The following is a 72089-nucleotide window of genomic DNA, read 5'->3' on the forward strand; positions in this document are numbered from 1 at the left end:
GGCCAGCTTAGCTACTTCCCCTGCTCTGCTACCCCTTTATAAAATTGTAACTAAAACAATAAAGCCTTCAGTCTGCCATGGTACCCTGAGGAGACTTATAGTATCCTGTGCTGCCTCAGTATGCTGGGAAGACCCCCTCAGCGAACTCACCCCTGATGCTGATGGCCTGAGATTCCCCGCTTTCTGTCTAGACTCTGGTGGCCAACACACCAGATGGTGAAGTGGGCTGGCTCCTTCCCCCGAGGAACCCGGCAGCAATGGTGCAGGCACCCAACCCCAGCAATAACCCTGTTGACTAAAAAAATAATGAATATAAACATTTTTATGTGAGTTCCTGAGCTATTCAAATTTATTGTCTTCATTGTATATAGAATAAGACAGTTAACTCAAACTTTGGGGAATGGTTCTAGCTTCTGACTGGTTTGTTTATAAGTATTTTGAATATATATATTGGCAAACACTAACATATTCATCATATATAATATATAAGCATCTATATAATATATAAAGAATATAATGTGATGATTCAGACTTAAATATCTTCAAAATATTAGGGAAATTATAATAAAAATCCAATTTGGTTGTAATAAGACTATTAATATTTATCATTGATATCGCCACTGAACTAAGTCACATAGTTTAGATTCTGACTCTGACAAACATGGTGTAGGGAAATCCTAAAGCTGATCATCTTATCGTATAGCTCAAAAGATACTTAACTTCTGCTGTTACTCTGCTCACAAATATATATACCTTTTATTTTCTACTTTTCTGGGAAAATATCATTTTTTAAATAGCTTCTATTACAAGATGTCTTTCAATGCATCTACATAGTTATAAGTCACAGTTTCCAAGGCCACTTTTCTGTGCTATATTTAAGAAACCTTTCCTTTGTCAAGATCATTTTATTCTGTTTCTAGCAGAGAAGTTGTGATCTATGGCTGAACTTTCTTTTACGTTTTTAATGTGTCTACCTAGTGCACAGACATGTGGTATCAGTGTCACCATTTGTGCTAGATGACCCTGCTTTATTTATTTTTTTTTTCTTCTATAGCTACTTGACTCAAAAGGTGGTTATTTCTTAGAAACAGAATATCAAATTGGCCGCTTTCAAAATTTAAATAATCCGAGTGTCTGTCACTCTACTAGCAAGCCCAGAAATATAAACTATGCAGATTGTCACATTTCCAATCATGCAGAGGAAGCTGATCCAAGAAAACCATGCAGACAGAAGAGATGAAAGATGCAGAGAGAAAAGTTTCATAAGTCCCAGTTAGCCATATCACTCAAGTAAATGATAGAAGCTATGACATTCCCAGTCTTACCAATAAATTTCCTCCCACACATGAACTGCTTTACACTGTGTTGTAACTGTTTTTAATAGTCTTGGTTATACAACTTCCTCTATGTTTAGTAACAAAGATTTAATTCAGTTTGATAAAATTATAAGTGTTTATTTCTCAGTCTGTTCTTTAGTTTTTCATAAAAAGAGTATGTTTTCAGAAGAAACAGTTTTACTATAATTTAAATCTCTAGATATCCACCTATGAAAGATTATACATAATCAATATTTTGCTGCATGATCAGTATTTGCCCTGATGGCAATTTACCTTACCTCTTGGTCAGCAAAACTGTTTTACTATCTAAAAACACAGACTTCCAGAATTTTTTTTTTACTACTCTATAAACACTTCAAAGAGATCTATTAGTTTCATGAAGGCCATAGTAATTTTAACTTAAATATATGAGAAATATTCCAGAAAAGGACATCCCTAATGCCTAATACCCAATTCTATGTGTCAACTATGTATATAACATGTTTATGCTTTCTGAAGACATTGAGTTCCTTTGTTATTGAACTCCTTATATGGAAGCAATAGTTGATATATATCATATAACAGTATATCATTCATAACTGCATACATTTTATAACATGTATATTATATAACCTATTTGTAGTTTATAGTTTGTAGTTTATAGTTTGTAGTTTTTACAAATGCTGTTTGTAGATCTTCAGTGATAAGGTTATTCTAGTCTCAAGGTCAAGTGTAGAAGGATGACTTAGATTGCTTAGAATCTTTAAAATAGAAAGAAAAAAAAAGGAAAAATGGTTACTGGAAACAATAGATTAATTCAGGCACTAACTCCCAGTGATAAGCCTGGTAGAAAAAAAAAAAAGAAAATAAGAAAGAAAGAAATGACACTATGAAGTAATAATATGTGTAGGTAAGAGAGAAAGGAAGAGAAGGAAGACCATAGAAAAAATGGGCAAAAAACAAACCAAAACAAAACAAAAAACATAGATGTAGGTAGTGACAGAAATAAAGTCAACCAATATCTGTGGATGGGTATGTTTGACTCCATAAGATGTGTGCCCAGGAGGGGATTTCCTGGTCATAGATCATAGGAAAGATCCATTTCTAGCCTTCTTTTTTTTTTTTTATTTCTTTATTGGGGAATTAATGTTTTACATTCAACAGTAAATATAATAGTTTGTACATGCATAACATTCCCCAGTTTCCCATTTAACAATACAACCCCCACTATGTCATTTATCATCCTTCATGGACCTGTATTCTCCCCACCCACGCACCCCAGAGTCTTTTACTTGGGGGCAATATGCCAATTCCATTTCAGGTTCTACTTGTGTTTTCTTTTCTGATCTTGTTTTTCAACTTCTGCCTGAGAGTGAGATCATCCCATATTCATCCTTCTGTTTCTGACTTATTTCACTCAACATGATTTTTTCAAGGTCCATCCAAGATCGGCTGAAAACGGTGAAGTCACCATTTTTTACAGCTGAGTAGTATTCCATTGTGTATATATACCACTACTTGCTCAGCCACTCATCTGTTGTTGGACACCTGGGTTGCTTCCAGGTTTTGGCTATTAAAAATTGTGCTGCCAAGAACATATGTGTGCACAGATCTTTTTGGATGGATGTGTTGAGTTCCTTAGGATATATGCCCAGGAGAGGAATTGCAGGGTCGTAGGGTAGGTCCATTTCTAGCCTTCTGAGAGTTCTCTAGACTACTCTCCACAGGCATTGGTCCAATTTACATTCCTATCAGCAGTGCAGGAGGGTTCCTTTGTCCCCAAAACCTCTCCAGCATTTGTTACTGCTACCCTTTCTGATGTATGACATTCTCAAAGGAGTGAAGTGGTATCTCACTGTTGTCTTGATTTGCATTTCTCTGAAAAAATCAATGACTGAGAGCACTGTTTTCATATGTCTGTTGGCCTTTTACATTTCTTATTTGTTGAATATTCTGTTCATATCCTCTCCTTATTTTTGGATGGGTTTTTTTTTCCTTTTTCTGAATTTGGTGAATTCTCTATATGTTTTGTTTATTAGTCTATTTTCTTTTTCTTCCTATTTTTCTAATGTTTGGCATGTAATGATTTTCTCCCATGGTGCAAGGAGTCTCTATTTGGGTGGTGATTTATTTTTCTGTACAACAGCCTTTCAATTTGATATAGTCCAATTTTTTAATTTTTATCTTTGTCTCCTTGCAGTTGGATTTATATCATTGAATATGACTATAAAATTAAGATGGAAAAAAGTTCCAACAATATTTTCCTTTAAGTATTTGATAATTTCTATTCTAACATTCAAGTCCTTGATCCATTTGGAGCTACAATTTAAGATATGGGAATGTGTTACCCGTAGTCCTGTTTCTTTCTCAAGACTGTTAAGGAGATTCTAGGTGTTTTCTGGTTCCAGATTAACTTTTGTAGTTTTTGTTCTATTCATTAAAAAAAAAAAGGTGAGAGCTTGATGGGTATTGCATTAAGTATGTATATGAATCTAAGTAGAATATTCATTTTGATGATGCTAATTCTTCCAATCTGTGAACATGGGCTATCTTTCCACTGCTTTGCATCTTTTTCAATTCCTTGAATATTGACTCATAATTTTCAGTATACAAGTCTTTCACTTCTTTTGTTAGGTTTATTCTGAGATATTTTATTGTTTTGTTGTTATAGTGAATGGGATTGAATTCTGGGTTTCATTTTTTTTTCTGAAAATTTTCTTTCAGTTTTTCTACATTTCGTATTATATTATCTGCAAGTAGTGTAAATTTGACATTTTCTTTTAATCTGTATCCATTTAATTCCATTCTCTTGCCTGATTGCTTTGGCAAGAATTTAGAACACTATGTTGAACAGTAATAGTGATAGTGGCAGCCCTATCTAGTACCTATTCTGACTGTGAATGTTTCACACCACTGAGTATGATGTTGGTTGTAGGTTTGTTGTGTATGGACTTCACTAGATTAAGGAATTTTCTATCTATTCCCATTGTTCATATTGTTTTCATAATGAAGGGACATTGGGTTTTGTTAGAGGTTTTCTTTGAATCTATTGAGATAATCATTTGGTTTTTGGTCTTTCTTTTATTGATGCGGTGGATCACATTGATCAATTTATGATTATTGCTCCAGCGTTGCATGCCTATGATATATCCATCTTTCTTTAGGATGAAACCAACTTTAATTATTTTGACGATCATCTCTGTGTATATGATAGCACATTTTCTTTATCTACTCTATTCTCAGTTATCTCTCTCAGTTTCTAGGTCTTTATTGGTCTTTCTGGCATTTCTTTTTATATATACAATTGTTAAATCTTTTGTTTTTCCTTTGCTCAAATATTGTCTAATAAGATTTACCCACATAACTGAATTCACTGTCACCATTCATTATTTGTTTTTATTATCTTTATTTATTAGCTAGGAACAGCTAGAATTTGAGAGGGAGGGAGTGAGTGACAGAGAGGGAGAAAGAAAGACAGCTGCACACTTGTTTCACCACTCATAAAACTTTTTCCTACAGGTGGGGAACGGGGTCTCAAACCTGGTCCCTTGTGCATTGTAACATGAGTTCAAATATGTGTCCAGCCCCACCATTCATTACTTGTTTCAGATTAGCATAGATCCATGTTTGGATCCTTAAGCACAGATAAATTTAATCACTGACTCCTTTCATTGCTCTTCCTTTTCCCTTTTTATTACCACCATTCTTTCCTCAGATCAGGCACTCATCATGGATTACATTATAAAAATACTTTCTGCATTCAAGTATCTCCTTATATAAAAGTTTTAAATATTAATATTACCATACTGCACACCTAACCACCATGTAAAATTTGTATTTGGCTCCTTTTCCCAAGATAGAATTTTTAAACTTTCCTTGTATGATCTCCAACATTGATTGATTTTATTTCATTCTCTCTCTCACACATTAATTTATGCACAGTTACTTATTTTTATTTATATAAATATGTATATTATAGAAAAGTAATGGTCTTTGTGGGGATAGAGAAATGATGATACTTAAGAAGTCACTGGGGAATCAGTACATAATTGTGGAGAAAAAAATGAATGGGTGCTGGGAGTGTAGTGCAGATACTTAGAATGGAAAATGGAGAGGTTGTACTTATGTGTCAACAATCATCTTCTAAACCTTTATTCCCTCAATTCAGTGAATTGATAACAGAATATGTATATACACATATATGTATATTATAATGTCAAAGATCAAAGTTAGAGATATAATATTAAAGCAAAGCCAACAGTTGCATTTAAGGCAACTCTCATAATATTGTCAGCTGATTTCTCAGTAGAAACTCTAGAGGGCAGAAAGGACTGACAGGTTATATTCAAAGGTTTGAATGAAAAATAACTCTACCCATAATGACTCTATCGAGTTATGTTATCACTAGCGATTGAAAGTGATCTTAAAAAAAAAAAAAAAAAAGAAAGTGATCTTACAGTTACCTTTAGATTGGCCCAATAATAGATACTAGAAGGACTATACAAAAGGCAAGTACTGAATGACCTCACTAATATGGAGCAAACAAAGAACAAAGTAAAGGAAAAGAAGCAAAGTCAAACAAAATAAACTTTTGAAAACAGACTGGAATAACTTCTTCTTTTTTTTTTTTTTACATGCATAACATTCCCCAGATTCCCATTTAGCAATAAAACCCCCACTATTTCATTCATCATTTTTCATGGACCTGTATTCTCCCCACCCACCCACCCACCCCAGAGTCTTTTACTTTGGTGTAATACTCCAATTCCATTTCAGGTTCGACTTGTGTTTTCTTTTCTAATCTTGTTTTTCAACTTCGGCCTGAGAGTGACATCATCCCATATTCATCCTTCTGTTTCTGACTTATTTCACTCAACATGATTTTTTCAAGGTCCATCCAAGATCGGCTGAAAACGGTGAAGTCACCATTTTTTACAGCTGAGTAGTATTCCATTGTGTATATATACCACAACTTGCTCTGAATGACTCTGAAAATGTCCAATAGTTCTAGGTTATCTATCTCTTCATTTAGCTCCCTTATGTCTTTACTGATTTTCTTCCTGGATGATCTGTCAAGTTGAGAGAGTGGGGTGTTGAAGTCCCCTACTATGATTGTGTTACTGTTAATATATTGCTGTAGCTCTTTCAGTAGAAGTTTGATGTATTTAGATGGCTTCTCATTGGGTGCATAGATATTAATAATTGTTAAGTCCTCTTGATTGACTGATCCTCTGAGCATTAAGTAGTGTCCATTCCTATCTTTTTTAATCTTATCTATTTTAAAGTCTATCATGTCAGATATGAGAATAGCTGTTCCTGCCCTTTTTTGTGGGCCATTGGCTTGAATGATAGTTTTCCATCCTTTCACTTTAAGTCTGTGTTTGTCTTGTTGCGTTAGGTGAGTTTCCTGTAGACAACATATTGTTGGGTTGTGTTTTCTGATCCATCTTCCTACTCTGTGTCTTTTAATAGGTGAATTCAGGCCATTCACATTTATTGATATCAAAGATTGAAGATATTTTAACGCCATTCTTGTAGAGTTTTAGAGTGTTTTGATATATGTTCTATTTGTGGTGGTCTGGTTGTTTATAGGAAACCTTTCAGAACTTCTTTCAAGGCAGGCTTGGTGATGGTTGCTTCCTTCAACTGTTGCTTGTCTGAGAAGGTTTTGATGCTTCCATCTAGTCTGAATGACAGTCTAGCAGGATATAGTATTCTTGGCTGAAAGCCTTTCTCATTGAGCACTCGATAGATATCTTGCCATTCTCTTCTGGCCTGTAGTGTTTGTATGGAGAAGTCTGCTGCTAATCTTATGGGTTTTCCTTTGTAGGTGACTCTTTGTTTTTCTCTTGCAGCCTTGAGGATCCTTTCTTTATCCTTATTCCTTTCCAATCTAAGTATGACATGTCTTGGTGTCTTTAGGTCTGGGTTAATTCTGTTTGGGACCCTCTGGGCTTCTTGAATCTTTATGTCTTTGGTGTTGTCTAGACTAGAGAAATTTTCAGCTATTATGGCCTGGAGAACGCTTTCTTCCTCTCCTTCTCTTTCTTCCTCTGGTAAGCCAATAATGCGTATATTGTTTCTTTTGAAGTCATCCCATAGGACTCTGTTGTTGTTTTCAGCATCTCTTAATCTCTTTTTGAGATCTCTTACTTCTTCTTTAGTTGTCTCTAATTCATCCTCAATCTTGCTAATTCTGTCTTCAGCCTCATTGATTCTGTTCTCTCTGCCCTCTACTGTTTTCTGGAGTTCATCTATTTTGTTGCCCTGCTCTGATACTGTTTTAACTTGTTCAGCTAGTTGCCTTCTTAGCTCAGCAATTTCAGCTTTCAGCTCTCTAATAACCATGAGATAATTAGAATTTTCTTCCATATTCTCATTTGTTGTTCCTGCAGTTCTGATTACAATTTTTTCAAATTCTTTACTCACTCCTGTTATTATTTCCTTAGCTAATGTTTGGATGTTGAACTAGTTGTTTTGTGCTTTGCCCTCTGGAGGACTTTTAGCTGGACTCTTGTCCTGGTTCGAGTCTCCATTATTTTTTCTTGTTGTTTTAACCATTTTATATAAGTTAAGAGGTTTTTCAATCCCTGAGTTGGAGTTCAGTGGTGTAAAAGCCTTTTTTTTTTCCCCTGTAGGCTATGGTAGCCTGAGGGCTTTTAAACTATCAATAGGCTTCTTGGCTTAATCAATGACTCCTGACCAAGAGATAAAGCAGGGTGTGGCAGAGATAATCCAGTGGTTATGCAAAGAGACTTTCACAGCCCTTCAGCTATGCCACCGAGGTATAGGTCTTCTCCTGAGTTTCCCGGTTAGATCTCTGTGCCCTGGTGTCCCTCCCTGTTGCTGCTCCAGATTCTCAGGGTAGTAGCAATGGAGACTCAGAGTTGTACTTGGTGAGTCTCTGGGGAGTCCTTTCCTCCCTTCAGCTGTCCCCTTGTTGGTGGAGCAGACTGGAGGTGGTGTCTCCACTGACAAACTGTCGAACTGTTAGCAGTCACTTAATCTCTCCTTAGGCCCCTCTCTCCTCTCTGTCACCAGCCACGCGTGTTTGTACTCACGGGTGATTTACTGGGTTTCTGTGGTCATTCTAGTCCTGTCTTGTTTCGGTCCGGGTGGTCTCCTTTGGTATTCCTAGTTGATCCGGGAGAGGAGAGGAGAGGAGAGAAAGCGATCTGCTGCTCCTAGCTCCGCCTCCGGAAGTCCAGACTGGAATAACTGAGGTCGCCAGAAGTATTTTAGAGAAGGAAAGAGTAAGTTGTGTGGGTGGAAGCATTGCAGTGAATTTAGGTGGAGGGATGTTAGTTAATTCTTTATGGAGGCTATGGTATGGTAACATTTTGAACACATGTTAAATTGTACTTCTAAACAAACTAGAGCAAACTCACATTTCCTCAAAATCAATTAAGATTAATAAATTACAAAATTAATAAAATAGTGTAGAACTTCTATTTGTTATGTTAAGAAGGAATTCATTTCCTTTTCTACCTACTGTATATTATGTAACATTATCTTAAATCATGACTGACACATTATTAGTTGACTAGAACTACTACAACAGAAACCGACAGAGAAATACATAATAAATAGAAATTAAGTTCTGGAGACTAGGAGATCAAGTTGGTATCCTGATTTGGTATCCTTGATTTGTAGAAGTCCTTCTCTTCTCTAAGTCCTCAAGCCCTCAAATGGGCTTTCTTCTGCACTTACAAAGAAAGACTCTCTGTGTGTATGTACGTTTAATAAGGTGATAAATGCTATCAGGTTAGGTAACACCCTTATGAATCATTTAGAATTCATACCTCCTCAAAAATAAAAAAATCTCCTGGACTGAGAGGCTGCACAGTGGTGGTGGTGGGGATTTGCAAGCCCTGACACTGCATACTCCAAGCAGTGTTCTGGTTCTTTGCATTAATAAATATTTAAAATAGAATATTAAATCATACTTAAGTACCATCCTATTGGAACTCAAGGTTTCCATCTGAATGTTGGACATGTGGAGTGATAGCCTCAATCCATAACAAAATTCCAGTCTTTATTTACTCCACTTTTCCATATTTTTACTATTACTATCTATTGAGATTTATCCTGGCCATTATCGGAAACCTTTTCTTTCTTACTTACTACATACAATTCTCCCTTCTTTCCCTCTTTGTTTTTCTTTTATGGAGCTGATGCCTCACACAAGAACAATTTCATCACTCTTGAGCCAAATTTCCATTAAGATAAAGACAGACATCACAGATTTAAACTTCCCCTAATGTCATGCCACTCAGATTAAATTTTCCTTACAATGAGTTATGTTTCTACATAGCTTGTAATACAGATTAGACATTCATATTCCACTTTTAAAAATATTTTATTTATTTAATTTTTCTCCAGGTTATTCCCTGGGGCCCAGTGCCAGCACTACAAATGCATTACTCCTGGTGGTCAGTTATTATTATTATTTATCATTATTATTATTATTATTATTATTATTATTATTATTACTATTTTATTGGATAGGAGGGAGAGAAATTGAGAGGGGAGGGAAAGATAGGGAGGCAGATACCTGCAGACCGGGAGCTGGGGCTTGAACTGCATCCTTGTGCATGTCATTGCACTTCCTACTATGTGACTTGTATGCCATCACCAGTTCCCTAAGATATTTTACTTATATTTTTTAATATAGGGGAGGAGAAAGACAGACACACAGAGAGAGACAGAGAGACCAGAACACTGCTCAGCTCTGTTTTATCGTGCTGCTAGTGATTGAAGCAGGGACCACTTAACCCAAGGCAGGAAACTCTATGCTTAATCAATCAGTATACTATCTCCCTAGCTCCATTACCTCTTTATTATGAAAATTAGCATAGTAATATGAAATATTTTTATATTAGAACCATAAGAATTGAAAGTGAATATATGTACATATCCATGATTATAAATTTATATATGTACATACACATAACATTATAGTGGGTACTGTACAGTGTAAATATAAACAAATATAGCACAAAGTAAATATAGTATTTTCTTTGGACTCTTCTTTTAGGGCCAAGGGGTAGCATAAATACTGGCAACCAAAAAGTTTTGTAGACTCTGAGAATAACACTGTTTTTTGTTTTATGAATTGCTTTTTTATTGATGGAATTTGTATATACAAACACAATAGAATTTCAGTTTTTATTTGAAAATTTCTATTGTAGGGGCTGGGTGGTGATGCACCTGGTAGAGGGCATATGTTACCAGATGTGGGGACTTGAGTTCATGTCCCTATCTCCCACCACCTTTGTGGGAGAGGGCATTTCAAAGTGATGGCACAATGCTTCAGGTGTGTCTCTCTTGCATGCTTTATCACTGTCTCACTATCTGTAGTAATTAAAAACTAAAAAAAAAAATTCTGTAGGGCTTTGGCTGGGGTTTAACAAAAGGCAGCTTTATTAAATGGAGGGTTATTTAGGTTATTTGCTGCCACATAAAAACTGTGGAACTGTAGCAGAAAAATAAACTTAGGGGAAGGGCCAGATAACCATGATGGCAAGGGTCATGAGTCCTAATTACCAATGTTCAGAGAGCTAAAATTGTATGTCTTGTACACACAATCCCTTGTTAGTTTGTGTAAGACCATCATATGCTCGTCCGGCTGACATAGGCTATTTGCTAGTCACCTTCATGTCCCATAATCCAGCTTTCTCACCATGAGCTTTGTTCTGCAGAACTATCAAAATAAAATAAAATACTTCCATAAATAAGATCCCTTACTGTTTATTAATTGTTTCAGCCTTGATTCAGAATTTTATAGTCATTTAAAATACACATTATATATTAACTTGATATTAGACAAGTAAATTTAATTATCCAAGGAAATGAACACTATTATTTTTTGTTTTAAGTGTAAAATCTATCTTGAAATAGATTTTTGGAGAATTAGTAGACATTATAACAATTATATACATATTTAGTAGGATTTACTCACCAGACAATACGCTAGGGTATAATTTTAAAAAAATGGAAAATAATTGCAATATCATGAGACATTTCTAGTTAAGTAATGTATAAAGTATCTTTAACAACTATATTTTCTTTTTATGTCTTCCTTCTAGCATTTTCCACTATCTAATATTTCTATTACTCTTCACAGGAAAGAAATTATGGAAAGAATTCACTTCACATCAGAATGTCAACTAAAATATTTTATCATTCTCAAAACAGTATTTTCCAAAAGTATTAGAGGTAAAATAATATTTTTCACAGGGGATAGATGCAATAGTAGCATTTCAGGCATGAACCTTGAATACAGGAAGAACTGTTTCTAGAGTAGAACCTATTCTTGTATTATTTATTGCACTTTGGAGACAACTATCATTCTGTCATTCATAGACACTGATTAAGAGGGGAGAATATACAAAGCATTTCTCACAGAGATCACTCAGTGGTTTCTTTGGACTCTTCTTTTAGGGCCAAGGGGTGGCATCAATAATGGCAACCAGAAAGTTGTGTTGATTGTATTCTTTTTTATGAATTGCTTTTTTATTGAAGAAAAGTTTCATAACTTTGTCTGTTGTCATAGAAATAGTTCCACATCTTCTCAGAATAGATGATGGCACATCTCACCATCTAACAAAGTATCATCTCTCTCTACTATGGGCAACTGTGCCCCCAGTATTATTTTATCTCCTTTTGAGTCCTTTGATCAATGAAATCAGTGACAATTCTTGATATTTCACCCAACATTTTTTATATTTATTTATTCCTTTTTGTTACCCTTATTGTTTTATTATTGTTGTTATTGATGTCATCATTGTTGGATAGGACAGAGAGAAATGGAGAGAGGAGGGCAAGACAGAGAGTGGGAGAGAAAGAGAAACAGCTGCAGACTTGCTTCACTGCTTGTGAAGTGACTCCCCTGCAGGTAGGGAGCCGGGACCTCTAACTGGGACCCTTAAATCGGACCTTGTGCTTGGTGCCATGTGTGCTTAACCCGCTGGGCTACAGCCCGACTCCCTTCACCCAACATTTTATTTGTTTCTTATGTTCCACTTGTGAGTCAGACTACCTGGTATTTGTCATTGTAAGTAGCCGTTACTAATTATTTCAGTATATCAGACCCACAACTACAGAAAACATTCTACTTAACTAGAACTCTCAATGTCTTGAACTTCTGTTTCTACTTCCCAAACTGTACATTATATTCCTATGGAATACAGTAAAATAATTATATATTTGTTAATATCAGATATTAAAATTTAAATTAATGTACTTCATCTAGAAACTCTTGCCAACCTCTACCTGATATGTGATTTTTTAATTACTTTAAATGAATTACTAATTATCTGACTACTATATAAGAAGATGTTTTCTATGTTTTTAATATTAATATTGGCAAAACCATTAGCCTGATAATAAAATTCATAGTAGAGTTGATAATCAAACTCATTCTGTTCAAACCAATACAAGTAAACAAATTAACTACTCATAATAAGTGGCTAAATATTGTTTTTTGCAAATATAGTGATCATACACACTTTTGGAGAATGTCCTCATTGAACAAATACGTGAATTTTCTTTAATGTATACCTTAAGAATGGTTATAATGTTCTTAGCTAGGTGCTTGATGAATGCACTTTAGTGCCTACTGCTATATTAAAAGTGATTGATTTTTGCTTTTTCTGACTTACATTTGCATAGAGAAATGTCTTTTATTTTTGTATATTAATTTTGTAGCCTACTACCTTACTATATTGTTTAGTAATTTCCAGAGGTTTTCTACTGGATTCTTTTGGATGTTCTACATATACTATCATGTCGTCTGCAATTAATGACAGATTAAATTCATTCCTTCTAATCTGTAGCCTTTTAATTTATTTTTCTTGTCTAATCATTATAGCTGGGACTTTTAAGACTCTGTTAAATAGTAATGGTGACAGTGGACAGTTTTGTCTTGTACTTGGTAATAGAGAGAAAATTTTCAGTTTCTTACCATTAACTATTATATTGGATGTAGAGTTTATGTATACAGATTCAACTAATGTGAATAATTCCCCATAGATCACCATTCTTTTAAATGATATGATCCTGAGAGGATATTTAATCTTTCTGCATCTATTGAAATATTCATGTGGTTTTTGGCTTGCTTTTTTATTGATCCATTTATTGACATATATTGAAGAATTTTGCATCTCTGGGATAAATTTTATTTGGTCATGGTACACAATCCTATTAATGTATATGTGATCTTGGCATCTAATTTCACCAGGATATTGGTCTGTAATTTTCACTTTTGTGTGTCTCTGTATGCATTTGATATTAGGATGATGTTGGATTCATGGAAGGTATTAAGTATTCCTGTGTCGTTTTCTTTTAAAAGGTCTTGGTAAGTAATGGTAATAGTCCCTCCTGTAAGGTTTTGTAGAATTCATTTATGAAACTATACTGGTCTAGAATTCTGTTGGGAAGGATTTTATGTCTGTTTTAATTTCTTTGATTATAATCACTCTATACTTTTCAGTTCCTCCTAGCTTATTCTTTGGAGGCTGTATGCTTCTGAGAAATTGTCCATTACTTTCAGGTTCTTTAGTTTGGTGGTGTATGATTGTATATATGCACCTTGTAACATATTTAGGATTTATACAGTTGTACATTATATGGATAAGTACCATCATAATACTTAAGTTTGCTTATTACTTTATGTATATATTGTTAATAATTTGTATTATCTCAAGTATTTTCCCAGTGTCATCCTGGTTATTAATATTATTATCTGTTGTTCTCAAGTATTGGTGACCAAAATGAAGAGCAGTTAATTAACTCATCCAATGCTTTACATGCCATAAGGATTGGAAAAGAGAATGACCATAAGCAACGTATTTACGTACATTTAGCCTTTTGCAAGTTCTAAATCATAAACTTCATGAAGGACAGGAAATTTAATAGCAACATAATAGATACAGAAATATTTATTCATAAAATGAATTTAAACTCAGGTCTACTAACACTCTCAACATCCAACTTTCATCTTCTACAGTAGGCCATATAATAATGCCAATATATTTATTAGCAGGTTATTAGAAAGTATAATGTATTTTTTCTTGCTTTGTCTTGATAACCTAAAAACTTATAACTTAAAAACATATTTAGTCAGATAACAATGACCTATGTTACGGTTATCTGCAATTTATATTTAGAGAAAATGAGCAAAAACTTTTGACATACATAAATTCTATTTAAAATTATGATTTGGATATTAATATTCAACTTTTGAAGAACAACTGAAAAGAATCTTAGGAAAATTTAAGAAGTAGAAGCAATGTAAAATAAGATCGAAACAAAGTCAGTTGAAAACTACATTTGGAAATGAAAAAGTAACCTCGACTCCATACTGTTGGAAAGATTTCAAGTAAGACCCTGTAGAGCAAAAGAAAGCACACTCAGTACTTAAGTTTCATTGTGATAACTTTCATGGCATGTTTTTATAATAGTAAATTAAAATTCATAGACATGGTTCAACACATAGTCATGGGTCACCATTCAGCCCCTAAATTGAACTTTATAAAATATTTCATTTAGTTGATACAGTGATAATACTAATCACACTGAAATGGACTACTTTATTTGCTGCTAAACTTTCTTTAGATGTGCTTTTCTTTTTAAAATATATTATTTTTGTATTGATCAAAATACTTAGAAATTAGCAATCAATGGTATATTGGGAAAATGAAAACACTTAGTTCAAGTATACATATATATTATTTTAATATATATATATTAATGAGAGAGAAATAGGGAGAGAACTTAAGCACATTCATTTCTGGGCACTGAACTTGGAAACACAGGCTTAAATGTCCTAGTGTTTCTTTACTACACCACCACACAGGCAGAAAAAACATAATTCAGTTTTTTTTTCCTTATTAAAAATTCTTGTAATATAAAAAAGCATTCATCTGCTATTCATCATATCACAATGTATCTGAATTTTATTTGTTTTCCTTGGGACTCCATTGCTCCAGGTCAACTTGTTCAGATAAAAAGAGGTTTAGAAACAAGCAGATGGAGGGAGACAAAGGCCCTAGAGTACCAGAAACTTCCCCAGTGTAGTGGGGATAGGCATCTAGGTCAAGCTCATGGCAAAGCAAGCACCTTTATGAATGTGAGCTACCTCTTCAGCGCCTGAATTATTTTTGTTCCCAGATATTTAGCTTGCTTTCACGTTTGCACTAGTGTTTGTGAGTATACATGCCTCAAACTCTTTTTGTTTTGACTTCAAACTATTCAGAATGATTCATCATTTCTGGAATTCATTTCACTGAAAGGGGGATTTTCATCCATATGAAAATATTTTTTTCTTTAATTTGAAAAATATTTTAAAATCTTGAAGCAATAATATTGGTGCTGACTGTAATATTGCATCTTATTAAAACATCACTTTTATAGAATGTTGATTTGGGAAAGTCAAGATTACATGAGTGAGTATAGGATTTTATGAAAAAGTATTTCACATAAGAAAAAGATTAAGCTGTAACAGATGATCAAAAGGAACCTTGAAATTTTATTTTTTAAATAATAAAAGAGAAATAAAAGTGTAAATCCGTTTCTTTTAATCACAGAATTATTTTGAATCTTTAAGCATAGCCAACAATGGAAGAACTTATGAGAATTTAAAGAGTTACATAGAGAGCAAAACTTAAAAAGAAACACTAGAAAATAAATTATCTGATGACTAGATGGAACAAAAATTCATTAAGTTAGTGCTATGTTTACAAGAGTCCATTGACTGTAACCAGTGAAGACAAAGTCTGGGCAATGAGGCACAATGCCTGAGCTGGAAAAGTGTAAAGTGGTCTATCACAGAGATAAATAGAGAAAAAATGAGAAGGTTCTTATTAAATGAGGAGAAATGCACTAAATGTGTTTATTGTGAGAAAATAAGTTGAATACATTTCACTGATTTATATTTAATGAGTACACAAATCATAAGATATATTTTATATATAAGTATTACGCTGTAAGTAAGTATGCAGTATTATATTTGTATGTGTATGTGTATATTAAGGCAGGACGAAGATATATAAAGATTCTTTGCTGTCAAGGCCAGGTTGAGCACACCTGCTGCAATGTACTAGTACCTGGGTTCAAGCCCCCAGTTCCCATCTGCAGGGAGAAAGCTTCACAAGTGGTGAAGCAGTACTGCAAATGTCTCTCTTTCTCTTTTCCTTTCTATCACCTCTTTACTCTCAAATTCTAGATATCTCTATTCAATAAGTAAATAAATAAATATGATAAAAAATTAGCCAAAAGACTCCAGCATTCCCAATAGCCAATAAAAAAAAGAAAACACTCCTCGCTATCTAAAAGCATTCTGAAGGCTTTTGATCATGAGACAAGTGGTAGAACACACATGTTCAAGGACCCAGATTTAAGAACCCTTTTTCTAAAACAAATAAAAATTAAAAAAAGAAAGATATGCACAACACATCAGAAAGCTACAAGAAAACATCATAAATTACATCTCATTAAATTGTATGAAAACAAGAAAAGGGAAAAAGGTATTTATAAAATAAATAGTAAGAGGATATGTTTAAAGCAATCATATTAATACTTACTACATTAAATATAAAAATCCAAGTACATTAATAAACTGTTAACAATAGTTGGAAATAATTTATATTATTTTAACAGACATTAAAAATAAAAAATATATATTTTATGTAAATAGATGAAAATATATGTGCCATCTTTTCCTCTGTGTTCATTTATAATGAAACAATAGTTCAAATTATTGTGATCCTCAAAACAACTCACTTAGATATTGCACTGCTCTGCCATGTGTACTGCTCAGGTTAGAGTCCAGGCACTACTTCATTGAAAAAAAGTTTCAGTGTTTGTGGTTTATTTCCCCCTCATTCACTCTTTTTTTTTTTTTTAAGTGAAGTTATATCAATTAATTAACCAATTAACTACTGAAAAAAGACAGAAATCAAGAGGGGAGATATAGAAGGAGAGACAAAAACAGATACCTGTAGCTCTGCTTCATCACCTGTGAAGTTCCCCTCTACAGTTGAGGACTGGTCATTTGAACCCAAGGACTTTCATGTTGTAACATGTGAACTCAATTAGGTATTCTTCACTCTGTTTCAACCCGAAAAAATTAGCATGGAGCAGTAAAGTCCTAGTGATAATGAAAACAAAGTTGAAAAAGAAAAAGAGCACCATGAGAAGCCATCTCCTTTGGCTCAAATTGAATGGAACTTGAGTAAATCAAGTTAAGTGTGAGAAAGCAAAAAGAGAGGGATGAAAACTGGTTGATGTCACATATAAATAGAAGTTCAGAAACAAGGGCCAAAAAGGAAAGCAGAAAGTAAATTTGGGCTGAGGTTTGTTGTACCAGTGCAAAGGACTCTGAGGAATAGGAAAGAAAGGTATTGGAGGGAACCTTGAGCCCCTGTTCCTTGAGTCTCTGTTCCAAGATGGTGGAGCAGGACCTAAACTGGAGGTGAGTGTGTTTTGTAGACATACATCATGTCTACATGAGAAATGAGAAACTGTACCTATATGTCAGTAAACTGTACTGCAAATCATTGCTCCCCCTCCAATAAAATGATTTGGGAAATAAAAAAGATATAAAGAAATTATATAACAAGAAACAAAGAAGCTCTAAAGTCAATGAAATAAATTCATTGAGGGAATATTAACATGAAGCCCCTTTTTGAGTTAATGTCATATATACATATATGACATTAACTCATAAAAAACATAAGAATGAATGGAATAATCTACAGTGTAGACTATGAGTTTTAATACTACCTTGTCAGTAATCAAAAGAACAAATAAATATAATTTTATTAAATAGGTACTAAACTCAAATGGGACAGAGAACCAACTTTATCAGATGTTTACTATAAACTACACACAGTAACCATAACAGCATGTGCAAAAGACATGTAATGCAAAAGGTATGTGATATAGGTCTCAGCAAATCTAAAATATTTAGTTCAAGCAAAGTTATTTTCTCTGACCATGAGGGCTTAAATTTGGAATCTATAATAGATAAATAAGTGAATGATGGGAGCCGGTAGTGGCTCAACCTGTTCAGTGCACATTTTGCCATAAACAAAGACCCAAGATGAAGCACCCCACCCCCATCTAAATTGACGGGTAGTTTCATAAACAATGGAACACTGCTGAAGGTATCTTCTCTCTGATACTTTTCCTCTTTGTTTCTTTCACCCACTATCAAAAAGAAAATTATTTTAAAAGTAGTCAGTGTGGTCTGGGAGGTTGCGCAGCAGATAAAGCATTGGATTCTCAAGCATGAGGTCCAGAGTTCATTCACCAGCAGCACATGTAGCAGAGTGATGTCTAGTTCTTTCTCTCTCCTCATATCTTTCTCATTAATAAATAAATAAATTTTAAAAATAAAAAAATTAGTCAGCCCCCACTTCCCATCTTTGGTTCAGGGATGCTTCACCAGTAGTAAAACAGGTTTTTAAGTGTCTATCTTCTTCTCTCCCTCTCTATCTCCTTTCTCAATTCCTAGCTTTGCTCTATCCAGTAAAGTAGAAAGAGAAAAAAAAAAAAAGAAAGAAAAAAGGAAAAATTGGTTGCTACCATGAGCAGTGGATTCTTAGTGCCAACACCTAGCCCCAGAAATAACCCTAGTGGCAATTAAAAAAATAGTCACTTAGAGAGGTGGGATGATGCAGGTATTGAGTCCCATTAATAACCCTGATGGAAAGTAAAAGAAAATAAAATAAAGAAAGAAAGGGAACAATAGAGAAAAGCAAATGGATTATCTCCAATTGTTTTCAGAACTAAAGTTCTTCTAACAACACATGAGTAAAAGGAAAAATTATATAGAATATTCTATACTGAATGAAAAAGAAAATATGAAATATCAAAAATGTGCCATTCAAATAAAATAAGGTTGAAAATAAAATTTCATTAAAACTCTTAAAGCAGGGAAGAAAGATGAGTATTACACAATTTACTTAAACAATTATCATGAAAGTTTAAAAATAAAAGTACATACAATGCAAATAGAACAAGGTAATATGTAGAAACAACAAAATCAATATAGAAAACAAAAATAGATAAAAGTAAAGATATTTCTCTTTTTTTTTTCTTTTTTTTAAACCTGAACACTGATCAACTTTGGCTTATGGGGATTGAATTGGGAATTTTGGAGCCTCAAGCATGAGACTGTCTTACATAACCATTATGCTATCTACCCTGTCCTACTAATGACATTTCTTGAAAGGATATACAACTTGAAAACTCCTAAAGTGAATAAGAATGAATCATGTAAATGTTAATACTAGGAATCAGAAAAATCACCACAGATGTTTTAGAAATTGGAGATTAATATGGCTATTATCAACATTGTGATTATTGCATGAGTAACTTATGAAATATGCAATGTTCTAGCAATTTTCCTATCAACACTCATTGAAGAAAAAAAATATATAACCTGAATAGTCCATTGTCTGCTAAGGAAATGTAACTTTTGCTTAAAAAAATCTATTCACATAGACTATTCAAGACTCAGATTCACTCATCATTTGAGTGTATGTGTGTGTGAAGTGTTTAGAGTAATAACACTATTAATTTGATACAAAATCTTAGGGAAATTTTCAAACACTGTCATTACTAATTTTAGAAGACTATTACTCTGATAAGAAAACCAAAAAAGTCATTATAATGAGGTCCATATTCTTCACAGACACAAACAAGTGTTAAGATTTCTGTCAACTGAGGAGACTTCCAGAGAGGTGTGGCAATAAAGTAGGAGCCATTTCAGACCACTCTCCTGTGAAACTAGGAAAAAAAAAAAAGAAAGAAAAATCTGCTGAAAACTCAAAAAAAAAAAAAAAATGCAACCAGGATTTCTTCAGTAACTCCCTCAGCCACATATGTGGCCAGTGGGTGGAAAAGGAGTGAGGAAGGGGTCTTTTGAAATCAAGAAGCCTTACTCAGTAATGGCTGACTGTGAATCCAGAGTGAAGCAGCACTGCTATGGCAGAGAAGACCAAGGTTAACATTCTGGTTCCTCATTGGGGAAGCTTATCAGCCTGAGACTACTGGATGTCAATCCAATGCTGGGTAGAATCTAGGTTTAGCTATGGGACAATAGGGGAGAATAGTTGGGGTCCAGCCCCAGCTAACATATCTCTTTCTGCACCTGTTTTTCTGGCCTATCTCATCTCTCCCTCTGTGATCTCTCTTATCTATAGATATCACCTTCAATTTCTTATCTCTTAACCCTAGAGAGTGATTAAGTCAAATTTTAGCTATCTGTTTAAGCCCTCAGGGCCAGATAGAAAAAAAAAAAATAACTCCCAGCCAGTTTCCCAGCAGCAAAACAATGCATTGTCAACTACTTTGCTTCACCTCAAGGACTGAGTTAAAATGGACAAACAAACAAACAAAAAAGGGCCAGGTGTTGGCATACTTTGTTAAATGCACACACTACAGTGCTCAAGGACTCAGGTTCAAGCCCCTGGTCCCTAACTGTAGTAGGAAAGCTTCATTAGTGGTGAAGTAGAGCTGTAAGTGTCTCTCTGCCTCTCTGCTTACCCTTCTCAATTTCTATCTTTATTCAATAATAAATAAATAAAATAAAAATAGAGAAATTTTATATAAAAAAAGTTTCATGATCACCCAACAATTTGTTCTGCTTTCTATCTTAACTCTTTTTCCACCAGGTTGCAGATGCTACCATGATGGTAACCAGACTTCCCAGGGCAGAGAATCCCACCAATGTGTCCTTCCCCAGAGCTCTGCCCCACTAGGGAAAGAGAGAGAAAGGCTGAGAGTATGGATGAACCTGTCAATGCCCATGTTCAGCAGGGAAGCGATTACAGAAGTCAGACCTTCCACCTTCTGTACCTCATAATGACCCTGGGTCCACACTCTCAGATAAAGAATAGGAAAGCTATCAGGGGTAGGGTTGGGATGTGGAGTTCTGGTGGTGGGAATTGTGTGGAATTGTACTTCTTTTATTTTATGGTCTTGTCAGTGTTCCCATTTTATAAATGAAATTATTTAAAAAATACAGAATTTTATAATTTAATGTTAATTCAATTCAAAATATAAATTTTAAAAATAAATTGTATTGAAAAGTAAATAAAATTAAAAAGGGTAACATCAGAATTCAACTATAACTCTAAAAACAGAAAAGATCAAATCCAAGGAACTAAATTATTCTATGCAAGCTTATTGCAAAGATAAAGTAATAAAAAGTTTGAAAGAAATGAAGTAACATATTCTATAAAAAAATAAACTAGTAAAGCAAAACCAAAAGACCATTTAAGAAAATTATAATTTTCATTTGGTGTATTTATGCATTATCTGAAAAAGAAAGGAAGGAAGGAAGGAAGGAAGGAAGGAAGGAAGGAAGAAAGAAAGAAAGAAAGAAAGAAAGAAAGAAAGAAAGAAAGGAAGTAAAGAGAGAAAGAAATTAATGAAAGTGTCTGGGGAAGATATGGACTTGTGATGTTACCAACCAGGTCCTAAAGGTTGAGAAGTAGAATCCGTTACTTTCTATGGTGTTTTTTTAGTTGTTTACTTATTTATTTTGGTTTGTTTTCCTTTAAATGTGTCATTGCTGGGGCTTCCTATTGTTAGAGTTTCAGTAGGGTAAGAGGGCTTGGGGCTTGAGTAAGACATGACCAGATGATTGAATGAAGGCAGATATAGGTTAGTGGATAAGGCCTACCTCTGGGAATCTTGAGACACAAGGACTTTTCAGAACAGCAACAGGAGGTCAAGGAAAAGCTAAGAAAAAAATTAAGGTTTCAGTTGCCATTTGAAGATCACATACGATTTGCAGCTCTATAGAAGAAAAAAATTAAATGTAACAGGATCTTTCTACTTCTTAGTGGACTTCACATGTTTGCATGTGTACCTTTCCCTAATAAATTTTCTCTGGCTTACCTGAACCTGAGCACTCACATTCCATTGTTTCTACATAGTGATTAGTGAGAAATTTCTGGGAAACAGGGACCTGGTTCATCCTTCTATTTTAGTCTCTCCAAGCAGACTTTTATTTTCAGATAGAAGGAGAAAGAGACCGAGACAGTGGGAGAGAGGAAAAGAGCGCACTGAAACTTCCTCCAGTACTGTGAGGATCAGGGTCATACATATGATAAAGCAAACACACTCTTCCAGATGAGGTCTTTTGCTGGGCCCAAGTTTTGTTATCCTTCAGAGGAAAGAAATTGTTGTGTAGATGAAGACAATTTCTTTTTCTACTTAGAATTAGTAGGAAAGAACAGATACGAAAAAATTATTTTACAAGTGGTGGAGGACCTGGTTGGACACACATGTTGCAAATTTCAAAGACCTGGGTTTGGGCCCCAGGTCCCCACGTGCAAGGGGGAGGCTTTATACGTGGTAAAACAGTGTTCTGTGTGTCTCTCTCTGTCTTTCTCCATTATCTATCACCCCCACTTCCTTCTCTCTCAATTTCTGGCTGTCTCTATGTAGTAAGTTAAAATAATAATAATTTAAAAAAATATTCTGTTTTCCTTTAGAACAAATATATGTGGAACATACAAGTGAAAAGTCCGTTAGGTAGTTTCATTTGTGATAATGATCTTAAATGAAAGTAAAGATTTTTTCTAGTTTTATGAAAAACAGTTGGCACTTACAGTTGTAGACATTTAATTTTTGCAATGTGATGATTTAATATACCTGTTAGTTTTAAAACTTTCCAAGACTAAAGGAATAAACTTCCATGTCTTTAGACAGTTTGTATGTTGAGAATGTTTGAGATTTATTTTGAAACTCTCTACGACACAATATCTTATTAACTATAGTCACCATGCTGTAAACTAGATTATCAGGACTTAACTTTTCTTGTAACTAAGGTATGCTTACTACATTATTCCTTCCTTTCATACAATGAAAAAAACCATTCCATTCTTCTTTGAAATTAGTGACACTCATTTTTTTATGATTCCACATATAAAAAATAACAAGTACTGAGTAATCCCCTTAGATTTGATTCATGTTATTGCAAATGGTGGAATTTCTTTCTTTCTTCTCCTTTTTCTTAATGGCTTATTTATATTCCTCCTATAGTCATATGTTAAAGATCTGACCCCAACATTGCAGGCTTTGGAGGCAGGTCCTTTGGGAAGTAATTAGATTTAAAATGAAATCAAGGGAACTTGGTCCTCATGATGTAATTCGTGTTATAACAAGTAAAATAAAGAGGCCAGAGCTTGTTCTCTCTTTTCATTTTGGAAGGCATAGCAGAGCAGTAAAACAGCTTTATGCAAGACAAGAGAAGCATTTTCACAGAATGAGTCTACTACCACCTTGCTCTTCTCTTTCTCTAGAACAGCAAGAAGTAAGTGTAATTTAAGTCATCCACTCTATATTTTTAGCAAGCTAAGAAAAACAATTTTCCTCTTTGTTTTTATTTTTATTTATTTATTTTTCCTCCAGGGTTATTGCTGGGCTCGGTGCCTGCACCATGAATCCACCGCTCCTGGAGGCCATTCCCCCCCCCCCTTTGTTGTCCTTGTTGCTGTAGCCTCGTTGTGGTTATTATTATTGCCATTGTTGATGTTGTTTGTTGTTGGATAGGACAGAGAGAAATGGAGAGAGGAGGGGAAGACAGAGAAGGGGAGAGAAAGATAGACACCTGCAGACCTACTTCATCACCTGTGAAGGGCCTCACTTGCAGGTGGGGAGCCAGGGTCTTGAACCGGGATCCTTCCGCTGGTCCTTGCGCTGGTCCTTGTACTTTGTGCCACAGGCACTTAACCCACTGCGCTACCGCTGGACTCCCAGTAAAATATGTTCTATAAGCCATATAAAAACAAATGCAAAATATGACTTATTTGGGAGATTACTTCAGCAAGAAATATTAAAATTTCAACAGTTTGAGATACATTGCTGCAGTTTTCCAAGTGTGCATGTTTTGTTCAAGGAGCTAAGGGATTCCTTATATAAAAGCTAAACCTCATCAAAAAGAAAATGCAAAATTTGACAAACCTTAGAGAATTTCCTACTATTCACAAAAGCTTGTTAGTACATTCAGAACATCCAGGATAATTAAACCTCTAGAAAGGAAGATTTTTCCACAACTCTTTCAATTTTGCATTTGTGAGTCAGAAAATTGTTGACATTTTTTCAACCTAAATCCTTTTCTTACAAATTAAGTCCATTGTATTTTTTCCTTATCTCCATTAACATCTTCAACTTAAATGCTTAAAAATATAATTCTGTCCATTGATATGTATATATGCGAATCGATATAGAAACATAATTTTGGTTTCAGTACATACAAATACGATTAAATGTAAGATGATGGATATTCAATTTTTAGAATTAAAATAAACTACTTAATAAGAATACAGTAAGTTTATGTGGATTGTTAGGAAATATCTGAGGGAACATTGAGACCAAAAAATTAGAAAATATATCAATGTTGTACGATCATTTTAATTTATTTCAGTGTACACTGGTAGTGCTATCAGATATTTCTTAAGTATATCATAGTTTAACATTAATTCAATTTTTTTATTATCTTTATTTATTTGATACAGACAGCCACAAATCAAGAAGGAAAGGGAGGTGATAGGGAGAAAGACAGAGAGACACCTGCAGCCCTGTTTCACCACTTTGTGAAGCATTCCCCCTGTAGGTGGGGCCAGGGGCTCGAACCTGGGTTCTTGCAATGTGTGTGCTTAACCAGGTGCACCACCACCTGGCCCCAGTTTAATATTAATTTACCCACTCTCCCTTTTCTAGAAATATAGTCAACAGAATTTATTATATAATCAAGCAACGGTAAGGTTATTAAAACCACTACATTGCCTGATAGATCACTTAGTGGGTGGTGCATATGCTCCACAAATCAATTTCAGTTTGTAGCAAAACTTATTATGTAAGTCATGTTCTGTGCTCTCTTACACTCTCTCTCTCTCCCTCTCTCCCTCCCCCCTCCCTTTTTTCTCCCTCTCACTAAGCATAGCATAAACAAATAAGATTTTACTAAGGTATAAAGTCACCTAATAGTCTAAGTAGCATACTGAAAGTAAATTCCAGTATGATACTTACAGCTTTGGGGATAAGACCCCAATAAGGCATATCAACTATGGAAGACTTATTAGGACTGGACACAGTTTATGACATAAGAATTTAAATACCAGTGTGGTTAATGAAGCTAAATTTAACTAGCATATAGCTAATAGCATATAGCTGAAAAGCAAGATTAAAAACATTTTAAATGAAGAGCTATAGTTTTAAATAAATTGTTAACATAGAAGTCCAATTTCTTCACTCTCCAAAATACATGTCAACACAACTTACTTACTATCAAAGTACATTCTCCCTCCATTATAGCAAATGGGGACCTCAGCCCCATTTTAATCACAGCCCTCCTACTTTAGAATCCTTTCCTAGGTTCTCCGTCTAGCAACATTAATGTTAACTAATAAAACATGCAGATTGTTTATTAGCAAATTATATTATAAAAATTCCTAAAGTAAATGCTTACTTATTTCTTAGACTAATATTTTGGGCAAGAATTTTCTAAAGGGAAAATATACATCTTGACAGGAGTTTTCAGTTATTTTTCATTATTTTTAAAATGATTAAAATGATCACGATCAATCTTAACTTTCAGGTAGTTGTTACAAATCAGTAATACAGCAGAAATCCCTAAATATTCAATGGATGGGATTTTTCTTGAAAAAGAAAATGGGCTCACTATGAATGTATAAATGGATTCATTTGCTAAGGTGAAACATTTTGCTTGACATCAATAAACTGCCTGCTCTGTTGATTTAAGTCTCTAAGATATAAAAATACATCAACTGTAGTAAAAAAAGAAAAAGAAAGTAAGGTGAAGTTTGCAAGAGGATGCCATGGTTTCTGATTTCTGCATTATGTTAAGTAAATACCTAGAACTATATGTAGTCAAAAGTACTGCAATTTATGTCCACTAATAAGCTTTCTTATTGCTTAGGAAAAAGTACATCCAACGTGTGCTGTGGAATGTGAATATTGCTTCTTCCTTTGTTGGTAAGGAAAATTTCAAATCCTACAGGGAAGTTATGTGCTTTCAAAATCAGTTCCAACTTTCTTCCAAATCTTCAGTATAGCTCATTATTAATTAGGTGGGATAGTACGAGTTTTCTTCCTCCATGTTATATTGGACTTTTACTTCTTCTGTCTACAAGGTCAAAGAAGAGAAGCGGACAGCATAAAAACACTTCTATATTTTAATTATTTGTGTGGTGCTGGGTTTACTGTGAAAGGTCCAACTATTAATAGAATGAAATCTAACCTACATTTGATTCCATTCTAGGAAATTAAAAAAAAAAGTGACTTGAAAGAACTATATGTTACAAATTCTCTACTGGGAGTCTGCTGTGATGTTTGACCCTTGTGTCTGCTGAAATTTTATTCTAATGACCCAATTTTGTTTCACATTGGTGACAAAGAATACACCAAACTTGATACTTTAAAAATGTTTATATAGCTACATCCTAGTAATATGCAGATATGTGTCACATTTCATTTCAAGGTCTAAAAAAAGTTTGATAAAGGCATATCTATGAAGTTTTATGTTATAGACTACAGAACATGAGACTTCTTATGTCTTTATTTCTAGCCTTCTGTTCCTTCTCTACAATTAATAATTACTATCTTTCCTTTCTTCTTGCCCCACTTGTGATTTCCCATAGTGTATTGAGTAGAGGCATTTTATTCTAACCCAAATTTACTGGGTACATTCATGTTGCTCCTTAGAATCAACAAACTTAAATCAGCACAGGTTTTGATTGAGACTTACTATGACCCATGGAGAAAATGTTATCCATATATTGTTTTTGAGGTACAAATAAATTATACTTAATATCCTCCCTAGTGATGTTGGGCAGTGAAAGTAAGGATCTCATGAGTTTCTCTTACAAATAAAGCAATTTATTTTTCTAGATTTAAAAAAAGAACATGTGTAGCTAAAACTAAAAATTATTTTGAGAGGATTGAATATAATGAACCCATCTATTGATCTAAGGGAATATTGACTATTAAGAGGTACAAACATTTGAAGAGCAACAAGATAGAAATAAAAAAAGGTAAGTATCCAGTGATAAGCATAATATTCATGTATTCATTATGAAGACAATTAAATATTGAAATATGATAAAAAGAAGGAGGACTGGGGAGATTACTCAGCCTGTTAATGTACTAAGGATTATATCAGAGACTCAGAGTTTCCAAAGACAAAAAGTTCAAACCTTTATACCACCTGATATCAGAGATATGAAGTGTTCTGTTTTGGTCCTTTCTATCTTATTCAAAATCCTCTCTTGTAATATATATGTGGAGAGAGAGAGAGAGAGAGAGAGAGAGAGAGGGTCTTATGTGAGGCTGGAACTCAGAAAAGAAAAAAAGTCTAGCAGTCAAGTGGTGAAGAGAGATACTTTCACAGCAAAAGTAAAGATCCAGAGACTGGGAGGGAGGTGAAGCTAGGGAGCAAAAAGAAGAGAACAGACACTCCCCCACAAAACAACAGATACTGGCAACTATTAAACTTTACAAACTACAGCTGCAGAGTAAGTGTGGCTTCAGGTGGGTGCTCACACGCGTGGTTGGAGAAGGGGTGTGTGAAACCAAAGCACATAGAAGTTAAGAGCTGTGGCAGAGGAAGGAACCATTTCCCTTCTAAACAGCAGCAGTCAAAGCAGCAAACACAGTGATGATGGTAAGAGAGGAGAACATTTAACATTTTAATCCATGACCTCAGGGTATCCATAGATAATTTAGGCCCTGTCCTCTAATAGATCCTTCTCTCTACCATCACTGGTCACATCTGTTGGGAAAGTCATCATAAGCCTTTACGTGGGCTTCTTCAGGACCATATTCTTGCTATGAACTAGTAATAGTATGAACTCCTCCACTAACTGAAGGGAGGGTGGTTCACCCTACTCTGTTATGCCAGGAAGACTAGTCCTGAAGTGAGTGCCTCCTTGAATGTTCCTATCTATGATAGGGACTCGGATCTTGTACAGTTTATGTGTTAAATATGAAAAGATTCTGGCTATAGATCGATGGGGTAAACGGTTCATTTCATTTATTTATTTTCTTCAATTGTGCAAGCAACTCTTTGCCCTAATCCAGCTTCTTAGTTCTATTCTCAATTCTTAGACAATATTGTCTGAGGCTTTCTTTCTTTTCTTTCTTTCTTTCTTTCTTTCTTTCTTTCTTTCTTTCTTTCTTTCTTTCTTTCTTCTCTTCCTTCCTTCCTTCCTTCCTTCCTTCCTTCCTTCCTTCCTTCCATCTTTATTTATTGGATAGAGACATCCAGAAATCCAGAGGGTATAGAAGATAGAAAAGCAGAGAGAAAAAGAGACACCTGCAGCAATGATTCACCACTTGCAAATCTTTCCCCATGCAGGTGGGTTCTGGGGGCTCGAACCCAGGTCACTGAGCACTGTAAGATATACGCTCAACCAGGTTCGCCACTACCCAGCTCTCCTTTTTAATTTATTTTATTTTTACTACTGAAACAAAATTTGTAGTCCACCCTCCATATTAGCTATCAAATTCAAGCAAAGACTATAAAGATTAGGCTCCTAGGCACATACCTAAAATAGACTTCCTAGCCTTCCACCCTAAGGTCTCTACTACATCTGTTCTATTTCTATTTTGTGGTTCCTGTTTGTTAAGTTTTTTTTTTTCATCTTACTGCTTTTCAGTTACCAAGATCCATATGTTACTATGACCCATACTTGCTTCCCCAGGCAGATGACCACACCAATGCTTCTTGGAACTGTATTTCTCCTAAGCCCTATACCACTAGGGAAAGAAAGAAATAGGCTGGGGTTGTCTGGATCAACCTGCCAGCTTCCATGTCCAGCATAAAAGCAATTACAGAAGCCTGAACTTCCATCTTCTGTACCCCAAAAATAATTTTGGTCCATATTTCCAGACATGTAAATGATAGGGTAAGTGAACCATAAAGTCCATTCCATCTGAACCCAAAGCATTTGTCACCAGGAATCTTACTCTTTCACCATGAATGAATCTAGAAAACATAAGAGGAAGTCAGGCACTGCTTCCCTTATCTGCTGGAAAAGATGAAAAAAAGGAAAGATGCCCAGAAGTAGTAATAGGTGTAGGGATGACTTAGTAAGGAAGTAAAGGCAGGACTGGTGAAAAATGGATAGTTTATATATATCTATATCTATATCTATATCTATATCTATATCTATATCTATATCTATATCTATATCTATATATCATCTATATCTATACCTATATATCTATATATATCTATATATATCTATATATATATATTTGTAGAATCATCCCAGATCCGTGACCTTGGGAGAACTAGTACAGTTTCCAGTGGAGGAGGTAGGGACACTTAACTCTGGTATTGGAAACTGTATGGAAATATATGTTTATTATCTTAAAACAATCTTGATAAAAAAGAACAGAACTGGAGGCATCACACTCCCAGATCTCAAACTGTATTATAGGGCTATTGTCATCAAAACTGCTTTGTACTGGAACATGAATAGACACACTGACCAGTGGAATAGAAGTGAGAGCCCAGAAATGAGGCCCCACACCTATGGACATCTAATCTTTGACAAAGGGGCCCAGACTATTACATGGGGAAAGCAGAGTCTCAACAAATGGTGTTGGAAACAATGGGTTGAAACATGCAGAAGAATGAAACTGAATCACTGTATTTCACCGAATACAAAAGTAAATTCCAAGTGGATTAAGGACTTGGATGTTAGACTACAAACTATCAAATACTTAGAGGAAAATATTGTCAGAACTCTTTTCCGCATAAATTTTAAAGACATTTTCAATGAAACGAATCCAATTATAAAGAAGACTAAGGCAAGTATAAACCTATGGGACTACATCAAATTAAAAAGCTTCTTCACAGCAAAAGAAACCACTACCCAAACCAAGAAACCCCTCACAGAATGGGAGAAGATCTTTACATGTCATATATCAGATAAGAGTTTAATAACCAACATATATAAAGAGCTTGCCAGACTCAACAACAAGACAACAAATAACTCCATCCAAAAATGGGGGGAGGACTTGGACAGAATATTCACCACAGAAGAGATCCAAAAGGCCGAGAAACACATGAAAAAATGCTCCAAGTCTCTGATTGTCAGAGAAATGCAAATCAAGACAACAATTAGATATTACTTCACTCCTGTGAGAATGTCATACATCAGAAAAGGTAACAGCAGCAAATGCTGGAGAGGGTGTGGGGTCAAAGGAACCCTCCTGCACTGCTGGTGGGAATGTCAATTGGTCCAACCTCTGTGGAGAAAAGTCTGGAGAACTCTCAGAAGGCTAGAAATGGACCTACACTATGACCCTACAATTCCTCTCCTGGGGATATATCCTAAGGAACTCAACACATCCATCCAATAAGATCTGTGCACACATATGTTCTTGGCAGCACAATTTGTAATAGCCAAAACCTGGAAGCAACCCAGGTGTCCAAAAACAGATGAGTGGCTGAGCAAGTAATGGTATATATACACAATGGAATATTACTCAGCTGTAAAAAATGGTGACTTCACCGTTTTCAGCCGATCTTGGATGGACCTTGAAAAAATCATGTTGAGTGAAATAAGTCAGAAACAGAAGGATGAATATGGGATGATCTCACTCTCAGGCAGAAGTTGAAAAACAAGATCAGAAAAGAAAACACAAGTAGAACCTGAAATGGAATTGGCGTATTGCACCCAAATAAAAGACTCTGGGGTGGGTGGGTGGAGAGAATACAGGTCCATGAAGGATGATAAATGACATGGTGGGGGTTGTATTGTTAAATGGGAAACTGGGGAATGTTATGCATGTACGAACTATTGTATTTACTGTTGAATGTAAAACATTAATTCCCCAATAAAGAAATAAATTTTAAAAAATTTTGTAAATTAATATTTAATGACTATATATATATATATATATATATATATATATATATGATCTACTTTACACCCAGTTCCATACCACCCTGCCAGACTCTACCTGCTGCAGGAGTAACCTAGTTTGCTTTTTCTATTGATACTTTTAGTCTTGCCTCACCCTTTGCTTCTGTTACCTAGTGCTACCTGATTGCCTCTGCTGTAGCCCAGCCCAAGTTGCCTTTGTGATTAGAACCTCCACCATTATGACCCCACAGCATGGTCCTGTGTCTGTTGCAACTTAATGTTAATAATTTTACAACTTCTGGAAAGAAAATAGAAGGAACAAAAGTTGCAGATCAGGTGTCAAGTGCAGGTTGTTCAAAGCAGCCAATGTGAAAATAAGACTCTTATCCATGGAACTTTAGGGGTGGAACCAAAAAGAAACATCCCATAAGATAATCAAACAATAAGAAATACAAAGGAAAGCACCTCCAATAATGGACCAAGTTAGCAGCTTGAATAAAATCCCAAATTTAACAAACCTCATAGCTATAAATTCAAGAATGCTAGCCTGTTGCAGACCTCATAGCTATAAATTCAAGGATGCTAGCCAATCCGAGATCTTTGAAAGAATTTGCAACAAATTCACAGAAAAGACAAGGGGAATTTTAGAAAAATACACTGTTGGGCGGGGGTAGATAGCATAATGGTAATGCAAACAGACTCTCATGCCTGAGGTTCTGTCAAGTCCCAGGTTCAATCCCCTGCACCATTATAAGCCAGAGCTGAACAATGCTATGGTTAAAAAAAAATACACTGTCACCAGAAGGACAAAGGATGTAGTAACTGAATTAAAAAAAAAAATCACCACTACATTATCATTTAATCCATTCCCGTATTTCACTAACAACAAAAGTGCTCTTAAAATTAATGCACAGTTTATATTCTGTTTTCCAACTGCTACTAAAAATATAGGCAATAATACCAATTAAGAGAAATGGGGAAAGAAAAATATGTTAGAGAGAGAAATGTTCTAGGCTGACTATTTCATGTGTTTATTTAAAGCTAATTAAATAGAAATTTCCTGTCAGGAGAGTAATTATCTTGCAAAAGTCACCATACCTTGGGAAACACACAAAAAAACACATACACTATTTCTTTTCCTTAAAACTAATATGAAACAATCTTACCTTGTGGCATTTTATTTTTCTAATTAAAAACTTGTAACTAGTAGACGAATAAGTTCTGAAGATCTAATGTACAGCAGAGCGATTACCCTAAACAATACTGTTTTCTATATACTTCGATATTGCTAAGATACTAGTTTAAATATTCTCACAAGAAGTAATAAGTGTTAATTATGCAATGTAATAGAATAGTTAGCTAAAGCTTCAGTACCAACCACATAGTGATATAGATATGTTAAGTCAGTGCCCAGGAAGTGGTACAGTGGATAGAGATATTAAGTAAACATTTTTATGTAAAGTTTAATGTTATTTATTAGTTATGTCAGAAAATCATAAATAGCAGAATTTAAACAACTAGATCACCAAAGTGGTGATTAGTAAGATTTTATGTGCACATAAAAACAGTTTGCAAACTGGGAGCTCTCCTAACAGCAGCAGAATGAGACTCTGAGGTATACTATTGTTCTAGCACATCTTATATAGTGAGAATGCAAAGGCTGCATTATCCTTGACAGTAATTGGTTATAACATTAGAGCTTCCCTAGTGGTAGATGCTGCCTAAAAGTGGTTACATCATGCCAATTTTTAAGAACAGTTTATGTTTCATTTATCATTTTCTGAGAATTAGCAGCAAACACCCAATTTAAATTTTGCTGCTTTGCAAATTAAGCTAAATTAAATTTCATTTGTATGGGTTAATTGGTTTTATCTGTTGCGGGAATTTATTTATTATTTTAAAAAGTAATTTCATGTCTCCTTTTCATTTTTTTAAAAACTTTACTTATCTTCGTAGTGGATAGAAACAAGCCAGAAATCAAGAGGGAACAGTGATAGACACCTGTAACACTGCTTCACCACTTGCAAAGCCTATCCCCTGAAGGTGGGGACTGAGGGCTCAAACCCGGGTCCTTGCATGTTGTAACCTGTGCACTCAACCAGATGTATCACCTCCTAGCCTCTGTTGTGGGGACTTTTTATGTCCATTCTCTATTTTCAGTTTAATTATATATTAAATTAAAAAAGTGAAACCTCCAAATTTGTATTTTCATGGAGGTTTCTTTTTTTATCTAGCTATATGCTTCATGTCAGTTTACTTTTGTTGCATGTAAGTCACTCTGCTGAGAATCCAATTTCATAGTATAGGTGTGCTTAAAAAACCCAGACCATGTTACCTGAAGATAGGGTAAATATATTTTAGATTAGAATTACCCTGATGGGGAGTCAGGCGGTAGTGCAGTGGGTTAAGCTCAGGTGGCACAAAGGATTGGCGTAAAGATCCCAGGTCACTGCAGAAGAGTCACTTCACAAGCGGTGAAGCAGGTCTTTAGGTGTCTATCTTTCTCTCCCCCTCTCTTTTATTCCCTCCTCTCTCCATTTCTTTCTGTCCTATCTAACAACCACATCATCATCAACAACAATAATAACTACAACAATTAAAAAAATGGGCAACAAAAGGGAAAATGAATAAATAAATAAAAATTTAAAAAAAGTTACCCTGACGATTGGGAAAATGCATCACATATCACAGTGATAACAAACTATTAATCTCCTTTATCATTTCCTTTCCTTTTTTTAAGTTTTAGAGATTCTTTTTTTAATTTAATTTTTTATTATCTTTTTATTTATTGGATAGAGACAGAAATCGAGATGGAAGGGAGGGATAGAGAGGGAAAGAGACAGAGAGACACCTTTAGCACTGCTTCACCACTTGTGAAGCTTTCCCCCTGTAGGTGGAGACTGGGGGCTTGAACAGGTCCTTGTGCATTGTAATATGTGCACTCAATCAGGTGCGCTACCACCAGGCCCCCATCATTTTCTTTCCTAAAGTAGTTGCAATTGTCCCTCGGAGTCCTTGTTGACATTTCAAGTAATTGTCCTGTATTTGTTTCGTTTTCCTAATATTCTTTTTTTAAAAATATTTATTTATTTATTCATTCCTTTTTGTTGCCCTTTTTTTTTATTGTTGTAGCTATTATTGTTGTTGTTGGATAGGACAGAGAGAAAAGGAGAGAGGAGGGTAAGACAGAGAAGGGAGAGAAAGACACCTGCAGACCTGCTTCACCGCCTGTGACTTGACTTCCCTGCAGTTGGGGAGCCAGGGGCTCAAACCGGGATCTTTACGCAGGTCCTTGTGCTTTGCGCCACATGTGCTTAACTTGCTGTGCTACCACCCTACTCCCCTTAGTTTTCCTAATATTCTATATTTATCTTTCTCTAGAAGTTTTCATTAGTTTATGAAGAAAAGTTCAGATTTTTTTCAACATCATTCAACTTGAAAGGTTAGTTAGAACATTCTATGTATTAAATTCTAGTTATTTCTTTGATTTTTCTTCCTTACAGAGTATTACATACCTAAAAAATGCACAATTTCTTTAGAATTTTATTTATTTATTTATTGCTACCAGAGGTATTACTGGAACTCTACAGCTACAAGATTACTCCACTCATGGAGGACAATTTTTTAGAAGGTGAGCGAGGGAGAAATATATTTCCAAAACAAAACATTATATAGACTCAAAAGTCCTTCCTTTGAAAAAAATCATATTCATGATATCAAAAGTTTGCCATCTAGAATGCTGAGTAGTTAATTCCAGTTATTTCCAAAACCAGCTGGATAATTGCATGAAATTATAACTAAAGAAAGTCAACTCACATGCAAAGGAAAGTGGATATAAGGTCTTCAGCTTAAATGGCTACACACACTATATACACATACACATACATATACATTATTCAAATCACAGAAAAATTATAGGAATACTGAATTGTTTTGTGTCTGAAGAGAATCTAGCATTAAGGATATGACCTTCTGGGTCTCTTAGTTAAGTCATAGCATGTGTTTATGGGTTCTTCTTCGTAATATGCCATCACAGAGGAAATAAAACACTCAGGAGATTAAAACATGAGAATATCCAAAACAATAATGAAAACTATGAGTCTGGTCATTTGTATTTTTCTCACTGGTTTGGGAGGAATTGCTTTTACCTTTTAATGGAAAATTAATCAGTTTAATCTTTTGGAATACGTCTTATTTATCTGTTAATTAGACAAGTATTAAGATGCCCTGATAGTTGATAAAAACAAGTCTGTGAGCTTGTCTCTGAGATTAGCATTTGAAACTGAGTAAAGAAGAGTATTGTTGCCAATGCAAGAGAACATCTTTCAAGCCTTTGGGGTCTACATAGAACAAAGAGAATGAATATATTTTTCTGCTTGAACTGTGACATTCATCTTCTCCAAACTGGGACTAGTACACTTAACTTATTCTTAAACTTTCACACAGAGACTGAAATATACCATTTGCTATCTTGACTCTGCAGATGACAGGTGACAGCTCACAGGAATTCCTGATTTCTAGCCATGTTAGCAATACAGTACAGTACAATACAATACAATACAATACAATACAATACAATACAATACAATACAATACACCCACAACTGCTTGGTCCTCACCTGCAAGGTGTAAAGAAAAATTATTTAAATCAGCCTGAAGTCAATGCTCTCTGTTCCTGTTGCCCTTGCCTGCTCTCCTCCTCCCCAGGACCCGCCATACTGCTTCCCCCTGGACCTGAACACATGTAGCTGAGAGCTGGTAACTAGCTTAAAAACTCATGGCTCTTCACCATTATGACTTTGCCTCTTTACCTATTTTGCTGCCACAGTTTTTATGTACCTAAGAAGCCTGCAATGTAATAAACCCTGTTTGTTACAACTTAGTCAAAGAATGATTTTTTTTTAATTACTATAAATTTTGTTTCTTAGAGCTGTATCAAAATACTAATAGAGTAATTTATTTATTTATTTATTTTTCTGTTTTGGTTATAACTGAGACTTTACTTCCTCGGGGTAACTTTTTAGATAGAAAGAAACAGGAAGAGAGAGGTAAAGACACTGTATCATAGAGGTTTCCTCTAGTGCTTCGGGGGCTGGTTGGAAATTGAGTTTACGCAGGTCAGAGTCAATGTCCTCCAAGCTTAGCTGGATCAAGATTTTTTTGTTGTTAGTCTGTTATGTTTATTATATGACAGCTGTATTTTCCTAATATTTCTTCAAGAATACCTTAAGTTACCTTTCTAGATTTATAAGACAAAGCATTAGGAAGATATTGAGGGAAAACTGTATAATTTGGATAAAAACTGGGCTGATTAGATAAATCTCTAAAAATATTTTCATCTATTTATAACAGTAGTGGTTCCATGGCTTTCTCTGTCACTGTCTCCTTAAAGGGAATGTTGAATCCCAACATGGGTCAAGATAATTTACATGTTTGTAATCTAATTTTCTTGTGTAAATTGCAAATATAATATTCCCCAATTTCAGTTTGGCTCTCTTTCTGGAGCCAATAACTGTCATTTCATAAGAGAATTTTGCACTTCTCTAAAGATTTGACAGTTACATGCTATGATGGTCTTAAGGATATTAGTAAATGGTGTCTGTATGGTAGAGTTAGTTTGGGCCTTTTTTTTTTTCCTCTTTCTCATCTCTTTATATATGACAGCTGTATTTTCCTAATATTTCTTCAAGAATACCTTAAGTTACCTTTCTAGATTTACAACACAAAGCATTAGGAAGATATTGAGGGAAAACTGTATAATTTGGATAAAAACTGGGCTGATTAGATAAATCTCTTAAAATATTTTCATCTATTTATAACATGACATCAATAACAACAACAATAATAACTACAACAACAGTAAAAAGACAACTAGGGCAATAAAAGGGAAAATAAATAAGTATAAAAAATAAAATAAAATAAATAAAATAATAAAATCTTTGACATGTTATCATTTCCTATCAACTAGTTATCTTTTACTATTTGGCAAACTTTACTAAGCACCATGAATATTATCATCCAGGTTGATTTTCCTTCCAGAAAAGTGTAGTTGTATTGTGACTCAACTTAAGATCTGTAAAATAAGTTCTAGTGTGTTAATTCTGTTTTTGTCATAGGATATAAACCATCAACAAACAATAATAAATCTGAAAGTTATGCAAAGGTCTTTGAAAATCTGATTGGGTTCATAGCAATTCTATTACAAAGGTTAAGTTGTAATAAGTCTCCCTTTTCTAAAAAAAAAAAAATGAGCATTCAGGTTAATTAAAATGAATTAATTTTGCTTGGAATCTCATACATGAATGATTTCACCATTTGATACGAGTTTCATTCAGAGAATGAGACAGAGAGGGAGAGAAAGTATACATCACAACAAAACTTCCCCCAGTGCTATAACACCTTCCATATGGTGTCTGGCCTTGAAACTAGGCACAGAGTAAAATATGCTCCCTTCCTGGTGAGCTCTATTGCAGCCCAACAGTTATATATATATATATATATATATATATATATATATATATATATATATATATATTTTTTTTTTTTTTTAAAACATTTATTTATTTATTTTCCTTTTGTTGCCCTTGCTGTTTTTTATTGTTTTAGTTATTATTGTTGTTATTGATGTCATTATTGGATAGACAGAGAGAAATGGAGAGAGGAGGGGAAGACAGAAAGTGGGAGAGAAAGATAGACACCTGTAGACCTGCTTCACCACCTGTGAAGTGACTCCTCTGCAGCTGGGGAGCCGGGGGTCTCGAACCAGGATCCTTACGCCGGTCCTTGCACTTCGCGCCATGTGTGCTTAACTCGCTGTGCTATTGCCCGACTCCCATATATATATATTTTAAGTTTACTAGGGAACTAGATTGTATTACTTATTTTCAAAGTGTTAATTGCTGTCACCATTTCTCACTTGTAAATTTATAATGAGCTATATGATAACAAATACTGGATATTGATGAGAAATTTTACTACTTTTAATTTTATGAGCTAAAGATAAACTTATACATGAAGATCAGAGTATCATTCAATTTTAGCATATATGGCATTTAGGAATCAAACCTTGGGTCTCACATATATAAATCTTGTGTTCTACCACTGAGCCTTGTCCCAGGCACCAAAAGGTCATTTTATTTTTCTATTAATTTTAATCATTCTATGGTTATTGTTAAATCAATTCAGCAACTATATATAAACCACCTACCATATACCAAGTTTTGTTATGGCTATAGATAGATATCCACTACAAAAAAAAAAAGTGATAACTTGAGAGTTTTAAAGAAGAACTTCAAATAGCAATCTTACATCTGAGTCAAACTAGCAAATGTATGAATTCAAGGGTTATTGTTCTTATTACAGAGGCACATTTCCTTCCAAGAAGGAATTTTAAATTATTAGGTGACTTATTATTACTGTTCAGATTATGGGATTTGTTTATCAAGAGCTTGGTTAAATCATTTAGCATTGATATAATGAAAACAATATATAGGATATTCGCTTAAGATACTGGGATCTCAGATACAAATATATCGGGCAAATGAATAACCACTGTGCCAGCCCCCCCCCCCCAAGACATAGGATTGCTTTATAGTTTGGCATAAGTAAGGAGATTATTTTATTAAACAATACCTTTAGGGGAAAATTTAACTTTTCTTTTGAAGAATATATGTTACCAGGTCCCCCTTTTGGTTTCTATTTGCTCAACTAAATTGTAAGTAGATAGAATATTTTCAAAACTAAATAATCTGGCATTTTGTTTGCATAATGATTTATGTCTAGAAACCTGATTTCATTTTTTTTTTTAGATTTCTGATTTCTATGCAGTAATAATCAACTTAAATTTGTCAACATGATTCCACTAAATGCAGAGTGGGGAGTAAATGTATGCAATCAACTCTTAAAAGAGCGCTAGTTGATTCCAGAATAACTTCTCTTATAAATGATTGAATGTCACAAATAAGGAAAGTATGGTTCTTTTTTAAGAGAGAAAAAGAACCATGAGAGGGTGAAAGGTAACAATTTTAAAAATTATAGTTATCTGCCATACTGTTAATTTGGGAAGTGCTTTGTGATGACTCAAGGACTTAAAATAAAGCATAACAAATTTTAGTGAAAAATTTTCAATTTTATCCATTAATAGTTGTTGAAATTTTTTCTCAAAAATTTAACAGAATAATTAAGCAATTAGTTCTTTGACTGGAAATATTGACTTATTTTATGTTAATTCTGTGCAATCATTTTTACAATGCATTTGCCCTCTAGGATATTTGTACATCTTAATTAAGAAATTTTCTCAGGCATGTAAAATAGCTCACTTGGATAGTGTGATGCTTTGTCATGTGCATAACCCAGGGTCAAGTCTTGTCCCACACTGCATGAAGGAAGCAGCAGTGCTATGGTCAAATTTACTTTTTCTGTGTCCCTATTTCTATTTTTAAATAAATTCTATTAAAGAATTTTATCTAGATAGTAATATTTTAACAGTCTAATCTGTTAAACCATTACTTCTATGAGTTGTATTATGCTTCTGATGTAACATAAACTTAAAATCTTTGAATAGTATTGTATATCCAGCAGTGCAATCTTCTAATTATGATTGTTGTAAATGCAGACTTTTCCTGACTGTCATTTAAAAATATTAATCTTTTCTCTAAAGCCTACAATAGAGTTACTTTTTTCCCCCTTGACAAAAATAACTAGAACCTAATCTAATTTTAAGGAAGTATTCAAAAATATTTTATTCAGCACCACAACTTTCCTCAGCATCTCTGATATGCTAAGATATTTGCATTTTCATGTTTGCATATTACTCTCCGAAACTTCCTTACTAACTTTTTTCACTTTTATTTATTTATTTTTTTCACCAGGTTTGCTGTAGGGCTCACCGGCTGCAGCAGCACTCCTTATTATTGACAGCACTTTATTATTATTATTGCTTTATTGTTCCTCTAATGGATGAGAGAAAGGAAGAAAGAGACAAAGAGAAAAAGAAAGATGCTACAGCATCATTGCACTACTTCAGAAGCTTCTCCCCTTTAAGTTCTTCCATGTAGTGTCTCCTACCCAGATTCTTTTGAAGAGTGATGTGTACACACTGCTGGGTAAGTCAAGGTTTGCCCCTTTAATTAATTTAATCAATAGTTTCTAATAACATGCCAGCACTTTGATATGTGCATATTCCATACTTATGGATTACATGAGCTTAAAAATAGCATTTTTCCTTCAATTTCTATGTTTCCTATGTAGACTTCAGAAAGAGTGAACAATGGTTCTGAGTTGAACTTAGAATTAAACTAAAGTATCATTCCCTATTTTTAATGGATTTAATTGACTGTGGCAGGTGACTTTTACAAATTTCAGTATTATTGGAGTGAAAGGAGAGAAGATGAGAGGAGAGGAGGGGAGAGATGCTGTGGTGTACATTGTTAGAATGAAGAAGATAAATAGAGTGAAAAAACCATTGGATTCAAATTTTCAATAAGGAGGTCTCAAAGAGAAGTGCATATTTTGTTTTTCTAAATTACCAATGAGTCTTTGAAAATGAAATAAGAAAGCAATCTGGGGACCAAACTTGATAATTTTTGCTACATAATAAATGTGTCAAGGAAATACGTTATAAATGAATATAGTTAAAACACTATATTGAATATTTGAAAATTGTTGAAAGCAAATTTAAATTTTTATCACAAAAATTTTAACTATGAATAATGATGGATAAAACAAAACCTACGATGATGAGAAATTCAAAATAATAGTACTGTATATTATGCATCAATAAAAATTATGCATCAATAAAAAACAACTTTGGAGTCTGAAGTTCTCTAGTGCTTCTTGCTGTATTTGATGTTGTTAATATCTGTAAATGCATCTATATATTAACTGTAAATTTTTTTCTTTTCTTTTTTTTCTTTATTGGGGAATTAATGTTTTACATTCAGCAGTAAATACAATAGTTTGTACATGCATAACATTTCCCAGTTTTCCATATAACAATACAACCCCCACTAGGTCCTCTGTTATCCTTCTTAGATCTGTAGTCTCCCCACCCACTCAGCCCAGAGTCTTTTACTTTGGTGCAATACACCAATTACAGTTCAGGTTCTACTTGTGTTTTCTTTTCTGATCTTGTTTTTCAGCTTCTGCCTGAGAGTGAGATCATCCCATATTCATCCTTCTGTTTCTGACTTATTTCACTTAATATGAATTTTTCAAGATCCATCCAAGATTGGCTGAAAAATGTGAAGGCACCATTTTTTATAGCTATGTAGTATTCCATGATCTATCTATATATCTATCTCTATCTCTATCTCTATCTCTATCTCTATCTCTATCTCTATCTCTTTCTCTATCTCTATCTATCTATCTATCTATCTATATATATATATATAGATATATCACAACTTGATAAGCCACTCATCTGTTTTTGGACACCTGGGTTGCTTCCAGGTTTTGGTTATTACAAATTGTGCTGCCAAGAACATAAGTGTACAAATATTTTTTTGGATGGGTGTGCTGGGTTCCATAGGATATATCCCCAGGAGAGGAATTGCAGGATCATAGAGTAGGTCCATTTCTAGCCTTCTGAGAGTTCTCCAGACTGTTCTCCACAGAGGTTGGACCAATTTAGATTCCCACCAGCAGTGTAGGAGGTTCCTTTGACCCCACACCCTCTCCAGCATTTGCTGCTGTTACCTTTTCTGATGTATGACATTCTCACAGGAGTGAAGTGGTATCTCATTGTTGTCTTTATTTGAATTTCTCTGAAAATTAAAGACTTGGAGCATTTTTTCATATGTTTCTTGGATCTCTTCTAATCTGTCCATGTCCTCTTCCCATTTTTGGATGGGGTTATTTGTTGTCTTGTTGTTGAGATTTGCAAGTTCTTTATATGTTCTGTTTATTAGCCTCTTATCTGATGTATGACATGTAAAGTCTTCTCCCATTCTGTGAGGGGTCTCTTGGTTTGGGTAGTAGTTTCTTTAGCTGTGCAGAAGCTTTTTAATTTTATGTAGTCCCATAGGTTTATGCTTGTCTTAGTCTTCTTTGTAATTGGATTCATTTCATCTAAGATGTCTTTAAAATTTATGTGGAAAAGAGTTTTGCCAGTATTTTCCTCTAAGTATTTGATAGTTTGTGGTCTAACATCCAAGTCCTTGATCCATTGGAATTTACTTTTGTATTTGGTGAAATATAGTGGTTCAGTTTCATTCTACTGCATGTTTCAACCCATTTTTTCCAACACCATTTGTTGAAGAGACTCTGCTTTTCCCATTTAATAGTCTGGGCCCCTTTGTCAAAGATTAGATGTCCATAGGTGTGGGGGTTAACTGTAAAATTTAATCAGTGCCTCTACTTGAATCCATAACAGTATGCTAATATTTTAAATTTAACCCCAATCATTTTTCTTTGTACTATGTTATTTGCATGTTATGTTTTCTATACTGAACATTCACTTTTTATTCCTTTATTGAGTTATTAGTGGTTTAGAGTAAACAGCAAAATACAGTAGTTTGTATACAGATAACATTTCCACATGCACAACATAACCCCCACTAGGTCCTCCTCTGCCATCATGTTCAAAGACCTAAACCCTCTGCCCAATGCCAGAGTCTTTTTCTTTGGTGCAACACACCAAACCTAGTCCAAGTTCTGCTTTGTGTTTATTGTTCAACTTTTTTCTTAATTGGATTTGTTTCATTGAGGGTGCCTTTAAAATTTAGAAGGAAAAGAATTGCCAATATTTTCCTCTAAGTACTTGATAGTTTCTTGTTTAACATGCAAGCAGCATTGAAATTCCCTAATATTACTGTGTTGCTTTTAATTTATTGTTGTAGCCCTTGAAGTAGATGTTTGATGTATTTAGGTGGCTTCTCACTGGGTGCACAGATGTTAATAATAGTTAAGACCTCTTCATTGACTGAGCCTCTGAGTCTTAAGTAATGTCCATCCCTATCTTTTAAAATTTCACTTGTTTTAAGGTCTATCCTGTTAGATTGAGAAGAGCTGTTCCTTCTCCCCTTTTTTGTGGTCCATTGGCTTGAAAGGTAGTTTTTCATCCTTTCATTTTGAGTTTGTGTTTGTCTTTTTGAGTTAGGTGGGATTACTGCTGAGAATATGTGGTTGAGTTGTGTTTTCTGATTCATCTACTTACTCTATGCATTTTAATAGGTGAATTCAGGCCATAGACATTTATTGATACTATAGAATAAAGTTATTTAATGCCGTTCTAAAATTTTAGAGTGTTTTGATATATTGTATGTTTATGATACTGTGATTGTTTATAAGAAACCTTTCATAACTTGTAGGGCAAGCTTAGCAGTAGTTGATTTCTTCAACTGGTGCTTGTCTGAGAAGGTTTTTATGCCTCCATATAATTTGAATGGCAGTCTAGAAGAATACAGTAGTCTTGATTGGAAGCCTTTCTCATTGAGCACCCGATATATATCTTGCCATTCTCTTCTGGCAGCTAGTGTTTGTGTGGAGAAATCTGCTGCTAATCTTTCCACTGTAGGTGACTTTTAGTTTTTCTCTTGCAGCATTCAAGATCCTTTTTTTTTTTCTTCTTCTTCTTATTCTTATACCTTTTCATTTTAAATAAGTTGTGTCTTGGTGTCTTCAAGTCTGGGTTAATTATGTTTGGGACCCTCTGAGCTTCTTAAACCTTTGTGTCTTTTATCTTGTGTAGACTAGAGAAGTTCCAGATCCTGTAGAATTCTTTCTTCCCCTCCCTCTCTTTCTCCTTCTGGCAAACCAACAATGCATATATTATTTCTTTTGGAGTCATCCCATATGTCTCTGTTATTGCTTTCACTATTGCTTAATCTCTTTTTGAGATCTCTTACTTCTTAGTTTTCTCTAATTCATCCTCAATCTTGATAATTCTGTTTTTTCTTCTCACTTATTATATTCTCTCTCCTCTCTGGTATTTTCTATAGCTCACTATTTTGATACCCTGTTCCAAAACTGTATTGACTTGTTCAGCTAGCTGAGCTCTTAGCTCAGCTATTTTAGTTTTCAGTGTTTCCTTTCAGAGATAATACTTTCTTTTGGAGATAGTATTTTCTTTCAGAGTCTCGTTTGCTGTTTCCCCATTTCTGATATTATTTTCAAACTCTTTCCTCACTCCTGTGACTAATAGCTTAATTAGTGTTTGGATCTTGTCCTCAAAACCCTTTTTGGTGGTTTTATTTGTACTTTTGTCCTGGTTTCTTCATGGTTTAACCATTGTATATGGTTTGCTATGAGGTCCCTCACTCAGTACCATTCAATCCACTAGTCACAATTGCCTGGACTGACTTGTGTCTGATCTGGGACAGTAGAGAGACATGGCTGCTGCTGCTCTGTGCTGGTTACTGGTGACCAGTAGGTGGTGTTATTGTGATCTCTAGGTTTCTCTTTTGTTTGTATGATACAAGGCAGGTATGATGGGGTGGGTGGTTGCTTTGCACTGTCTTTTGGTCACAAATGTTCTGATTTATGTTGTGGTATTGCATTAAATTAAGAAGGCTAAATACCCCGAGTCAAAGATTGAAAGATTTTAAGCCCATTTCTCTTTTCTTCTGGCATTTGGAACAATCTTCATTGTTGCTGCCCTTTAGTGAAATCACCAAACTGGTGTAGCTTAGCACTGTGCCATCTGGAGTTCTGACCTGACTTTCTGTTCCTCAAACCTCACTCCTTCTTGCCCCAACCACACACAGGCACACAAGTAAGGCTACAGAACAGTTATCTATAGATTATGACTTCAGTTAGGTCTTTTGTTGTTTTTATTTGATGTTTTGGGAGGAGAGATGATTTGATCTCTGTTATTCCATCGCCACACCTCCCAGATGTCACCAACATTTACCTTTTAAAATATGTAATAAATTATTTAGTTCAGACATTTACTAGGCTTTTTCATACTCTTTTTTAGTGTTATACGTTCATCTTAGGTTTGCATCAGTTCTCAATGTAGATGTAGTTATCTTTCGCTTCCTGATATTCTAGTCATTAGTCATATGAGTGAGACTACTAAGGTTTAAAATAATGCAATTAAAAAAAATAAGGTTTCTGTTAATTTATCTCATTACCAAAAATTGAATTTCTCAATAGGGGTACTTGATTAGCTGTGCATTTAATGGATTATGTGACTAAAGAAAATTCCCATAGCATCTAAAATTCTATTAGACAAATTTGTCCTGTTGTGTAGCTCTAGGAGTATTATTGTTTCTTAGTTTGGTTAATTGTCAATGTATGTAATTTTATTTAATTATAAATATTGATTAAAATAATAAAATGGCTAATTATGATTACAAAAATGAGTTCAGAAAGTGTTCTAGGCAAAAGGGACCCACATTACAATAGTTTCCTTAAAGAATGCTCTAACAGGTCTTAAGCACACTCAGTCAGTAAGTACAGATTTGAGTTATTTCCGACAGAAGCATATAAGTCAGTTGAGGCTACTTAAAAAATTCATTATTCCATTATTTTACAATTCAAGACTAGCTTATTTTGTTGTTAGAGTGCCTACTATGTTTATAGCAGGACAATTTGTAATAGTCAAATTGTGGGGAAAAACTAGGTGTCCAACAGCAGATGAGTGACTAAAAGTTGTGTTATATATACACAATGGAATATTACTCAGCTATTAAGAATGATGAATTCACCCTTTTCACCTCATCTTTGCTGGAGCTTAAAGAGATCATGTTTAGTGAGACAAGATAGAAAGAGAAGGAATTATATGGATTAATCTTACTCTGGAACAGAAGCTGAGAAATAAGAACAGAAAGGGGAAACACAAAGTAAAACTTCGACTGGGTTTGTTGTATTGCTTAATTTCTTTTTGAGATCTCTTCTTAGTTTTCTCTAATTCATCCTCAATCTTGCTAATTCTGTTTTATTTTCTCATTTATTATATTCTCTCTCCCCTAAATACTAAAGAAAAGTACCCTGGGAGGGGGAAGAGGGATCTTTTATGTCTTGGTGCATGATGATGCAGAGGTACGTGGTCTGAGGGTAAGAATATTCTGCAGAATATTTAGAAAATTTACCCATGTGTCAACAAGTGACTGCATTTACTATAAACCATTTATCTCCCTAATAAAAAAGGTAATTTTTATCAAACAAAATCATCAGTGTGCTATCTTAAAACAAGACTGGGGTCAACAAGATAGCTTACCTGAGAGGATATCTACTTTTTCATGATGTTGACTCAAGTTCAAATCCTCACTACACTGAGGGAAACTTCAAAACTGTCTCTCCTTCTCCTTCTCCTTCTCCTTCTCCTTCTCCTTCTCCTTCTCCTTCTCCTCCTCCTCCTCCTTCTTCTTCTTCTTCTTCTTCTTCTCCTCCTCCTCCTCCTTCTTCTTCTTCTTTTCTTCTCCTTCTCCATCTTCTTCTCTGTTTTTCTCTATGTATATCTCTTTTCATCTGATAAAATTGGCCAGAAGCAGTGAAGTCCAGGTGATGAAAAATAAGAACAGCAATAGGACTAATGTTCTTAATGGAAGAAGAAATTCAAAGCTGTGTGTGTGTATGTTTGTTAATCACATTATTGGGACATCATTTTTATATGAGTCTATTCTCTTAGAATTGGTGGTGGGTATGGTGTGGAACTATACCCCTATATCTTATAATCTTGTAATCATTAATATAAAGTTAATTTGAAAAATATTAAGAATCTCAGTTTATGTGTACAATTTCATATTTTATATGTCAGGACACCACTAACTTTCCTTATTGCTTTAGCATATGACATGGATTTCCTACTTTGCGTTTCAGCCCCTCTTCTTCTCTCTCTTTTCGAGTCTTTGGAACTACTGCATAAACAATATATGATTCAGTTTTATCCCGCATTTTCTCTTTCTTTATTAGTTAAGTTCCACCTATGAATGAAATCACCAGATAGTCATTATCTTTTTTTTTTAGATTATTTCACAACATAATCTTTTAACACAGAATCTTTAAGTTCTGTTCAAGTTGTAGCATATGAAGAAATATCATTATTTACAATAATATCTCTTGTGTATTTCTATCTTTCTATCTGTCTATCTATCATCACAATTTCCATAATCAACCATCATTCATTGTATATTTAGTTGGTTGTTGAATCTAGGCTATTATGAATAATACTGCAGTCAATATAGGTGTGTATAGATGTCTTTAGATATGTGGTTATATTGTGTATTTTGAATAGATACCTCAGAGAGGAATTGCTGGATTATATGTTAGGTTCATTTTTAATATGTTGAATAATCTCCAAACTATTTTCCACAGGAGCTGGAAAAATGTACATCCCCAGGACAGCCTACAAGTATTCTTTTTTCCCCACATTACACCAGGGCTTGTGTCTGTCCTTTTAAAAATGCATGATAATTCTTACATATGTGAGGTGGCATTTCATTACTGTTTTGATTTGTTTTGTGATAACCCTAAATTGAACATTGTTTCATCTGCCTGTTGGCCATATATATTTACTTGTTGGAGAAGAACATGCTCATATACTTGCCCCTTTTTAATGGGGATGTTTTTTTATTTCTGAATTTTGTGAACTCTTCATATAATTTGTTTACTAGTGCTTTGTTTTGTGTGATGTAGGGCATGTGAAATATGTACTCAAAGAGAAAAGGTTGTGTAAGTACACAATAAGAAGATAGCCAAATACAAGCAAATAAAGGAGTCTTATGAAAAAATGCCTGTCTTGGACCTCTAGTCTCCTAGAAGGTGTAAACCTAAATGTTAAATCATTTAGTCTATGGTTTTTGTTATTAGAGCCCTACAAAAGTAATAGGATTCCCTTCTCTTGTCTTGTTCTAAATGGGATGACAGTTTTTTTTTCTCATTCTATGGCAGTTCATATATGCATATGAACTATGAAGAATAATTAAAAATATAGAAATAGTCAAAAAAATTTCCCAAGTCTGTGTTCAGTGCTGTGCTGAGTACATCAGATTCTCAAGGGCTATATGTCTTATTTGTGTTTTTATTTACTATTGATTAGTATGTTTTTAAAAACTCTAAGAGTGTGAAGATTAACTTATGGAAGATTTCTTAAGATGAAAATTGCTTTTATCTAAGACCAAAACAAATGACTGTTATCTTGTTAAAAATATAACTTCAAAGGCTATTCTTTATTGCCTCAGAGAGCATTTATCATTTTGTATCTCATTTGGCAATCTAATTGACCATTTATGAGAAATAAAGTTTCTATTGGAAAATATAGACCTCTACTCAAAAATATATGTGACTGTCTTCGTTACTTGACTGATTCCTTTATAATGAATGAATCATTTAATAAATCATTGACATGTGTTAATTCTATATGTACTATGGCATCATAATTTTAATCTTCTTTAATATTATACTGTAGTGTTTTGGGGGTTTTCCACCAGGATGCTTGTGATGACTAAGCATCCAGGAACAATTAGAATGCTGCCCAAAGATAATAATAACTCCTGTACTGTTTAATCCCACACATGTCTGGTCTTGACATTGAAGTGAATCCATGAAGACATTTTCAGGTTTTATCACATTGCTTATGGCTAATTTTATCCTGATTCAAGTTTTCATTTTTCTTTCTTTTCTTTTCTTTTCTTTTCTTTTCTTTTCTTTCTTTCTCTCTAAAAAGAAAATAGTGACAAGACTAAAAGATAAGAGGGATACATTTCCACACAATACCCACTCCCAGAGCTCCATATCCAATCTCCTCCCTTGATATCATCCCTATTCTTTATCCCTCTGGAAGCATAGACTGAGGATTATTGTGGGGTACAGAAGGTGGAAGGTATGGCTTCGTTAATTGCTTCTCCACTGAACATGGGTGTTGACAGGTCAATCCATATTAATATATAGTGGTTTAATTTTGTATGCAGTGCTAAACATGGCAGTTAAATGCTTTTATAAGAAACCTTTCTCATTGAAATATACAAATTCTTCTCCTTAATTATCCTTTTATCTCAATTATCCAATTATCTCCTTCTTTGAGCCATTATCACTTTTTTACAATCCTCGATTGTTAATACATTGTTTATGATATGTATTTATTGTATACATTTATGAGAGTTCTACCCCTATCTTTGTAAAATAATAATTTAGCAGACAATATTTTGCTCTATTCTTTTATTTGTTTAATTGATTTACTGTGTAGTTTTGCATTATATATAGTATTTAGTATTTCTAAGAGTAGAAGTTTTCATTGTACTTGAACCCCATTAACTGTTTTATAGCTGTTTTTATTAACTGTTTTATAAATCATATTGATGAGGTTAAAAGATGCATGCATTTTTAAGCCTCTTAAATTTTGAAGGCATTTCACTAGTGTTTACTTAGAAATTGGAAAAGAGATAGAAGGATAGAAGGATTATGACTATAACAACACCCTAAGGTGCTTTCTTGATTTTCTGATGTCTTGACACAGAATGAAAACAAATAATTCCTGGGGACTAAAAAAAAAATGTTTTTGATCAAACTGAGAGGAAACATTTTTTACTTCCTTTCTCCAAATATGTGACCAGAAAGTCTCATGGACTGAAGACAATTATACTCATCCTACCCTTTCCCACAATGTGTTTTTATGTGTTACCAAAGGGAGAAAAATGGCAGCTAATTTTGAACAAGGCACTTCTAAGTCTAGAATTCAAATGCAAACATATTCCTGGAGGCTATAGTTCCATAACTTGCAGTGTTCAAAGCACATCGGGACATATTGGTCTAAAAAATTATCTGCTAGACTGTGCCTCAGATCTACTCAATAATAATTTGTGGGGTGTTACCTCTAAATTCTTCTTTGAAAAAAAGTTTCACAAGATTATTCTTATCTTGCGATGTGGAAACTCACTCATTTATTTGTGTTTCCTAAAGAGTGATGAGAAAAACTACTATCAGTGTTTTAAAAAGTATAGTTGTTTTAATTTTTTATTTTATTTTATTAGTGATTTGATAATGAGTGACAAGATTATGGGATAAGAGGAGTACAATTCTAAACAATTCCCACCGCCAGAGTTTCATATCCCTCCCCTCTATTGGAAGCTTCCCTGTTCTTTATCCCTCTGAGAGTATGGGCCAAAGATCTTTATGGGGTGCAGAAGGTGGGAGGTCTGACTTCTGTAATTGTTTCTCCACTTGGCATGGGCATTGACAGGTGGATTTATACTCCCAGCCTGTTTTCATCTTTCCCTAGTGGAGTAGGTCTGTGGAGAAGTGGGGTTTGTGAGGTTGTCTGCCTAGGGCTGTCAGTTTGGCATTATGCAGTTTTGTTGCTGAAAAGCTTTAAGATATAAAGCAGAACAACTTGTTTAATGATCAGAAACCTTACAGAAGTTGAGAGAGAAAAACAGAAAAGGAAACACAAAGCAGAATTTGACTGACTTTGGAGTATTGCACTAAGTAAAAAACAAACAAACAAAAAACTTTGGGGTGAAGGTAGATTTTTAGCCCTAAATATGCTCCTGCTGTCCACATTTCTGAGTGTCAATCAGAGATTTCACTTGTTATTTTTATTTTATTTATTACTTCCAGGGTTATTGCTGGGTCTCAATGCCTGCATTATAAATCCACTGCTCCAGGAGGCTATTTTTCCTTCCATTTTACATAGGGTAGAGCAAAGAGAAATCGAGAGGGGAGGGGAAGGTAGAGAAGGGGAGGAGAAGATAGACACCTGCAGATCTGCTTCACCTTTTGTGAGGAGACACCTCCCCCAGCAGGTGGGGAGCTGGGGGCTCAAACTCAGATCCTTGCATGAATTGTTTCACACTGTACCATGTACACTTAAATCAGTGCACTATTGCCCAACCCCCACCTGTTATTCTTTTAGATGAAGAGAAATATAAGGCATTGGGTTGAGAAAAAAAGATGAATCCTCTTAATTTTTTAAATACTAGACAACTGCAATAAGAAGAGGGCACATGTGGAATAAATATTTAACAAAACTTAAAAAGCACTGTATGGATTTTTTCCCAAGAAAAAATCTCAATGGAGAGGTACGTAAGGAACTGGAACTTCAGTGCGAACTGAGAATGAGTGAAAAAGCCTTAAATAGAGCATTCTGGAGAACTCTCACTGGGCTAGACATGGACATTCCATATGACACAGTAATTCTTTTCCTAGGGATATATCCCAAGGACTCCATAACACTCAATAAAAAGGATATGTGTGTGGCTATGTTTATAGCAGTACAATTCGAAATAGCTAAAATTTAGAAGCAACCCAGGTGCCCAACAACAGATGGATGGCTGAGAAAGCCATGGTATATATACACACAATGGAATACTACACAGCTATTAAAAACAAAGAACCCAAATTTCTGACCCATCTTGGATGGAGCTAGAAGGAATTATGTTAAGTGAGCTAAGTTAGAAAGACAAAGACAAGCATGGGATGATCCCACACAAAAACAGAAGTTGGGAAAGAAGAATAGAAAGGGAAACTCAAAGCAGTATTTGACTGAGTTTGGAGCAGGACAACAAAGTAAAAATCTCTAGGTGGAGGGTGAGGGTGGATGTTCAGCTTCACTGGGGGCAAATCAGATGGGACACAGTCTTTGGTGGTGGGAATGGTGTTTATGTCTACTCCTATTAACTTGTACTCATATAAATCACTACTTATTTAAAAAAAAAAAGAGAAGGGAGTGGGGTGATTTACAATATGGGGTCTTAAGGGGGATAATCTAAATAAAATCTGTTTTCTAAAAATAATAATAACAATAAAATAGCTACTTAAATTTTAAACTTGTACATATGTAAACAAGCCTATTAAATACTTATAAAAATTCTAAGGTAGGCTAGAGGTAACAATACACGCAGAACCATACTAGATGAAAGCAGTCAAAGGTGGTAAAGGGTAAAGACTTAAAGGCTAAGAAGAAAAAGGATACACGAAGTAGAAAGTCAGGCCTCCTATGGGGAGACACTGCTGGCTTATGGCTATAATCTTTAAACACAGAATTAGTGACTATGAGCAAAAAGTGGAGAACTGTGTGGAAGAGGTGTAGCTTGACTGATGATGATATTCTTGTATGAGACACATAATAGTATCAAAGTCATGTACCCTTCTATCAGGTTTAGATGTTACCATCTTTTTGAAAACTATATGTCATATCATATATCATATCGTATCATATCATATCATATCATATCATATCATATCATATCATATCATATCATATCGCCAAGTATGTTCCTACTTATGATGATAGAATGCAAGCTCAGAACTACAGGGATACAGAGGTTTCACAGGCTCCTGTGAAAAATATGGGCCCAAGATCAAATTGATATTGTTAAGTATAATGTATATCATATATTTCTCTTTCCTTTAGCTTGATATTAAGAACACACATATTGAAAACTGATTGCAAGTTCCATATACGTAGTAAAAATGAGATTATGATTTATTTTTGCTCTCTCTACATCTATATGGGGCAGTGTGTTTGAGTGCATGGTTTATGGTAGAGAAAGAGGATGCCAAGCATTGCTTGGTCCTATGTCAAGGACCAAATCATGGTTCTGCAAAGGATGATTTTACCCATTGAACCACCTCTTTATGTCCACAAGCATTTTAATTTATCACATGCTGATATTTTTAATAAAATAAAATTTCCTTTCATTTTTTTCTTAGGAGGAATGAAAATGAAAGTGAAAATATTTAAGTTTATAGAAGACCTTTGCTTGTTTAAATAATTCTACTATGCAAATTTTCTAAAACAAATAATTCTGGACATGTTAAAGGAACAAAAAAATTAATAAATATTTTCAGGGCTTCCTATTATGTGAACAGAAAAAAGATACAGAATTTTAATGCCAGTGTGTCAAATTATTGCATTTCTTTGATGATTAATGATGTTGAATATTCTCCTTAATCCACCAGCCATTTTTTAAATCTTATATAGAAAAAAATATTTATTGGAGAACTTTGTTCATTTGATTGGATTATTCATACATATCTAGGAGAAAATATAGGTATATAGTCACTTGATGTTGATTTTAGCAATGATTTCTTCCTTGAAATAATAAATAAATGAATAAATTTTCTGTTGAGCCAAAGAAGTCATCAAAAAAATGAAAGACAGTCTATAGAATGAGGAAGAATGCTTGCAACTCACTTATCTAATCAATAGTAAATATCTAAAATAGTAAAGCTAAACTGCTAATCAATAGCAAGATAAAAAAACCTGAATAAAATCTGTGCCAGGGGATTGAGTCAAAGAAAAACAAATACAAAACATGCTATGAAATATGATCTTATCTTCTGTTAGACTGGTTATTATGTAAAGAAGAAGAAAAAAGTAACAAATATTGATGAGATTGTTGATAGAAAGATCACTCTATGCACTACCAGTAGAGAGAGAGAGACCTGCAACCTTGCTTCATGACTCGTGAAGCTCTCTTCCTGCAGGTGGGGACTTGGGAGTTTGAACCTGGTTCCTTGTACATGGTAATCCTAACACTAAACCAGTTGCACCACCACCCTGCCTGAGCTTCTCTATTCTCCATCAATACTATCTCTGGGGACATACCTATTGGGAGAAAATCACTGTCTCAAAGAGATATATTTACTCCATCATTTACTACAGCACTTTTCATGATAACCAAGAACTGAAAACAATCAAAGTGCTGATCACTAAATGAATTGATAAAAAGGGTGTAGCATATTCATGTAAAGCTTTTTTTTTTCGTTAATAAAGACAAAAAAAAAATACTTGCTTGTAAGACCTTTTTGATAACTGTCATCCCCAAACTGTGGAAACAGCTGGAATGTTTTAAGATATCTTTAGCCTAGTGTCATACCACCTGAATATATGTCCAGTCTTATCTGAAAATATCTTTAATCATCATAAGCTCTAGAACAAGCTTCAAAAATAATGTTGGGGGAATAGTTCATTTTATATTCAGTTGACCTAGAGTAGGTTAGGCAGAATATTATCAATAATCAGAATTGATAGGTTCTGGTGGTGACACACCCAATTTAGCACGAGTTATCATGTGTGAGAACTGAAGTCCAAGTCTCACTCCCCACCTGCGAGAGGGAGTGAGGTAGGGTTCATGAGTGGGAGAGCAATGTTGTAGGTGTTGCTCACTCTCATTCTCTCACTCCATATTTCTTTCTGTCAGAAAAAAACGGGGGGATGGGGAAGGGGTAGGTGGTGGTGCACCTGGTTGAAAGCATATATTACTGTGCACAGTGACCCCCGTTCAAGCCTCCAGTCCCCACCTTCAGGGAGAAAGCTTTGTGACTGGTGAAGCAGGATTGCAGGTATCTCTCTGCCTCTCTGCCTCTCTATCACCCCCTTTCCTCCCAATTTCTGCCTGTGTTTACCCAATATATATAGATAGTAAATATATATAGAACAAAGGTTTCTTTTTTGATTTCAACATAAGCAAAAAAAAAATAATAACAAAAAACTCTACAACAGTTCATTATTTAAGAATTGTTTATTTCAAATATTGACAAGAGAATTGTTGCTTTTCTTAACCTTACATGAAAATATGCCTGCATCATTCTCTAATCGTAAATAATTCTATTAATTAACTTGTAAGATAGTAGATAATGAGGTGTGAGAGAGAACACAACTCACATATTTCTTTACCTCCAGAACCTGCATTACATACACATAAAAAATGTGTGTGTGTGTGTGTGTTAATTTACACTTGGAAAATTTTCTCAATCATTAAGAATCTTCTATTTTATTTCACATTTACTCATTTACCACTTTCACTTTCTCTGTTATTATTTTTAGGCTGGCAGAGTAAATTTTTCATTTAGGAAGCCAGATGAATCGGACAGTACAAAATTGGTTTTCACTACATCGGGAAAATGAAGATTTTCTCCCAAGTATTATCTGTATTAGATGGCATAAAATGAATGTGTATTAAATTGTATGTTGATCATAAATGCATGAGTTTTTAAAATTCTTATTCAAAATGGGTAGAGTATTTTATTGGTAAGTGATGCTCTAGCTAAAACACAAGGTAAGCAAAACGGAACATCTATCTGAATGACATACCAGAGATTCACTATTGTGTGAGGAAATATATGGAAGAATAAGAACTTTGCTATTTGTATTTCAGTTTTGTATATGATAATATATTTGTAATATTTAACTGTCACCATGGTTATTGCTGGGGCTCTGTAATTGCACAGCTCCTGGTGTCCAGTTAGTTATTTGTTTTTTTCATTTTCTATAGAAACAGAAACTGAGATAGGAAGGGGGGATAAAAAGAGAGAGAATGTGTAAACACCTACAACATTGGTTCCTTGCTTGTGAAGTTTTCCCCCTATAGATGGGGCCTGGGGCTTGAAGCTGGCTTCCTGTGCAGGGTAGTATAATTGCTTTAACTGGTGCATTACTGCTGGGCCCCCCTCAGACATATTTTTGTAAAGCATTCGATCAATTTAAAAAATAAAGATCAACTAGTTTTTAGATAATGCCCTTAATTGAAAGTTCAGTGAAAATATTAACTTCATTCTTATGGGAAATATGGTATGTTGAGAAAAAAATTAAAAATAAAAATTCTCTCTCTCTCTCTCTATATATATATATATTTATATATATATATATAGTTTCTATCTTTCCCTAGTGGGGTAGGGCTTTGGAAAGGTGGGGTTCCAGTACACATTGGTTAGATTGTCTGCCCAGAGAAGTCAGGCTGACATTATGGTAGCATCTACAATTTGGTGGCTGAAAAAGCATTACGATATAATGCAGAACAAATAGTTTAATAATCAGAATCATAAAGGTAAGAATAGAGCAGATGAGATTTGGGGTGTTCATTCTGGAAGAAGCTAAGAAGTCTATTTTAGGTATATTCCAAGGGGCCCATGATTTTACTAATTCTTGCCTAAACCCCACAGCTAAGAGTATTCTCTGAATGCAAGTGGGCTAAGAGTATTCCTGGGCAGGGGTAGATAGCATAATGGTTATGCAAATAGACTTTTATGCCTGAGGCTCTAAAGTCCCAGTTTCAGTCCCCTGCACCACCATAAAGCCAGAGCTGAGCAGTGCTCTGGTGTTTCTGTGTCTTTCCCTCTCAAAAATAAAGTAAAGAATATACTTAAAAAAAAACTTGAAAAAGGAAAGAATTCTCTGAAAAGATGGTGGGAATAGAACTAGAAAACTCAAATGGAAGTCCTGGATTTATTCGACTCCTAGGAAGAAATGGCTACACAAAAGGAATGCATCTAAACTTGAAATTTGAACCAACCAAGGTGAATTGGCAGATGTAGTGTATCCTTTTTGTCACTAGAGGGAAATCTTAAGAGGGACTTAAGAGAAAGGATCTTATAATGGATTTAGGTTGAATAAAGACTCCTGTGTAAATACTTGTTCTTAAAAGCTTACTTAATTCAGAAGAAAAAATAAAATAATGTCTGAGAAAAAAAAAAGTATTGTCAAGCTCTATTGAAATTATTGTTTCTCAGCAAGAAAAAGATTTGTCAGATGCCCATGTTTAAGCTCAAGTACTATTATTGCCATACGTTTCAGTGAAGTTTATAATATTTTACCAAGTATAAGGAAAATCACAAATAAATGTTTTAAGGCAGAATATATGACAAATAATATTAATTTTTTAAAAACTTAACAGGTTCCAGGTGTCATCAGGATGCCGGCCAGACTTCCCTGGATTGAAGACACCACCAATGTGTCCTGGAGCTCAGCTTCCCCAGAGACCCATCCTACTAGGGAAAGAGAGAGGCAGACTGGGAGTATGGACCGACCAGTCAACGCCCATGTTCAGCGAGGAAGCAATTACAGAAGCCAGACCTTCTACCTTCTGCAACCCTCAATGACCCTGGGTCCATGCTCCCAGAGGGATAGAGAATGGGAAAGCTATCGGGGGAGGGGGTGGGATATGGAGATTGGGCGGTGGGAATTGTGTGGAGTTGTACCCCTCCTACCCTGTGGTTTTGTTAATTAATCCTTTCTTAAATTAAAAAAAAAAAAATTCATGTTTAAAATGAAAAAAAAAAAATTCTTCCGGAGGGGAGGAGTCAGGAAAAATAAATAAATAAATAAATAAAATAAAAAATAAAAACTTAACAGACAAGTGCAAAAATAATTCTGGGGCCTTTAGCCTCAGAGCCCACTTTGTGGTTCAGATTGTTAAAATGTACCTGTTGAATTTTTTTTCTCTTTATCAATAGAGTATCAAAGTTGTTATAATAATTATGAACATTTTGAATTTGTATGACAAACTGATCCATTGAGCTGAAAAGCATGTAAGCATAATAATAATGTTTTTTTGTTTGTTTTTTTGCCTGACTATTATAGTCATGGACCTTTTGGAATATAACTAAAATAGGCCTATTAACTATCTACAAAATGGAGATTCCCGACTCTTCATCTGAACTATTCCAGTCTTTAGATTCATGATTAATCAACATTTTTTTTTTGGCTTGATATGTTAAGTCTTCTTTCAGCCATCAGGTTCCAGATGCTAACATGATGCCAACTGGACTTCTCTGGGCAGAGGACCCCACCAATGTGTCCTGGAGTCCCACTTCCCCAGAGCCCCACCTCACTAGGGAAAGAGAAAGACAGGCTGGGAGTATGGATCAACCTGTCAAAGCCCAAGTTCAGTGGGGAAGCAATTACAGAAGACAGACCTTCCACCTTCTGCACCCCATCATGACCCTGGGTCCATATTCCCAGAGGGATAAAGAATAGGAAAGCTATCAGGGAAGGCGATGGGACACAAAGTTTTGGTGGTGGGAATTGTATGGAGTTGTACCCCTCTTATCCTGTTTTTTGTCAGTGTTTCCTTTTTATAAATACAAATAAAAAAGTAATAGGAAGTTTATATTTTTCATTGCATTTAAGGAATTAAACTACAAGTTTTTGTTTTATCTATGCTTTCCACATAAATGTTTATTTAGCCTATTCTATCCACAAATTAGTAGTATTTGGGAAAATGAATTTTCTGTTAAAAGCTCTATCAGTTGCAAGTTCTAGACTCAGTAAAGAAAGATACATAAAAAAACTAAAAAGAAACTTAAACGAGAATGAACTAGTTTGTGAGATGAAAACACGATTGTCAACAACAATGACTACCATGTGTTGAAAAGGAATTAAATATAAAATCTTTATGATTCAGCATTAATATCAACTCCCATATTTTCTATTCATTGGTTGTGGATTGACTAAGCTTTTATTTTATGTTGTTTTATTTTTTTCTTGAAAATCTACACATAAAGAACAACTGTTGTCTGGGATTTGTTGTTTTATGATAAATAAAGTGAAACAAAGCATGCATCACATTCTTCTTAAAATGCAATGCCTCTTTTACACTTTACTGACCTGAGCAAGTTACATACTAAACAGAGAAAATTCCCAAATTTTTAAACATAATTTTAGAAATAGAACTAGTGAGACAGTTGACGAAGCTCAGAGAATACAAGGTAAAATATTTTTAAAAAAATATTTTCAGAATTGAAAGCATAGTTAAGGGTAGATTCTGATCCATCAGGTGATCATATGGATACAGTTCTTACAGAGGAATGAATATGGAATGACAAGTTAGAGAACAATAATTATCTAATCATTTAATAATTCTCCAATTTATCTAATATTGATTAGATAAAACATAGGTTTTATTCTTCAAACTTTTGTAGTATAAATTTTTTATCTGTTACAAGTTTGTAAGATTATAGCTCCACACCACACCCCCCCACCAAATGTATGTATTCCCACCCTCCTAGCTCACAAAGATAACCATAGTTTTCATAAGTCTTACAATTTCCTTGCTTCTGCTTTCTTTTCTTTCTTTTTCTTAATTTTTTGGCAAGTTCATGTAAATCAGATCTCTAGATTCCACATACACGTGGAACCATCTAGTAGTTGTCTTTCATCTCTTTACTTATTTCACTAAACATAATCTCCTCCAGTTCTATCCATTTTGTTCCAAAGGACACAGTATCATGTTTTTCATTGCAGAGTAATATTTCATAGAATATATGTCCCATAAGTTCTTTAGCCAGTCATCTGATGATGGGCATTTAGGCTGCCAAAGATCATTCTTAATGGGTGTGGGCTCTTTCTGGGTCCCCCTCCTCCCTGGCCAGCTGAGGTGAGGGTCAGAGCGGACCCCTGGGAGGCCCGGGGTAGCTCCACCTGTCAAGGGCAAAGTGCACAGAGAAACATGACAGTCAGCTCTGGGAAAGCCTCAGAGGGTAATCCACTTGTTGAAAGAGAAAGCAAGTACATATACCCATTACCCGAGTAGAAGGTCAAGGTAATCATTGACTCAAGCACAGAACAACACAATGCATAGCCACATTTTGACCTACAAACTATTTAATCACAAGTGAAGAATTTCAATACAAGGTTTGATTACAAGCTTCACAATGCATATTTTTCCCCCGGCGGGGGGGATAAATTACAGGCACCTCAGGGTGAGGGGAGGAGGGGGGTAGTTGAGCAAGAATGTATGTGGTGGCTTTCAAGTTAGGCCAAACACAATGTACAGTAATTCATGGTCTTTATTTTAAGGGGAGAAGAGAGACATGTGAAGAAAGGTAGCCCCCATTCCAGAGAAGCCATCCATCATTAGTTCAGGAGGTCAAGAGAACCTGCCCTTGTCTCAACCCAAAGGGAGAGCTGGGGGTCAACCCACTTGAACCTCATGGAAACAATGGCCTGGACTTTTCAGGACAGTGGGCCCCATTCTCCAACAAGTGGAGAAGCATTTACAGATTCCAGACCTTCCACCTTATGTATCTCATAATGATCCTAGGTCCATGCTCCCAGAGGAGTAAAGAACAGGAAAGCATCCAGTAGAGAGGATGACGTGAAACTATGTTGGTGGGAATTGTACTGCTCTTACTCTATAGTCTTTTTGATGATTATTAAAAATAAAAGGGGTGGGGGAATCTGGTGGTGGTGCAGTGGGTTAAGCGCATGTGGTGCAAAGACCTCGTAAGGATCTAGGTTCGAGTCCCAGGCTCTCCACCTGCAGGGGAGTCGTTTCACACATGGCGAAGCAGGTCTGCAGGTGTCTGTATTTCTCTCCCCCTCTCTGCCTTCCCCTCCTCTCTTCATTTCTCTCTGGCCTATCCAACAACAATGGCATCAATAACCACAACAATGTTAAACAAGGGCAACAAAAGGGAGAAATACATATTAAAAAAAAAAACCTTCTGATGGAGGAAATGGGATACAGAACTCTGATAGTGAGAACTACATGGAATTGTACCTCCCTTATCCTAAAATCTTCTTAATCATTATTAAATTACTAATAAAACAGAAAAAAGGGGTATTGCTAGGCTATAAGGTAATTCCATTTATACTTGTTTAAGGACTCTTCATAGAGTTTGCATTCCCACCAGCAGAGAAGTAGAGTTGCCTTTTCTCCACAACCTTTCCAATGCCTGTCATTTCCTGGTTTGTTGATTGAAGCCATTTTCTCAGGTATCTAAGATGGTATCTCAGTGCAGTTTTAATTCATATTTCTCTAATGACAAGTGAAGTGGAGCATTTCTTTATTTATTTGTGAGCCATGTGTATCTCTTCTTCAGAAAACTGTCTATAGTTCCTTGGCCCACTTTTTTATTCGCTTACTTTTGCTTCTTTTGTAGCTCTAGCTATAGGAGTCTTACTCAAGTTGGTGTTCATTCAACAACATTGGACTATGCCACTCTATTTTTCTCTCTTATTTCCTGTGTCTGATTTCCCTTATTGTTGTTGTGTATTATTGTGGTACTCTGATTTCCTTCTCTCTCTCTCTTTACCTCTCTCTCTCATATCTTATATAATTACACTAAATACAATTTTTTATAAAAAAGTACAGTTTGAACATCTATGCCAAGAACTAGAAAGAACAAACAACAAATGTACTGTGAACCAAAATAATTATAATATACATGAAAGATCAAATAATTTTTAAATTTTATGAAATATTGTGAAAACATCTGTGGTAGATATTAATATTTTTCACAGCTATTTTCCAGGTTTCCTTTGGATTGAATCATAACTGTTGATATGTGCTTGACTATGAGAGTATGTATAGATAATAGAACACCATCAGATTAACATTTATCGTTTCTGAGTTTCTATGTATGTGTTTATTTTTGATTTATGAATTTTGGATGGAGACAGAAATTAAGAAGAAATTAGGAGAGAGAGAGAGGCATCTGCATCACCACTTCACTACTATGAAGCTTCCCCTCCTGTAATTGGAAGCTAGTGGCTTGAACCAGGGTCCTGGAATATGGTGATATGTGCACTCAGCAAGATCTGCCACGTTCTGGCCCTCAGAAGCTAAAGAAATAGATGGATTTGCATCTTCACTTTTCATTTTGATTTAAGAAAAACATTCTCCAGACATGGGAGCTATTCCATTAGTCTTGATACCAGAGTAAAGACAATGACTAACACTAGCAGACTATCATTATCATCATCTTTACTTCACCATCATAGCTGACTTTTCAGAGAGACATAGAGACATAGAAATAGATAGATAGATAGATAGATAGATAAGAAGATAGATAGATAGATAGATAGATAGATAGATGGATGGATGGATGGATGGATGGATGGATGGATAGATAGATAGATAGATAGATAGATAGATAGATAGATAGATAGATAGATAGATATTGGCATGGAAATATGTAAAGACCCAAAAGCACCAAGACATCCTCCGATGTGGTGAGAACTGGGTTCAAACCAGGACTATGTGATGATAAAATAGGCCCACTCTCCAGTGAACTATGCTGCCAGTCCAATATTTTTTAAAATTTAATTTAGGGGGGTTGGGCGGTGGCGCAGTGGGTTAAGCGCACGTGACGCAAAGCGCAAGGACCCGCAAGAATCCCCACCTGCAGGGAAGTCGCTTCACAGGCAGTGAAGCAGGTCTGCAGGTGTTTATCTTTCTCTCCCGCTCTCTGTCTTCCCCTCCTCGCTCCATTTCTCTCTGTCCTATCCAACAACGAACAGCATCAACATGGTAATAATAATAACCACAACGAGGCTACAACAACAAGGGCAACAAAAGAGGAAAAAATGGCCTCCAGGAGCGGTGGATTCGTGGTGCAGGCACCCAGCCAGGCAATAACACTGGAGGAAAAAAAAAACAAAAAAAAAAACTTAATTTAGTTTTGAATGATACAGTTTTATAATCTTTATATGTTTATTTCATAGAGTCAGCCAAAAATTGAGAAAGAAGGGGGTGATAGAGATGGAGACACAGAGGCACCTGCAGCCCTGCTTCAACACTCACAAAGCTTCCACCTTGCACGTGGGGACAGGGGCCTCAAACCCACTCCTTGCACTTTATGACGTGTGCATTCAACCAGGTGCACCACCATCTGATCCAGAAGATTTTTTTTAACACTGAGATATCACTTCATGTGTAGTCACTCTATAGCCTAATAAAAGTAGACTTAAACATGGAATATAAGTTGAAGTGGTTGAATAAGAAGAAAGATAATATGACACAAACAATATTTTTAAAACAGAAACTCACAGAACTTTCTGAGACTGAGGGAAATTTTAATATTTCTTTTATATTCTTCTTTAACAAAGCCAAGTATTAAAAGAAAAGACTACACAGAGTCATTTCACCAGGGTATTATTCTTTGTGGGCTTCACCAGTCTCTGCCCTAACATTCACAGGAGTTTGACACTAAAAAATACAGCTGAAACTTCCTTTACAACCTCTTACAGAAAGAGTTGTTTGTCCTCTGCCCTCCTGTCAGTAGTGGCAGGTTTGACTGGCATATTTGGGGATACACTATGATTCCCTTACAGCAATAAATTTAGAGGCAATAGTAAAAAGAATATTTTGAGATGCTTGTAGGTTTGTATACAGAACAATACTGTATTCTCATTGTGAAATTTCTCTATGATAATACCTTATAATCTCGTTCTAAAGTCACACAATTAGTTTACAGTAATATATGCCTCATGTGATCACTGCCTTGGTCATTAATATAAAAATATATTTTCCTGAGTAGACACTAACAACTAATATTTCAACATGGTTATGTTATTTTTAATTCCCAGCAGCATTGTACCTTGTGCCATATCTGGCGTATTTATAGTAGGATGTGTGGGTCCCAAATTTGTAGAATGTATCATAGCAAGAGTTAAAAAAAATTAAAATAAATATGTAGAATATTGGTCTACATGTTTCTACATTTGTTTTCAATGAGGATGATGCATTCTGTTAAACATTGCATTTACACTTCTTTAAGTTATTTTATTGGGGTTAATGTTTTACTCTGTTGATATATGGGTGTAATTTCTCATCTCCTCAAATGTAGGTTTCTGTAGCACTGCCATCCTTAACTTAGGCCCATTTTCTCCATCATGCACACTGACTCCAGTGACCTCTTTATCCCTGCTGACCCCTCCTTATCCAGAGTCCTTTGCCTAAGCTCAATACACCACACCCAGTTCAAGGTTCACTTTGAATTTCTCCTTCTGGCCTTGTTTCTTATGTTCCACTTGTAAGTGTGATCCTCTGGTATATGTCTTCTTTTTGGCTTATCTCACTTAGTATGATTCCTTTAAATTCCATCTGTATTGTCACCTAAGTTTAGAAGAATAATCTCTGATCCGCTTTTGTGCTCTTTAATCGGCACTTCTTTTTACTCAGTAACTTTGTGTACATATTTAATTTTATACCATTTAAAGTAAATATATATATGTATGTATATTCATTAGTATATGGCATTAACTATGTGCATACATTTTTCAAAATTTCTTTATTATGGAATTAATGTTTTACATTCCACAGTAAATACAATAGTTTTGTACAAACATTTTAAATTCTAGCTAACTACTCACCTTGTTACATTGTGTTCAGATTTTGACAAGGAGAATGAGTAGATGTGGATTCTGAGTCAGTTAAACTTTACATAATAGCTTGTACATATTTGAAAACATTTCATCTTCTGTTCCACATGATTGTAGGAGTCAGATATAATCAGCCTCATCTAAATCATATTTACTCTTCCTTATTAATAACTTTCTATTTTATTATTTAGGAAGTATGCATTTCACTTCTTTTGATACCTACCTATGATATATTCATATATTAGCAGTGACTTTTGCTATGGAAAACATCAGAGGACACATGCATAAACAAATGATTACAGAACATAACATTGTCAGTCTTCGTCCTTGTTTCATTTATAAGAGAAATGTTTGCCTTTTCCTTATGCTTTGAAAAGTTTGACAATGACACACTGCAGAATTATCTTCTTGCTTATAAAAATAAAGCCCATGTATTTTCAGAGTAAATTTCTTTGAATCTATGTGAACACTGAGTGCATATAAGTGGTAGTTATGAAGGAAGCCATATCACTGCATTTTTTCTTACAATGTTCCTCATTTTATTTTATATCATTCAGATAATAATGAGATAAGCAAACCATCAGACTTTTTTTTTTGCTTCTTTGTGTTAAGGAGAATGTAAAAAAATTAACAGAGTATAGATAATATTCCAGCAGGGTCTGGGTAGTACACAAGAAATGAGGTCCCAGCCCCCTACTCCCCATGTGAAGAGGGGATGCTTCAAGAGTGGTAAAGCAGGCCTGCAGATGTTATTGTTTCTCTCTCCTTCTCTATTCTCCCCATCTCAATTTTTCTCTGTCCTATCAAAAAAAGAATGAAATGTAGCAAGATATGCAGAAAAGAATGAAGAAAAGGAAAAAAAAAAGGCTTCCAGGAGAGATGCGTTTGTAGAGCTGGTGCAGAGTCCCAGTGGTAATACTAGTGGCAAATAATAAATAAAGAATAAAATGAAATAAAGGGAGTCGGGTGGTAGCCCAGCGGGTTAAGCCCATGTGGTACGAAGCACAAGGACTGGCATTAGAATCTGGGTTCGAGCCCCTGGCTCTCCACCTGAAGGGGCGTGTCTTCACAGGTGGTGAAGCAGGTCTGCGGGTGTCTATCTTTCTCTCCCCCTTTCTGTCTTCCCCTCCTCTCTCCATTTCTTTCTGTCCTATCTAACAACAACGACATCAACAACAACAACAACAATAATAACTACAACAATAAAAAGGGCAACAAAAGGGAAAATAAAAATAAATAAATAAAATCAAAATAAAATAAGGACAGAAAATAAACAAAATTTCATTTTCTGTGTGAAGTGTCTTCCCTGACAGTGGGGAGCTGGGGGCTCAAATCCAGATCCTTGTGTGGGATTCTTGCACTTAGTACTATGTGCACTTAATCATGTGCTGTTGCCCCAGCTCCATAAAGTGCTGTCTTTATTTAAAACCTGTTTGTTTTTCCAAGTTCTATTAATCTACATTATCAGTTCACAACATCTTCACTTCTAGAAATTTAAACATGTGGAGATATATAATGCACCTTTGTAAAAAAGTTTTTAACTTTTTATTTTTGACGTTTTTTTGTGAATGTTTCCTAATATCTCATTTCTCTTAACAAAAGAGAAAATTCTGAATTTTTTTTTGCTGATTACTCCTTTAGTGTTCTTCCAATCTGGGATTTGAAAACAAATGAGTATATGCTTTTTGAAGTAAATAATTCATGTTGAATTTAATGGCAAGTTTTATCTACTTTTCTTAATATACTTTTTTGAAGTGACAACACTTCTCCCATTGTGTATTTTGTTTTATTTTGCCTCCAGCATTATTGCTGGCGCTTGGTGCCTGCACTAGGAATCTATTGCTTCTAGAGGCCATTTTTCTCATTTTTGTGCCTTGTTATTGTTGTTGAATAGGGCAGAGAGAAATCGAGAGAGGAGAGAAAGACAGAAGGGACGGAGGGAAGGATAGACACCTACAGATCTGCTTCACTGCTTATGAGGAGACCACCCAGCAGGTAGGGATCTGAGGGCTCGAACTGGGATCTTTGAGACAATCCTTATGCTTCCAGTGAAGTGTGCTTAACCCATTGCTCTACTGCCTGATGCTTAACCCACTGCACTACTGCCCAGCCCTCTCTATAAAAGCTTTTTAATGATCACTTGTCCTCATCTGAGTAAATTTATTTCTGATATTATATTTCATTCTACTGAGTTAGAAGATGTCTTATCATTTTGCTTAAACTTCTATAGTTTTGAGATAGATTTTGAAGTCAGGACTACAATGCTTCTAGGTTTATGCTACTTTCTCAAGATTGCCTTAGCTAATTAAGCTTTTACAATGATAGAGATATTTGTGGATTAGACAGATGACTCATCTGGTATGATTAATACCTTGCCATGTATGCTGCTAAGTTTAAGACTTTGCCATGTATGCTGCTAAGTTTAAGTTCCACAGAAGAGGAGGCATGTTTCTAGAGGAAGATCTTGTGCAGTGGAGTCTCTTTTCTTTCTAATGGAATGAAAAAAAGTGGTCCAGAGTGGTGAAGTCACAAATGTGTTAAGTTCTAAATATACAAACATTTTTTTTTTTAATTAGAACATAACTCCTCCTAAAAATGTATGTGTTAAACATATAAAACAACAACTCATTAAACTACATTAGTGTTGAAGATGAATATACCATGTTCTCTCCTGTGGAACAACTTGCCAATGTGTGGATAATCCAATGTTCTGAGAATTCTATAAAATGCTCTATTTCCAGAATAAGACTTTTTTATTTTGAAAAAGATATGTTTTCACTACTAAATGTGTCATCCTACCTGAATTTCTTTCTACAAGAAACTTTGCTAAAAAATTTATATTTCAAACCAGTTTTCTTCAAACACACAACATATTTTTATCATTAAAAATCCTATAACAGACCTGTTTGCTTTTTGATATGTGAAGATGAAAATGCTTTCTTAGAGCAAAAAAAAACATCACCCACCAATAATCTTAAATGCTTTATAAAGATTTTTTCTTTAATAAGTATTATTCTTTTTTTTTTAATTTTTTTTTAATATTTATTTTATTTATTCCCTTTTGTTGCCCTTGTTGTTTTATTGTTGTAGTTATTATTGTTGTTGTCGTTGGATAGGACAGAGAGAAATGGAGAGAGATGGGGAAGACAGAGAGGAGGAGAGAAAGATAGACAACTGCAGACCTGCTTCACCGCCTGTGAAGCGACTCCCCTGCAGGTGGGGAGCCGGGGTTCGAACCGGGATCCTTATGCAGGTCCTTGTGCTTTGCGCCACCTGCGCTTAACCCGCTGCGCTACAGCCCGACTCCCAATAAGTATTATTCTGAGGCTACATAGCAGTTTGGTCAGTCCATGTTGTGATTTATTTTAAAATAATAGTTGTGGGTTTATTAAAAACAAAGTTACTAAATAAATGAATGATAGCTTTACTTTAGTTAGTAATGGTAAAATTAACCTTTATTTGTCATCAGTATTTTCTAGGTAATATACAAATGTAAACCATTTTTAAAAGAATAATTTAAACATAGTAACATCATTTGGGTCTTCTTTATCTCAGTAGCACATTTAACAGAAATAATGTTTAATGTTATTGCATAAACAAGTAGATATGTAAAATCAAATGACCGAAATGACTATTTCTTTTCACTTCCAAAAAAACACTTAACTCACAGTGACAGATTGTCCAATTGTAATTTTGGAAGCAAAAATTACCTAAAGGGAAATAAAATTTGCTTCAAATCTTGCAGAGATAGGGTGTGTGTGTGTGTGTGTGTGTGTGTGTGAGACACAAGCAAATTTATTTTCTTGAAGGATATTCTACCTCACAGTTAAAAGACTATGTTCATTTACATTTAATGTCCAAAAGCTTTGAAACCTGTGATATACAGGTTTATCTTGCCCATGATTGTCCTTGAAGTTTAGAAATGCAGATCAGCACAATTCTTCCTTGAAACTACAGTCAGGGGCATACTAAGATAGTAGCACAATAGAAAGTCAGTACTAAATTCTGTATACCTAAAACCCCAAAGTCTCACTATATAACATTAAATCATCAAAAGAAAGGATAAAATTTATCTCAACAGGCTATAACTGACATTAATAATTCCATAAATAACTAATGAGAGAAAATTAGAATGATAAATATTTATTGATTGATTGATTGTTTCATTGATTGATTGTTTCATTTATTTATTATTTAGCTGTGTGTTTCAAATCCCTATCATCCTATAGTTGAACCCAGTCTAATCTGATCTCTTTTTTTTTTAATTTTCAGTTATAAAAAGGAAATACTGACAAAAAAGAAGTCTGATAAGAGGGGAAAAAAACTCCACACACAATTCCCACCACCAAAACTCCGTGTCCCATCCCCTCCCTTGATAGCTTTCCTATTCTTTATCCCTCTGGGAGTATGGACCCAGGGTCATTATTGGGTGCAGAAGGTGGAAGGCCTGGCTTCTGTAATTGCTTCCCTGCTGCACATGGGCATTGACAGTTCAAGCCATACTCTCAGACTGTCTCTTTTTTCCCCTAGTGGGGAGGGACTTTCGGGAAACTGGGCTTCAGGACACATTGGTGGGGTCCTCTGCCCAGGGAAGTCTGGTTGCCATCATAGTAGCATCTGGAACCTGATGGCTGAAGAAAGAGTTATCATATAAAGCCAAACAAATTGTTGACTAATCATGAACCTAAAGGCTGGAACAGTTCAGATAATGAGTTGGGGGGATCTCTGTTTTGTAGGTAGTTAGTAGACCTATTTTAATTATATTTCAAAGAACCATGACTATACTAGTTTTTTTTTTCTTTTTTTCTTTTCCTGATTCTGAAATTTATTATGCAGGTGTATCCAAGTAATTGTTTGGGGATATGATATCATGGCTGGAAAAAGGACCAGAAAGTTGGATCAGGGAAGAAAGTATCGTCCAAATATTGGAAAGGTATATAAATATTGTTGACTGTAAACCCCATCGATTTGATCTCATCTGGGACCCATATTCAGCTTAGGAGTCTATGTGACCTCTGCATCCCTATAAATCTGAGCTCACAATCTGTGGTAATGAGTAGGAATGTTCCAAGCTACCCCAATTTCAGGACCCATCTTCCTTGGGTGGAATATAGAGTATGCTGTCCAGCCTCCATTCAGATGGAATATTCTCTGCTATTGTTGATCCACATTGAGGGCAAGGTCCTATGGGGGCCCACAAAGGGGTCTTTTGTGTTGTTCCTGATAGAGAAGACCAGTAACAATGGAGAGAGGAATTTATTCGAGGTCTAGGCCTATCATGTCTGTTTGGGAATCTCAGGACTCCCTGACTAGGGCCCCAGATGATGGGGTGGCCTGATAGTGAATAAAGAGTCATCACTATCATTTATGCAGGTCTCTTGCCCTTATTCAGCTTTTGTAGTCCTTACTTTGATAAGGGTAGTTTTAGGTCTTTCTATTTGCTTGCTGTGTATATAGACTCACTGCAAAGTATTGTGCACTTTTGCCTTCAAGTATATATTTTTCCCTAAATTATGGATACATGTGAACATATTCCCTACCTCATGGGACCTGGTCTATATCTACGTTTTGGGACTTTGTTAGGAAGTGGACCACCCAAAATGGAATTAGAGAATCTAATGAAAGGAAATGATTGATTGTTTTTTTATTGATTTAATTATGATTGGCAAGCCTTTTGGATAAGAGGGGTACAATTCCACACAATTCCCACTACCAGAGTTTCACATCCCATCCCCTCCACTGGAAGGTTCCCTATTTTTTTTATTTCTTTATTGGGGAGATTAATGTTTTACAGTCAACAATAAATATAATACTTTGCACATACATAATATTTCCAAGTTTTCCACATAAGAATAAAACCCTTACTAGGTCCTATGCCATCATGTTATAGGACCTGAACCCCCACCCCCACCCCCACCCCCACGTAGAAAGTTCCTTATTTTTTATCCCTCTGTGAGTATGGAACTAGGTTCATTATGGGGTGCAGAAAATGGAAGGTCTAGCTTCTGTAATTAGTTCTCTGCTGGACAAGTAATAATGATCAACAAGACAATAAGATAAAAGGTATACAATTATACAAAATTCCCACCACCAGAATTCTATATCCCATCCCCTACACTGGAAGCTTCCCTGTTCTTTATGCCTCTAGGAGTATGGACCCAAGATCATTATGGGATGCAAAAGGTGGAAAGAAGGTCTAGCTTCTGTAATTGCTTCTATGCTGGACATGGGCATTGGCAGGTCAATCCATATTCCCAACCTGTTTCTATTTTCTGCTAGTGGGGAAGCACTCTGGAGAGGTGGGCCCACTTTCCAGAGTACATGGGTGCAGTCATAAGTCCAGTGGAGTCAAGTTGGCATCATGGTATCATCTGCAACTTGGTGGCTGAAAAAGCATTAAGATATAAAGCAATGGGGCTGGGTGGTGCCGCACCTGGTTGAGCGCACATATTATAATGTGCAAGGACCCAAGTTTGAGCCCCTGGTCCCCACCCGCAGGGGGAAAGCTTTATAAGTGGTGAAGCAGGGCTGCAAGTGTCTCTCTGTCTCTCTCCTTCTCTATCATTCCCTTCCCTCTTGATTTCTGGCTGTCTCTATCCAATAAATAAAGATAACAAAAAAATTTTAAAAAGATATAAAGCAGAACAATTTGTTTAATAATCATAGTCATAAAGGTAAGTAGATAGATGATGAGATTTGGGGTCTTTATTTTTGGAAAAAGCTAGGAAGTCTATTTTAGGTATACTCCAAGGAGCCCATGCCTTTACCAATTTTTGCTTGAGCCCGATAGCTAAAATGAAGGGAAATATTTTTATACTAAATTCAGAATTTTGCATAGATAAAATTATTCTTATATATTTCCATGGTTAGTTAGGAATAATCATAAAACACCATTTGCCACCTGTTTTTTTTGTAATGTCCATAGGTAATGGCTGTACTGTGTTGTTGTCTTGGCATTCCAGACATCCACACAGAACCATAGAATATGGCCAAGATTTAATCACAGCCAACAAGAACCTTGGCAGAAAATGCAGCAATTCTTCACATGCATGAGAACAGGAAATTGGTGAGGAGTTGCTGCAAGAGCATTTGTCATCCTTTCCCTTCTCCCAGACAACTGTCACAACAGGTTCTGTTGCTGTTATTGTTGCTACTTTCAAAGGTAGACTTTCCTGCCCATTCAAATATAAAGCTTCAAGCTATAAAACTACTTAAATACAGCACAGAAATAATTCTTCAGTAACACAGATACAAACAACTCTGTGTGTTTCATTGTCATATCACTTGACTACATTCGTTTCTGTGTCATATGATGGAAGAAAGGATATGATTGAGATTTGTCGCCTCAGCCTATCTAGCTTATTTTGTTTATTTGTTTTGTTTTTCCCATTTAATCAATAGACTGTTTCTTTACAGGTCAGATATTTCAGAATTATATGATAATGTTATGCCAGCTTGCTAACTAACTATCAGCTATTACTGATTATAACGTTTGAATAGGCAACGTGTCCAAACTATTATGTAACTATTTAAACCTGTCTTTACATTTCTGATAATTTCAAAATGTTCTTTCTATAATTTTATTGGGGAGAGGTTAATGGTTTGCAATATGGTTACTGGGACATGGGCATAATTTCTTATCTCTCCATGACAGTTGTCTATAAAGCACTCTCACCCCTAAGTTAGGTCCTTTTCCTTATCATGCATCAGGACCCCAACACCCTCTTCACTTCCTCCCCTCCTTTTCTTCCCCAAGGTCCTTTGCTTTGTTGTAAATGAAGTCTCTCAAAACATTTTGGTAAACTTAGGTCCTTGTGTTCATTATCTGTAGTCAGTTCAAGATGAATCTAAAAAATGTACTTTTATTTTCAGGTCTCATAGAGAAGAAATAACAAAGGGGATGCTCATACATAGTCTTTCTGATATTCCATCAACAGAAAAATATTTGGTTGAAAAAATTATATCTTTGCACTATCACTAACAATTTACTTAAAAAGCCTTCAATTAAACATGTCAAAAATGAAATAGTACTGTATTTGTCCTATCACATCCTGAATCACATAGATGATAATTTCAGAAAGAAACCAT

Source organism: Erinaceus europaeus, chromosome 1 (genome assembly GCF_950295315.1).
Source record: "Erinaceus europaeus chromosome 1, mEriEur2.1, whole genome shotgun sequence".
Lineage (NCBI taxonomy): Eukaryota > Metazoa > Chordata > Mammalia > Eulipotyphla > Erinaceidae > Erinaceus > Erinaceus europaeus.